Here is a 72,089-nt window from a genome sequence, read left to right as displayed (position 1 = left end):
TAATTCAGAGGAGATAACACAGTACCTTGGGTCTAAAGTTCTTTTATGAAAAAAAATGCTACTTCCTTCATTACTATGCCTTGACTCCTGTTCCAATGTAATAGAAAAAGAAAAGTGTAAGGTAAGGTCAGTTAATATAGCTCTGGGAAATGTAGAAACGAATGAGGTCTCTTCCCGTTTGCTACCCTGCAAGTATCTAAGAAGAACTCCTACCAGAAGAACTGTGATCTGGGTTTGAGTCCTGTTTCCTCCATGAATGGTTGTGAAATTGCTTCACCCACGGGAAGAACGGGTTGTTTGGTTGATACCGTGGCATGGTCTTTGAGTCTAACATTCTCTGCTCTGTGATGTGTTTCTTTAATTCTAGTAAGGCTGTCTCTAAGAATTTAATAAAAGAATCTCCTGGCTTCCAGGGTCCCTGCACAAGTGGGTAAAACAGGAAAGAGAAGGAAATATAAAATTACAACTTGGGATGTAAGATCCTACCACCCACCCTTTCATCTGTATCTCTATGGGGTTCTCTGATCAATCTTCCTCCAGGACACAGTAGAGTTTCAGGCCCAGGTCTGCCTCCCACTTCTAAGGGAAACAATCAGCAGCTTTAAGTTTAGGATCTAGGGGAGAGAGGGCATAATGGTGGCAGGTGGAGGCAGGTGTTTATGTCAGACGGTAGGTCTGCTCCAAGGCAGAGCTCATGATTTGCACTGAAGGTAAAGCAGACCTGGAGTTGGTTAAGAATGAGAAATATCCTTGTGCTCACAGTCATAATTACCAAGTATGGCATAACTACCATGTGCTGGGACTACACTAAATGCTTTAATTAACTTATTGAGTTCCCTCTATAACCCTGTGAGTTAAGTATTATTAATAACACATGATGAAACTGAGGTTGCTGCTGCTAAGTCGCTTCAGTTGTGTCCGACTCTGTGCGACCCCACAGACAGCAGCCCACCAGGCTTCCCCGTCCCTGGGATTCTCTAGGCAAGAACACTGGAGTGGGTTGCCATTTCCCTCTCCAATGCATGAAAGTGAAAAGTGAAAGTGAAGTCGCTTAGTCATGTCCGACTCTTAGCGACCCCATGGACTGCAGCTCACCAGGCTCCTCCATCCATGGGATTTTCCAGACAAGAGTACTGGAGTGGGGTCCCATTGCCTTCTCTGGAAACTGAGGTTCAGTTCAGTTCAGTTCAGTCACTCAGTCGTTTCCAACTCTTTGTGACCCCATGAATCGCAGCACGCCAGGCCTCCCTGTCCATCACCAACTCCCGGAGTTCACTCAGACTCATGTCCATCGAGTCAGTGATGCCATCCAGCCATCTCATCCTCTGTTGTCCCCTTCTCCTCCTGCCCCCTATCCTTCCCAACATCAGAGTCCTTTCCAATGAGTCAACTCTTCACATGAGGTGGCCAAAGTACTGAAGTTTCAGCTTTAGCATCATTCCTTCCAAAGAAATCCCAGGGCTGATCTCCTTCAGAATGGACTGGTTGGATCTCCTTGCAGTCCAAGGGACTCTCAAGTTAGCAGTGACTAAATACAGACCTTGCTGCTGCTTCTGCTTAGTTGCTTCTGAATCTGTGTGACCCTATGTACTGTAGCCTGCCAGGCTCCTCTGTCCATGGGTTTTCTCCAGGCAAGAATACTGGAGTGGGTTGCCATGCCCTCCTCCAGGGGGTCTTCTTAACTAGGGATCAAACCCAGGTCTCCTGCTTTACAGGCAGATTCTTTACCACTGAGCCACCAGGGAAGCCCACAGAACCTTACCTAATGTCTTGTAACTAGTAAGTGGTATAAACAGGATTTAAATTCTGGTATGACTATATTCTTAACCACTCTACCTTATACTTGTCTTCCACAGCCATGATCTGATTTTTTCCCTTTATTCAAAATTATCATGATAACAGATGTTGCTTAAAATAAATGGGATTTGGAAATACTTCATCAGGAACTTTTTTTTTTGCCATGGGAGATACAGATATGCAAATATTGGAAGAGTCTGCAGAGTGTGTGTATAAACATGGATATGAGCAGAGACTGTGGGAGCCCCCAATAGTGGGCTGGCAGGACCCACCAGCATTATGCCACTAAATTATGATTACTATGATTCACCCAGAAGCTCTGAGTTCTTTCCATTAATTCATTTATTTGCTTATTTATTTATTCACACATTTATCCATTCACCTATTCAATAAATATTTATTGAGGGCCTCCTAGGCACCAGACTAGGTGTTGAGGATATATCAGTAACCAAAATATATTACATATATAACCAAATATATCACATACCCTCTCACTCATTGGGCTCAAATTCTAGTACAGGAAGACATAAGCAAAATAAGGGATGTATTTGAAAACAAAAGGTGCTATTGAGAAAAAATAAAATAAAGTACTGATAAGGTGTTGTAATTATATTTTTTAAAATTAATTTATATTATTAATTGCAGGCTAATAACTTTACAGTATTGTGGTGGGTTTTGCCATACATTGACATGAATCAACCACGGGTGTACATATGTCCCCTATCCGAAACCCACTTCCCACCTCTCTCCCCATCCCATCCCTCTGGCTTGTCCCAGTCCATTGGCTTTGAGTGCCCTGTTTCATGCATCGAACTTGCACGGGTCATCTATTTCACATATGGTAATATACATATTTCAATTCTATTCTCTCAAATCATCCCACCCTTGACTCCTCCCACAGAGTCCAAAAGTCTGTTCTTTATATCTGTGTCTCTTTTGCTGTCTCGCATATAGGGTCACCATTACCATCTTTCTAAATTTCATATATATATATATGTTAATATACTATATTGGTGTTTCTCTTTCTGACTTACTTCACTCTGTATAATAGGCTCCAGTTTCATCCACCTCATTAGAACTGATTCAAATCCATTCTTTTAAATAGCTGTGTAATATTCCATTGTGTATATATACCACAACTTTCTTCTCCATTCATCTGCCAATGGACATCTAGGTTTCTTCCATGTCCTGGCTATTGTAAACAATGCTGCAGTGAACATTGGGGTACACGTGTCTCTTTCGATTCTGGTTTCCTCAGTGTGTATGCCCAGCAGTGGGATTGCTGGGTCATATGGTAGTTCTATTTCCAGTGTTTTAAGGAATATCCACACTGTTCTCCACAGTGCCTGTACTAGTTTGCATTCCCACCAACAGTGTAAGAGGGTTCTCTTTTCTCCACACCCTCTTCAGCATTTATTGTTTGTAGACTTTTTGATAGCAGCCATTCTGACTGGCTCATTGGAAAGATTGAGGGCAGGAGAAGGGGATGACAGAGGATGAGATGGTTGGGTGGCATCATCGACTCGATGGACATGGGTTTGGGTGGACTTTGGTGATGGACAGGGAGGCCTGGCGTGCTGCAGTTCATGGGGTTGCAAAGAGTCGGACATGACTGAGGGATGGAACTGAACTGAACTGATTCTGACAGGCATGAGATGGTACCTCATTGTAGTTTTGATTTGCATTTCTCTGGTAATGAGTGATGTTGAGCATCTTTTCATGTGTTTATTAGCAATGTATGTCTTCTTTGGAGAAATGTCTGTTTAGTTCTTTGGCCTGTTTTTGGATCAGGTCATTTATTTTTCTAGTATTGAGCTGCATGAGCTGCTTGGATATTTTGGAGATTAATTCTTTGTCAGTTGCTTCATTTGCTATTATTTTCTCCCATTCTGAAGGATGTCTTTTCACCTTGCTTATAGTTTCCTTGGTTGTGCAAAAGCTTTTAAATTTTGTTAGGCCCCATTTGTTTATTTTAGCTTTTATTTCCATTACTCTGGGGGGTGGGTCATAGAGGATCTTGCTGTGATTTATGTCAGAGAGTGTTTTGCCTATGTTTTCCTCTAAGAGTTTTACAGTTTCTGGTCTTACATTTAGATCTTTAATCCATTTTGAGTTTATTTTTGTGTATGGTGTTAGAAAGTATTCTAGTTTCATTCTTTTACAAGTGGTTGACCAGTTTTCCTTACACAACTTGTTAAAGAGATTGTCTTTTCTTCATTGTATATTCTTGACTCCTTTGTCAAAGATAAGGTGTCCATAGGTGTGTGGATTTATCTCTGGGCTTTCTATTTTGTTCCATTGATCTATATTTCTGTCTTTGTGCCAGTACCATACTTTCTTGATGACTATAGCTTTGTAGTATAGTCATAAGTCAGGCAGGGTGATTCCTCCAGTTCCATTCTTCTTTCTCAAGATCGCTTTGGCTATTCGAGGTTTTTTGTATTTCCATACAAATTGTGAAATTATTTGCTCTAGTTCTGTGAAAAATACTGTTGGTACTTGATAGGGATTGCATTGAATCTATAGATTGCTTTGAGTAGTATACTCATTCTTCAGTATATTGATTCTTCCGATCCATGAACGTGGTATATTTCTCCATTTATTCGTGTCATCTTTGATTTCTTTCATTAGTGTTTTATAGTTTTCTATATATAGGTCTTTTGTTTCTTTAGGTAGATTTATTCCTAAGTATTTTATTCTTTTCATTGCATTGGTGAATGGGATTGTTTCCTTAATTTCTCTTTCTGTTTTCTCATTGTTACTGTATAGGAATGCAAGGGATTTCTGTGTACTAATTTTATATCCTACAACTTTACTATATTCGTTGATTAGCTCTAGTTATTTTCTGGTGGTGTCTTTAGGGTTTTCTATGTAGAGGATCATGTCATCTGCCAACAGTAAGAGTTTTACTTCTTCTTTTTCAATTTGGATTCCTTTTATTCCTTTTCCTTCTTGGATTGCTGTGGCTAAAACTTCCAAAACTATATTGGATAGTAGTGCTAAGAGTGGGCACCCTTGTCTTGTTCCTGACTTTAGTGGAAATGCTTTCAATTTTCACCACTGAGGATAATGTTTGCTGTGGGTTTATCATATATGGCCTTTACTATGTTGAAGTATGTTCCTTTTATGCCGCTTTCTGGAGAGTTGTTATCATAAATCGGTGTTGAATTTTGTCAAAGGCTTTCTCTACATCTATTAAGATAATCACATGGTTTTTATCTTTTAATTTGTTAATGCGATGTATCACACTGATTGATTTGTGAATATAGAAGAATCCTTGCATCCCTGGGATTAAGTCCACTTGGTCTTGATGTATGATCTTTTTAATATGTTGTTGGATTCTGTTTGCTAGAATTTTGTTGAGGATTTTTGCATGTATGTTCATCAGTGATATTGGCCTGTAGTTTTCTTTTTTTGTGGCATCTTTGTCTGGTTTTGGCATTAGGGTGCTGGTGGCCTCATAGAATGAGTTATGGAGTTTACCTTCCTCTGCAATTTTCTGGAAGAGTTTGAATAGGATAGGTATTAGTGCTTCTCTATATTTTTGGTAGAATTCACCTGTGAAGCCTGGAAAGCCTAAGAAAGAGTCAAGCAGAAACTGAAGAATAAGAAAGCCATGTAGGTATCTAAGGGAAGACTGTCTTAGGCAGAGACTGGATAGTACAGATGCACTTAGATGGGGGCCCAGGTCTGCATATTCAGGAGCAGCAATGGAGACAGTATGACTGGAGTGGAGTAAGAAAGATTGAGGGTAGTAGGAGTAAGGATCAGAAAAAGACAATAAGATTGTCACCTTAGAGACCATTGTAATGACTTTGGCTTTTATTCTAGTCAGCCTGAGAAGCCACTGGGCATTTTGTGCCAAAAACTGACATGGTCTGATATGTTTTAAAAAAGATTGCTCAGATTTCTGTGTTGAGAATACACTGGAGGGAGGCTAAGGATGGAAGCAGATAGATCAGTCAACTTAAAAGGCTTTTGTGACTATGTAAACAAGAGATAATGCCTGTATTAGTTTCCAATTGCTGCTTTAACAAACTTCCACAGACTTAGTGGCCTAAAATAACACAAATTTCTTATCTTGCGGGTTTGTCAGCTACAAGTTCATAGGACAAAAGTCAAAGTATTGGCAGGCTGTGTTCCTTTCTGGAAGCTCAGGGGAGATTTATTTCCTGCTCATCCAGATTGTTGACAGAATTCAGTTCCTTGTGGTGTCTAACTGAGGTCCCCATTTTCTCATTGACTAGAAGCTGAGGGATATCCCAAGCTTGTGAAAATCTCTTTCCAATCCTGGCATGTGGCCCCTTTTATCCCAGAAGCAGCCATAAATTCAGGATGCTGAACCCTTCTCATGCTGTCATCTCTCTAACTCTCCTTTCATTGTCACATCTTTCTCTGACCCATTTGGGAAAGATTCTCTGATTTTTGGAATACCTGTGATTAGGTTGAACCAGACAGTTCAGATATTGTTGTTAGTCACTCAGTCATGCCCAAGTCTGAAACACTGTGGACTATAGATAGCCCACCAGGCTCCTCTGTCCATGGAATTCTCCAGGCAAGAATACTGGTGTGGGTTGCCATTTCCTTCTCCAGGGGATCTTCCTGACCCAGGGATCGAACCCAGGTCTTCCACATTGCAGAAAGATTCTTTACCATCTGAGCCACCTCCCCCATGTAAACGCTTTTGCCCTTAACACATCTTCAAAATCCCTTTTGCAATGTAAGGTAACCTATTCATAGGTTCTGGGGATTAGGGTGTAGATATGATTGCTCAGTGGAGGGGATTATTGTACCTATTACATCCATGAACTCCATGGTTGAGACTTATGTGTGATGTTTATCTCATCTCTAAATGGAATGGATAATATTGCCCCTTCATTGGATTGGTGAAAGGATTAGAATAATGTCTCTACAACATCTGCCATATACACACTTATTATTGTTTTATTGTTATTATTCTTCAAACAAAACAGGTCTTTAGTATTTCTTACTTAGAGCTTGCTTTCAGGAGTTTTAGAATGAAGGGAAAGATGAAACTTCACTGGGAATCAGCAAAGCCAGAAAGGTGATTAAGAGAAGTGGTAATTTCTTTTCCCAACCTTCATGTACCCATTCTGCATTTCCTGTACTTATGACATTCAATGACACAATGAGAATTCAGTAGGTGCATCAGCACTGTATTGTATAAGAACTGACCAAGCATGAATTGTTGGACATTAGGACCAATAGAAAACTCCATTTTGTCAAAGATTCCTTATCCCACGTAGTTTGACATATTCATTATTGATTTCTCTGCCTTTATCTGTAAGAGGTACTTAGGAGGAGGACTGAGAGCATGGCAGAGGTTGGAGAAAGCCTGCTCCAGGGACAATTCCAGTTACCCTTGAAAGAGGACTGTAGACAGGGCTGTCCTAGGGTGACAACTTCAGTTTCCCATCGTTTTTGTCCTGGAGTTTCCTGTGGTGGTGGAGAAGGAGGGAAGCAGTGTCAAGATGGCCCTGGGCAGCAGCAGGAAGAGTGGAAGTAGGAGGAGGTGGCAACATTGCCAGCTGAATTGGGCATAAAAATGCTCACATACCAAATCACCACGAAACCTCCAGCTTTCCTCCCACCATAAGGCTTCCTATGGGTGGTGAAGCCTTATCATCTGGTACACCATTCTCCCACCTCCTGCACACCAGTATCTGCTTCAGTTTTTTGAGTTCTTGGACTCACTTCCGTGACTCAGTTTCTTTATATTTTCAAAGAAGGTTTCAGTCTCAAAAGTTCTTATCTACTTAAGCAGTTCCGGATTTCTATTGATGTTGGGAAGGGTGAAGAATAGGTTTGGGGGACACTTTGGTCAATTCTTGGAAAGAAGGAGCCCTTTAAGTTTTTCTACTTTCCCTGGCATTTCCCAGACATCTTCCTTCAAAGTTCTTCTCTGACAATATCATTGCTCTATCCATGGATGGAGTGGGCCGTGATTCTTTCATATCACTGAAAAGGGGCACTTTTACCACTGAAATCACTTGACTGCCCCACATTTTGTCTTTCTTTAAGAGAAGATGCTCTCCTGAAATCTGGATATCTCAATAAATATGAAATCCACTGAAGTATGGTTCTGCAAGCTGGGAGCTATAGGAGGAGAATACCTTCCCATTGTGCTGTCAGGCTTAGCCATGTGGCTTGTCTTGACCAGTGATTCACTAGGAGAAAGGATGTGAGTCACCTTTGGCAGAAGCTTCAAGAATCCATGTGAGGCTCTTTTTTCCTTTTGTCCTGGTGACTGGAAATATCCACATTGGCTGCTCCAATAGCCTGAGACTCAAAAGGATGATGATGGCAACAATGCAGTCCCAAGTCACCTTCTAGAACTGTCACTAAAGTGAGAAATTAACCTTTAGGCTACTGGAGCTTGTTTGTTACTCTAGTGCACCCTAGCTCATCCTGATTAGCACAAAGGCTCAATACTTTCCTATCCAGTGCAGGACTATGTAATTTACTATGTAATTTACTATGACTGAAGAGACACCGCCATGACAACCCCCTTTAGTTCTTTAGTTTCAACATAGGGTGATATATTTACAGAAACTATTATATCTTCAGCTTCATTTTCCTCTTTCTTGCTCCCCTCTCATCGTTCTTTTCCTACCTTGCTACTATGCTTCTTTATCTATCATATTGGAGGTGTTAAGATTCTTTTCTTCTGTAGGAAAACAGTCACCCAGGCTTGGCCTAAGGATCTGCAGGATCACATATCATCTGTTTCATTATAGACATTGAGACGTTTTTAAAACACATACTGTTCAACAAGTGATGGTCTCTGTTCCAGTGCATAATAAGAAAGAAAGCCTGATGCATTTTCTGCCTGTCTATAGAAACCGACAAGCAGTGATTTATTTTATGATAATAAAAAAAGTATTTATGCTGTGATTCATGTCTCTAATGCAGTGTCATTATTCTATGGCTGTGCTAACTGTGGAGGAAAAGTTGTTTATAGTCACAGACAGAGCGTAAGACTGAGACCCAAGAGTTATTCCAAGAATGGTGACAAGAACAATGCGTGCTAGAAGAAACTGCCCAGCTGGAAGGAGGATTGTGTGAAGTAGAAGCAACCTAAATATTCTATTATCTTCTGCACTTTTCATCTCCCAAGGAAGAATTTCTTTTGTCTGGTCTTTATTGGAGTGGCTAGTTCCTTCAAATTCCACTACGTAAAGGTGACTTTCTTAAATGTCTAAGTTTGAAATGGAATCATTCTCTAAAGATTCCTGTGAGATTGCCACAGAAGAATATGTGCATATTGCTAGCCTGAGAGTCCACACACTGATGGACATGTCTGAACAAGTCACAGAACATGAAGATCCAGTGTGTAGTCTGCCCACTTAACCACTTCTCAGTTCAGTTCAGTCGCTCAGTCATGTCTGACTCTTTGCAGCCCCATGGACTGCAGCATGCCAGGCCTCCCTATCCATCACCAATTCCCAGAATTTATTCAAACTCATGTCCATTGAGTCAGTGATGTCATCCAACCATCTCATCCTCTGTCGTCCCCTTTTCCTCCTGCCTTCAATTTTTCCCAGCATCAAGTTTTTTTCAAATAAGTCAATTCTTTGCATCAGGTGGCCAAAGTATTGGAGTTTCAGCTTCAGCATCAGTCCTTCCAATGAATATTCAGGACTGATTTCATTTAGGATGAACTGGTTGGATCTTCTTGCAGTCTAAGGGACTGTCAAGAGTCTTCTCCAATATCACAGTTCTAAAGCATCAATTCTTTGGTGCTTTCACCATTTATAACAAAGCCTTATTTTTCTCTTTCCCTGAAACCAATAAACCAACACTGCTTCTAATGGAATAATGGTAAGGGACTTGATTTTCCTTTAGAAAGCCACACTTACTTTTTAAACCAATAATCTATAGCAAACACCCATATTACCATGCCCCAGATATTAAAATTATTAATAATTTTTATATTTCTTTCTAACTTTTGATGTGTGTATATTTTGAAAAAACTCACATATTATATATGCATCTCTTATTTTTAGGAAAAAAAATAATAAGATTTAAAACTCCCATTTGGCCACGTCTCCAGACTTTTTGCCCTCTATCTGTTTCTGAGGGATAGATCTACTGTGAGTTTGATGTGTGCTAAATCGCTTCAGTCACGTCCAACTCTTTGCAACCCCATGGACTATAGCCCACCAGGTTCTTCTGTCCATGGGATTCTCCAGGCAAGAATGCTGGAGTGGATTGCTGTGCCCTCCTCCATATGAGTTTGATAGTCATCCTTTTAAATACTTTTACATACATCAGTAGAAATTCAGAAACAAAATGTAATGTTTCTATGGGCTTGGAAAATAAATTTTGAGTAAGGAAGCATCTTATACATTTCATTCTAAAACATTTAAAAATTTTAATATTAATAGTTCTAGACTTATCCTTATTGACTCATATAGCTCTGGTCCCTTTTATCTATACAGCAATACCTTCTATGAGGATACCATATCTTATCCATTTCTTTAGTAATGAACATTTGGGTTGTTCCTTTTTGTTTTGCTATTTCTGGCAGTACTGTAATCAACATCCATTTGTGTGTCCCCTCATGTGTGTATACAAATGTTTCTCTAGGGTGTATACCCAGAAATGGAAATCCTAGGTTATAGAGTTAACACCTTTCGGATTTTACTGTCACATTGCTCTCCCACGTGGCTGTTCCAGTTCACATACCCATAAGAATGGTCTGAGATTATCTGTTTACCCATCCTCCTCCTCTACACTGGTGCTTGTCACACTTTTTAAATGTTTATTTATTTATTTCTGGCCACATTGTGGCATGTGGGTTCTTATTTCCCTGACAAGGGATCGAACCCACAACCCCTGCCCTGGAAACACAGAGTCTTAACCACTGGATCAACAGGGAAGTCCCCACACTTTTTAATTCTGGTTAGTCTGATGAGTAAAAGATGTTCTTTCATTATAATTTTAATTTATGTTTCCCTGATTACTGGTGGTATTGCACATATTTTCATATATTTATTGGCTATTTGTGTTTTCTCGGGATTTATTACATGCCACAAATATCTCTGCTGATTTTTTTCTTGCACACAAAAAATGTACAGTCAAAATTATCCATAAAAATAAACTGAAGGAAAGGGAAAATCATCTTTAGCTTTGTCTACTAGAGCAGCTTTCATGAATCTAGGAGGAGGAGACAATGGCATTACATTCATATACTAACTACATAGACATGTTAGTCACAACTCATCTTCAGAATTGAAACCAATTCTATGTAACTTCCTTCAGAATGAACACCTTCATATGCTTTAAGCAAATGTCACTGTGTTATGGCTAAAATATGGGCTTTGAAGTCAGAAGGTGTGTTATGGCTAAAATATGGGCTTTGATGTCAGAAGGAGCTGACTTCCTATGGGCTTTGAAGTCAGAAGGAGCTAACTTCCTATTTCAGCTACATCAATGTCTACCTTAAAATCATGGAGTACTGACACTGCTTACATCACCTCATTCACTCACTCCTACCAACCTCAGCACTTCACTGAAATTATTTTCTTGATGTTTCCCAGAGACTTCAGAATTGTCAAATCAAATGCTTTTTTTTCACTTTTCCTCCTGTTCTCTCACTCTGAAGTTTTATCCTGAGGACCATCTTCTCCTTATTCAATTTTCCCCTCTCTTGGCTTCTTACAACAATTTCTCTCTGTTTCTTTTCTATTAATTGTCATTTGCCTTCTCCTTCTCTGTTTTTGGCTCTGATTCCATCATTTCTCCTTTAGTGAAGGTTTTGTTCCCCCTGCTCTTCTCTTTCTAGCTGATGATCCATAGGTTATTACAGACTATTGAGCAGAGTTCCCTGTGCTACACAGTAGGTCCTTGTTGCTTATCTATTTTAAATATAGCAGTTGTACCTGTAAATCCCAACCTCTCAATCTATCCCTTCCCCTGATTCCCCCCTGACCCACCTTGGTTTGTTCTCTAAGTCTGATTCTGTTTTGTAAATAAGTTTGTATCATTTTTTAGATTCTGCATTTAAGTGATATCATATGATATATCTGTTCTTATGTCAAGACCAAGGTCTTGATTATTTTAGCTTTCCAGTTGATTTTTGTGAGTCCTCAAATTTGACTTCAATAAGAAAATATTTCCTTTACTTCTGTTTTTTTGGAAGAGTTTGTGAGGTTTGGTGTTGGTATTTCTTTAAACATTTGGTGGAGTTCACCAGTGAAGTCATTTGGAACAGAGCTTTCTTTACAGTAACTTTATTTTTATTATAAATTCAATTTCTTCATTTGTTATAAGCCTATGCATATTTTCTATTTTTTCTTGAGTCAGCTTTTGTAGCTTGTTTCTTTCTAAGAATTTGCCCATTTTGTTTATCCAATTTATTGCCATACTGGTCTCCATAGTACTGCCATATAATTATTTTTATCTTGACAATGTGTGTGATAATGTCCTCTCATTCTTACCTGACTTTAGTGCCTGGAGATGCATCTCTTTTTGCCTTAGTCACTCTAACTAATAGCTTATAAATTTTGTTGATTATTTCAAAGAACTAAGTTTGGATTAATTGATTCTCTCCATTGTTTTTCTGTTCTTTATCTAATTAAATGTTCTTCTAATATTTGTTATTTTCTTCCTTCTCCTTGCTCTGGCTTTGGTTCATTTTCTTTTTTCTTATGTCCTGTGGTAGAAGTTTATGTTATTGATTTGAAATCTTTCTTCATTTAAAAAATTAAGCTTTTATTTATTTAAAAATTATTTTATTATTTTTTAATTTACATTTTTTAAACTTAAATATATTTATTTTAATTGGAGGCTAATTACAATATTGTATTGGTTTTGCCATACATCAACATGAATTTTTAAATTAATTTAAAAATGTATTGAGGTAACATTGGTTTATAACTTCAAGTTTCATGTATACAGCATTATCTTCATTTTTAACATAAGTATTTATAAGTATAAATTTCCTATTAAGCACTTCTTTCATTGCATCTCATATGTTTTGATATATGTATTTTTATTTTCATTAATCTCAAACTATTTTCTATTTTCCCTGTGATTTCTTTTTTGACCCATTTGTTATTTAGGAGTACATTTTAGTTTCCATATATTTGTGAATTCCTCAAATTTCCTAATTACTTTCTAATTTCACTCCACTGTTTTTAGAGAACATACTTTGTATAATTTCTTCAGTTAACTTTATTGAGATTTCTTTTATGGCCTAGCATATGGTCTATCCTGGAGATATTTTATGTGGGAAATGTATATTCTTCTCTTATTGAGAGGCATGTTCTAGAGATGTGCACCTTAACTGAATTCATTTATTAGTTCTAGCAGTTTTTTTTCTTTGTTTGTTTTTGATGGAGTCTTTAGGGTTTTTTCTATATAATATCATGTCTCCCTGCAAATACAGACATTTTTATTTCTTTCTGATTTAGATGCCTTTTATTTACTTTTATAGCCTAATTGCCTCTGGCAATTGAATTTTATACTTTCATTTGTTTTCATGTTACTCATTACTATCCTTTTCTTTCAGCTGTAAGAATTCCTTAATATTTCTTGTAAGGCAAGTCAAGAAGTGATGAACTCCTTCAGCTTTGCTTGTCTGGAAAACTCTTTAACTCTTCTTCAATTTTGAAGGACAACTTTGCCGGGTAGCATATTCTTGGTTGGCAGATTTTTTCTTTCAGCACTTTAAATATATCCTTCTACTCCTTTCTGGCCTACAAAGCTTTTGCTTTGAAAAATCTGCTGATAATCTTAAGAGCCTTCCCTTATACATGAAAAGAAGCTTTCTTCTTGCTGCGTTTAAGATTCTAACTTTATCTTTAACTTTAGACAGCTGAATCATAATATTTCTCAGTGTGAGTCTCTTTAGATTCATCTTTTTGGGGACTTATGGGCTTACTGGATCCTTCTATACTGGTGCATGCATGCTTAGTAGTGTCCAACTCTGTGATGCCATGGACCGTAGACTGCCAGGCTCTCTGTCCATGGGATTTTCCAGGCAAGAATATTGAAGTGGGTTGCCATTCCTTTCTCCAGGGGATCTTCCCAACCCAGGAATTGAATCTTCGTCTCCTGCATTAGCAGGTGGATTCTTTACCACTGAGCAACCTGGGATGTTACTTCTTTGAATGAGCCTTATGCTCCTTTCTCTCTGTCTTCTCATTTTGTGATACTCTAATGCATATATTGATTCATTTGATGGTGTCTCATAAGTCCTTTAAGCTATCTTCACTCTTTTTAATATTTTCTGTTTGTTGAAATAACATTTTTTTCATGTATTGTTTTCTGACCTCAATGAGCATCTTTATGACCATTATTTTGAACTCTCTATTGAATAAATCACTTATCTTCATTTCATTAAGATCAGATTCTGGAGATTTATCTTTATTGTTGTTGTTTGAAACATATCCTTCTGATTCTTCATTTTCCTTGATTCTTTTTGTTGGATTCTACACATCAGAAAAAAAAAGTTCCAGTGCTTTTCATTTCTTCATGAATATTTGAACTACTATCTAGTGTCATTTCATTTCAGACTGAAGTATTTCCTTTAGCATTTATTGTTGGGAAGCACTGATAGCAACTAGTTCTCTCAAATTTTGCTTATCTTAATTTTTCTTCCTTTTTATCAGGATAGTTTTGCCAAATATGGAATGTTTGGTTGACAGTCATTTTCTTTCAGCAACTCCTGAGTTTTGTCTTTTCACTGTCTTCAGGCCTCCATATTTTCTGATAGAAATCAGCTGTTAATCTTATTGAAGATCTGTGTATGTGATGATTTCCTTTTCTCAGGCTGCTTTCAAGATTCTCTCTTTGCTGTTGAGTGTTAACAGTATGATTATGGTGGGTTTAAGTGTGGACCTCTTTGAATTTATCTTATTTGGATTTCTTTGAGCATCTTGGATATTTAACTTATTTTTTTTTTAATTTAATTTGTGGAATTTTCAGCTGTTATTTCTTCAGCGATGCTTTCATTCCCATTTTATCTCTCCTTTACTTTTGAGATTCCCATTATGTATATGTTGGTATGCAAGATGGTATTCCACAGCTCTCTGAGGTTCTTTTCATTTTTCTTAATTATTTTTTTCTGTTCTTTAGACTTGAGAAACTCTATTGGCCTCTATTCAAATGAGCTGTTTTTGTCTTATGCCAGCTCAAATCTGATGTTGAACTCTTCTAGTGAATTTTTCATTTCAGTATTGTACTTTTCAACTACGTAATTTCTGCTTTTAAAATAATTTCTATGTCTTTATTAATTTTTCCCAATTGGTAGACATCATTATCATACTTTCCTTTAGTTCTTTAGGCATAGTTTGCTTTGGTTCTTTGAATATGTTGAAAATAGCTGATTGAAAATTTTGTGTAGTAAATCCAACCTCTGTGCTTGCTCAAGGACAGTTTCTATTGACTACATATTTTCCTGTGGATGGGTCATATTTTCTTCTCATGTTTCATAATTTTTTGTTGAAAACTGGAAATAATAGATTGTAGAAACTCTGGGAATATGGTTCTACCCTCTTCTTCTTGTTGTTACTTTCTATTATTACTTGCTTAGCAACTTTTATGAATTAATTCTGTAAAGTCTGTACTCTTTGGCATGTTTGGCTATAGAAGTTTCTTTTTTGTTAGCTTAATTTTCAGCTAATAATTGGGTTGAAATTCCCTTAAATGCCTCAAGTCAATAATTCTAGTCTTAGCCAAGAAATTCTGTATGTGTTTTGGTTATGCCTTCAGCACTCAGTCATGTGATTTATAATGCTATTACAGTTTTCACTTCCTGCCACTGCAGAGCCTCACTGTCAGCTAAAGGTGAGTGTTTGGAGACTTCTCATGTCTTTCCCGGACATGAGCTTAACCTTGGGATTATACCCCATCCTATGCATGTCTATAGCTTTTTAGATTCTTAGAAATATGTTGGAGCTTATTAAAATTCCCTATGGACATTTCATTCTCTAACTTTTCCTTTCTTTTTTTTTTTTTTTGGCTAGTTTTTATTTGCTCTAGTTGTCATCACTACCTCAAGGAGCTGCATTGTTTAACAATTGCTAAAGATTATTTTCACAAATGCCTCCACGGAGAAGGCTGTCTGCACTTAGTGAGGTCTGAGTCAGGTCAAATAAAGACAAACCCTGAGAACTGGGATTTCTATATATGTATATATGTGCTAGACAGATAAACTAATGACAGCTTTCTGAGAGTGATGTTTTGAAGGGGTTCCTAACATATTCTGCCCCCTCTAGTGTCTGTGGAGCTGTTGGAATGGGAATAGTGAAAGTTACAATGAAAAATACCTCACTGTTCTTCATGAAATTTAGTCATTTTTCTTTAATAAATACTCCTCAAATGGTTGCAATCCTTTGGTTAATTTTCAGAGTTCTGGAAATGTTGATCTTGACATATTTTTGCCAGCAATCTCACAATCTCACAGCTTTTATGTGTGTGTGTGGAGAGGGGCTAGCTTTGTAGAGGTCCTTGTTCTCTTTCCTGCTGATGTCACCACTGTTAATCTAATATTGATTACTATATCTGTGTTCCCATTTTACTTGACCTTCACCTGAATTTCCCTCAATACTTACCTCAAATTCAATATGTTTTAAATAGAACTAATAGTTTCTTCCCACAAATTTGCTGCTTCTTCCCATGTCCCTGGGAAAAGCTTTACTTCAAGGCCAGAGAAAATTAAGCTGGCAAAGCAGATGGAGGAGTCATTAGAATGATAGTAGAATCTAATTATAATTATCTGTTTTAATCTGGCACTGCTGGGTGTGAAAGGAATAAAAAGATTAGAAGTTGAAAATTTAGAAATTTGACACAATGAGATTAACACCAAACTCACCCCTGCCCCTATGACTCAAATGAATAATTCTCTCCCTTGTTCAATTAATTTTTTGCTACATAGACCAGATGATTTGTGACCCATCTCACTGAATCCCCTATACATATTAGATGTTCAATAAATGACTGTTTATGAATAGTAAAAAACTTGTACATGGACTTTTTTTTATTCTTTCTTTCTCTCTCTCTCTCTCTCTATCAAACCTGGACTAGAAATCTTATATTCCTTCACAGCTGGAAGTTTCTCCAAAAATCCATGAATATAATTACCTGTTTAAATATTTCATTGACATGTCAACCTGAATTATATACCAAAAATAGCCAAAATTAGAGTTTAGTATGTGATATATGTTCTAATACAATTTCATGTCTCCTCGTGGGAATTTGATAAATATTAATTTTGCTGGGAGTCAAACTAGCATATGATGGCTAGTTTGACTCTCAATAATTCTGTTATTATCCAGCTTTTACATTTCATAGAACCTTACAAAGCTGCTGGAAATCAAGGACAGGCATCTGCCACAATGAGATAAACAACAAAATTATTAAGCAGGAAATTTGGCCCATGCAGCTTACCTAAAAATGTGAAGTCATTTACTTAGATCTTTAAAACAAATTTACATTGAAAGTCTAAAGACAAGCCCATGTGACAAAAGTACATAAAACTGCTTTTTTATGGTGAAATTTTTTGCATTTCTTTACCATTTCTATGTATATGTATGTATATATGCATGAGAAAGAGAGAAAGATGTGTAGGCATGTTCGAAATTGTGTACTTTCTATATTTATTTCTCAAGCTAAAAGCTCTATAGAGTAATAGAATAGAACATACAACAAAGGGATTAAAATTTATTAAGAGACACCTAGCAGTAAATACTTAAAAGATTTAAATAATTCTTGTAATTATTTGCTTTCTTATAGCTATACAAAAAAGAAAAATGCATTGCTCAGGAAAAACAAATTCTTTGGAAATAATGTTGTATGGAAGAATGAACAATGAATGAAAAATTTTCCTTGAAAATTAAGTGGCAATATAATGCAACATATGGACATTTAAGTAAATAATATTTATGTCTTTTGCAAAATCATAATCAAATACACTGTCTAGTGTGTCACTTCAGTTCAGTTCAGTCTCAGTCGTGTCTGACTTTTGCGACCCCACGGACTTCAGCACTCCAGGCCTCCCTGTCTATCACCAACTCCCGAAGTTTACCCAAACTCATGTCCATCGAGTCAGTGATGCCATCCAGCCATCTCATCCTCTGTCGTCCCCTTCTCCTCCTGCCCCTAATCCCTCCCAGCATCAGGGTCTTTTCCAATGAGTAAACTCTTCACATGAGGTGGCCAAAGTATTGGAGTTTCAGCTTCAACATCAGTCCTTCCAATGAATATTCAGGACTGATTTCCTTTAGGATGGGCTGGGTGGATCTCCTTGCAGTCCAAGGGACTCTTAAGAGTCTTCTCCAACACCACAGTTAAAAAGCATCAATTCTTTGGTGCTCAGCTTTCTTTATACCCCAACTCTCACATCCATACATGACTACTGGAAAAACCATAGCCTTGACTAGACGGACATTTGTTGGCAAAGTAATGTCTCTGCTTTTTAATATGCTGTCTAGGTTGGTCATAGATTTCCTTTCGAGGAGCAAGCGTCTTTTAATTTCATGGCTGCAATCACCATCTGCAGTGATTTTGGAGCCCAAAAAAATAGTCTGTCACTGTTTCCACTGTTTCCCCATTTGCCATGAAAATGTGTCACTTAATGTCCTTTATTTAATTTAAAGGAAATATTTCTTTGATTAATCCCTTATAAAAACTGAATCTACTATGTTATATATTAATTGGCTATAAACATGTCTTGCCATGGTTTAAGTATGCTGCTTTAAAATTTTTTAACTAGGTATAATTTCCAAATAGTAAAGTACATAGATCTTAAGTACATACAACTTGATGAATTTTTACCTATATAAAAATGTGGAACATCTGCAAAATATCACTAGACTCCTTCATGTCCCCTTTCAGTCAAAACCTTTGCCCCAAAGCAACTGCTTTCCTCACCTCCTACAACATAGTCTTACCTGTTTTTGAACTGGTATAAATGGGATCATACCATATTTAGTCTTTTGTGTGTACATCCTTTTATTCCACAGTGTCTTGTTGCATGTAGGGATAGTTCATTTTTCATTGTTATATTCCATTGTGTGAACATAGCCCAGACATTTGACTTGGTTTCCAGTTTTATTTTTTTACAATTATGATTACTGCTCTCTGAACATTCTTGTATATATATTTTTGTAGATAAAACCACACATTTTTATAGGAATAGAACTGTTGGTTTTTTTTTTTTTTAATTTGACCACACCACATGGCATGTGGGATCTTATTTCCCTGAACAGTGATTGAACATTGTGGCCTCAGCTTTGGAAGCATGGAGTCTTAACCATTGGACTGCCAGGGAAGTCCCAGAACTGCCATGTTTTATGACACGTGCATCACTTCATGGGAAATAGATGGGGAAACAGTGGAAACAGTGTCAGACTTAATTTTGGGGGGTTCCAAAATCACTGCAGATGGTGATTGCAGCCATGAAATTAAAAGGCGCTTACTCCTTGGAAAGAAAGTTATGACCAACCTAGATAGCATATTCAAAAGCAGAGACATTACTTTGCCAACAAAGGTCCGTCTAGTCAAGGTTATGGTTTTTCCAGTGGTCATGTACGGATGTGAGAGTTGGACTGTGAAGAAAGCTGAGTGCTGAAGAATTGATGCTTTTGAACTGTGGTGTTGGAGAAGACTCTTGAAAGTCCCTTGGACTGCAAGGAGATCCAACCAGTCCATCCTAAAGGAGATCAGTCCTGGGTGTTCATTGGGAGGACTGATGTTGAAGCTGAAACTCCAATACTTTGGCCACTTCATGTGAAGAGCTGACTCATTGGAAAAGACCCTGATGCTGGGAAGGATTAGGGGCAGGAGGAGAAGGGGACGACAGAGGATGAGATGGTTGGATGGCATCATCGACTCGATGGACATAAGTTTGAGTAAACTCTGGGAGTTGGTGATGGACAGGGAGGCCTGGCATGCTGTGATTCATGGGGTCATAAATAGTTGGACCCGACTGAGCTTCTGAACTGAACTGAACTGATATGCAGTTTTAGTAGATATAACTAAACTGTTTTCCAAAGTGATTTTATCAATTTGCATTTCCACCAGCAATATATGACAGTTCTAGTTGCTCTACATCATGCACATTGCTTTTTAATAATCTCATTCAAAACATAGGTCTTCTTAATTCATTTGAGTTTTATTAGAAGCAAGGTTTTTTTTTTTTTTTTTTTTTTTTTAGAGAAAATCACATTTCAACTAATTCTAAGCCAATTTCAATTGTTGGGGATGTGGGGGTCTCCCAAGTATATGATCCTTTACAAATAAGAAACCCAGATTCTTTTTCATTTGGGTGCTCTAGGTCTTAGCTATGGCATGCGGGATCTAGTTCACTCACCAGGGATCAAACCTGGGCCCCCTGCATTGGGAGCATGGATTCTTAACCACTAGATCACCAGGGAAGTCCTAAGAAACCCAGATTATTTTTTCAATGGAAATGATACAGACTTCTACAGCAAACTGCTTTGCTCCACATGAGAATGAGAAGAAAATCTCAACTTAGACATTTTTGAAAATATTCATTTTATTCAAAGAAAATACACCTATTGAAGGGGATTGTTTAGTATGGAGGAAATAAGACAACAGACCAAGAGCTTCTTTGTGACACCCAAGTAATCAATATGAAAAGTAAAGACTCAAGTATAGTGTTCTCTAGAATGAGCCAGAAGCAGTCTGATGCAAGTGTATGCCTTTATGTGTCCTTTTATTTATGTCTCAGGCAAATCTCTCTCAGACTTAGTGAAGAACAGGCAGATTTCACACACTATAGCCTCTTTAGCTGTTATCAAGTCTCATGGGAGTGGTTGAAGAAGAAAATCAAGCACAGGCTCTATCATGCTGGGATTTCCATTTAGAGTCATGATAATTTCCATTAAATTTCATAATGCAAAACATTACTTTGAATCTGGGAGTCTTAGCATAATCATTATTTTTGAGTGCCTTAAACAACATATACTATAATTAGGAGTGTGTCTAGTTAATGCTTTGAAGTGTATCACCAAAATTAGATGGCATTAAAATATAGTTCCTTCTGAAGAAAGCTTATAGCTCTGTGAAACAGTGCAGAGGTAAAGCTGTTTAACAGAGTAAACATTTTTTCATGGTTCATGGAAAACTAAAACACAATCCTACATTTTGAAGTAATTCTTGAACTTTCATATTCTTCTAATCTGTTTTTTCTCTTAATGATCAGTTATTACAAATTAGATGTTTATGTTTTAATCTATAAATTACCTGTTAATGTATAGGATGATCAGGCCATGCATGTGTGGACAGTTACAAGGAATGACATTGTATGTTGGGTCTTGTTTCACTCAATTACTTGATATTCATCTATCAAATGCCACTTGGTCATGTCCTTTGTATATATAGCATTAGCCCTGTTGGTATCATGTGGGTTCTATGAAATACCTTTCAGTTTCTTTATGAGTTTGGTTTTTAAATGGAAATTATGTCTCCCAGTACCCATCATATTTAGTAGTACTGAATCCAACAAAGGTTCGACTAGTCAAGGCTATGGTTTTTCCTGTGGTTATGTATGGATGTGAGAGTTGGACTGTGAAGAAGGCTGAGCGCCAAAGAATTGATGCTTTTGAAGTGTGGTGTTGGAGAAGACCCTTGAGAGTCCCTTGGACTGCAAGGAGATCCAACCAGTCCATTCTGAAGGAGATCAGCCCTGGGATTTCTTTGGAAGGAATGATGCTAAAGCTGAAACTCCAGTACTTTGGCCACCTCATGCGAAGAGTTGACTCATTGGAAAAGACCCTGATGCTGGGAGGGATTGGGGGCAGGAGGAGAAGGGGATGACAGAGGATGAGATGGCTGGATGGCATCACTCACTCAATGGATGTGAGTCTGAGTGAACTCCGGGAGTTGGTGATGGACAGGGAGGCCTGGCGTGCTGCGATTCATGGGGTTGCAAAGAGTCGGACACGACTGAGTGACTGAACGGAACTGAAGGAAGGATGGTTTAAGTGGTAGTATCATATTTAATACCTCTAAGTGCTAAATTCTGCCTTTGGAAATAGAAACATCTTCAAAAGACACATAATTTGGGGCTTCAAAATGCCTGGTTTGCATATGTCTCATAAAGATTCTTTTTAACAGTTTATCTCATTAACAGCCCTTTGCGCTCATCAGTTCAGGCTGTGTTTTCCCACTGGTACATCATTTACAGTGTCCTAAACATATTTTCCAGAGAAGGCAATGGCACCCCACTCCAGTACTCTTGCCTGGAAAATCCCATGGACAGAGGAGCCTGGAAGGCTCCATGAGGTCCATGGGGTTGCTGAGGGTCGGACACGACTGAGCAACTTCACTTTCACTTTTCACTTTCTTGCATTGGAGAAGGAAATGGCAACCCACTCCGGTCTTCTTGCCTGGAGAATCCCAGGGACGGGGGAGCCTGGTGGGCTGCCGTCTATGGGGTCGCACAGAGTTGGACACGACTGAAGCGACTTAGCAGCAGCAGCAGCAGCAAACATATTTTCACAACATTCACCTGACAATATCAGCTGAGAGAAAAATCTTCAGACTGCAGAGAAACATCGGGAAACCATGAATTCTTAAACAATACACCAAACTACAAAGATGGTGTGTATATCTCTTTGAAAATATCCTTAACAATAAGTAACCAGGAAAAGACAGTATAGATCAAGGACTTCGACTGAGGCTCCCTTCCCGTTTTGGGAAGGTATTAGTGTGGTGGTCAAGTGTTGGGGGCCAGCATGAGGCACTCCGCCCGTGACAAAGGTCATGAGGAAGGAGGCTCGACATACGCAAAGGCGGGATCAAGCCTCAGGAGTCCCCCTGGAAATCCTCGAGCATCTACCCCCATAACCAGAGCCTGCCTACTTTACTACTTTGTGCTCTCACCTACATCTCTGACTTTACGGGGGGCTGTCCCCCACCACCTCTTTCGGAGAAGGAGTTAACTTAGAGCTCCAGTTAATAATAATTCCTGGGCGTGACAGGAGTGTTTCAACTTACAAACTCCTCTGAAGGTTCTCTAGCCTGCCTGACAGGCTTGTCTGGCCACATGTGATTGCTCCCAGCCTCCCAACCGTGAGAGGCACGAGATGCTTTAAACCTTCTAAAAACAGGTTCCTTAGAAAAGTTAGAAAACCATTAGTATAAGTATAGTGGGCTGATTAGAAATTGTATTGGTGAAGGGTTTTTCATTTGTTGAGCCAATGTTTACTGCTAAGTCTCCACTTCCTCTGCCCTTATACACATTAATGAATATATAGAAGAAATAAGTATTAACCTTTGATATAAATCACGTTAGACCTTAGGCCAAGTAAATTCTTTCCTTAACTAAAACCCACTACACCCTCACCCTATAGGAATGTAACTTTATTTGGGTGGCATCTGTTTTAAGAATAATCACCCCTGGAGAAATAAGTGTCCTGGTTGACTGACCACTGTCACAAGGAGAGGTTCATAAATTGCAGCAGGCCCCCCTGGCCAGAAGATGATGTAACACCCCTAAGACCTCTGAATACATTTGTATGAAGTACCTGACTTTAATAAAAGTCAGGACTGCTGTCCCCACATGACTTTTGTATAACATCTCAGTGTATAAAAACAGACTCTGGAAAATAAAGAATTGGGATCAGTTTCTCGAAATACTGGTCTCCCCATGTCGCTCTCTCTCTCACTCTGGCTGAGTCTCCATCTGGAGCGCAGAACCCCCCATGCTTACTAATTATGCCTGGGCTTCTAAGATCCGACCGGGGAGGCCTCAGTGTCTCCTCTCCTTCAGGAGAACAGAAGGACGCCTACGGCCTACGTAAGTGGTGCAAGCTTCTTGTCTTGAAGTTTTATTGGTCTCCCGCGTAAACCAAGCTACTCAGCCTCTTTTCTCCACTGAATTTTCCTACTGAGCTATCCTCATTCTATTACTCTTTATATCTTTGATGAATATTTAAATAGTTGCTGAAGCTGTCTCCCCTTCTAATACCCTGGATTAGCCGGGGCTGGACCCCAGCAGTCAAGCTTTATGATTGCTGTTTACCTGGGGGAAGATGGTTTTAGTTCTCTGATGTTCACCTAGAAATAGGAACAAGCTAATCCTGTATCATCTGGTGGAAGGTCTCCTTTACTGAACAAATAAAAATGACTTATAATTAGTGACATACATGCTTTTCTAATGCAACCACACCAAGAATCAATCTATTCCCTTAATAGGTAAATGACTAGTTTCTTCTCTAATCTCCATTAATACATTCATTTGTTCAACAAGTTCCTCTTCCCCTGCTTTGTAAAGTGACCTTTAAGCTTTTGCCAGAATTTCTGTATTGTTTTACACAGATTGCATTTTATTACTTGGAGTGCACATTAGGTCTCTCAGTGTATCCCCTGGAGGTGTGGTTGGAACTCAGGCTGAATGGCATTTCATTGTGGTCTAGGTCCTTTGTACCCAAACTGACTAAATTATGGTATCCCGATCATCAGTATTAATATCACTTTAGAACGTGTTCAAATTTCTAGTGCCCTTAACCAGATCTTCTGAATCACAATCCTCAGATGTGGTGGAACATCAGTAGTCTTCATTGTAACAAATATTCCAGAAGAATCTGTATGCTTAAATGTAGAAACACCTGTCAAGGTATAGTTGTCATGTCTTGAGCTGTGCTAAGTCACTTCAGTCATATCTGACTGTGACCCCAAGGATTGTAGTCTGCCAGGCTCCTCAGTCAACAGGGTTCTATTCATTGCCATTTCCTTCTTCAGGGGAATCTTCCCGAACCAGGGATCGAAACCCTGTCTCTTAAGTCTCCTGCGTTGGCAGGTGAGTTCTTTACTATTAGCACCACCTGGATAGTTATCATAGTTTTAGAATATTCTGCCACAATCCCTTCATCTCCTTGCCTTTGGGTGAACTATACCTTCTCTCTGAAATTCCTCTTCTTTCGTCTACCATTGAAAAAAGCCTACAAGCGTCTTCCTTCAGTAGCCAGTTCTTATTCACTCTTTATAAGTTACTCCAAGGAAGCTTGTCCGTATCCTAAGATGCACCTTTCTTCCCCTGGGAAGTGGTGCTTTTCTTGCTCCCTCCTTTTGCATGCTGTGCACATTACATCTGAGTAACCACATAAGCCCTTTGACAGTTATGTAACAAGGTAAGATCTTCCTTCTTACTATGGTCAACTCCTGGAAGCCAAGGGTTGCAACTTATCCCTGATGCTGAAAATAGAGCTTGATATTCAGTAGGAGGCAGAAAGAATCAATGAGCTGGAAAATAGAGCAGTAGAAATTACTCAAACGGAACAGGAAAAAAATAGACTAAAATAAATAATAGATCTCCAGGGACATGTAGAACTATAACAGAAGATCTAACATTTGTGTCATCAGAATGTTAGGAGAGGAGAAATAAGGTTGGGCTATGTCCTAGAAGAAATACTACTCTGCAATAAAGAGAAATGAACTATTGACACATGCAAAACCTTGGATGGCTAGCAAGAGTATTATGCTGAGTGAAAAAAAGCAACCTCAAAAGGTTACATACTACATAATCTAATTTATATAGCATTCTTTATGTGACAAAATTATAAAGACCAGATTAGTGGTTGCCAAGGTTTAAGAATGGTTGAGGGGAGGAAGTTGATGAGACTATAAAGGGGTAGCATGAGGGAGACCATTGTGGTAATGGAACAGTTCGCTTGATTGCAGCAGTGGTTACTCAAATCTACATATGTGATAAAATAATAGAGAACTATGCCCATGTTGTACCAATGTTAATTTCTGGTTTTGATACTGCACTACAGTTGCCTTAGTTGTAACCACTCTGGGAAACTGGGTGAGGGTATGTGGAGAGTCTCTGTGTGCTACCTTTACAACTTCCTGTGAATCTATATTTGTTTCATAATAAATTATTTTAGATTGGCTTAATAACAGGCATTAGACAATTAGAGAGGGAATGGAATTGGGGATGAGAGTTGTACTTCTAGGCTTCCCTGGTGGTGCAGTGGTAAATAATCCGCCTGCAGTACAGGAGCCATAGGAGATGTGGGTTTGATCCCTGGGTCGGGAAGATCCCATGGAGGAGGGCAAGGCAACCCACTCCAGTATTCTTGCTGGGAAAATCCCATGGACAGAGGAGCCTGGCGGGCTATAGTCCAAGGGTCCAAAGAGTTGGACATGACAGAAGTGACTTTGCACGCATGCATGCACGTTGTACTTCTAGAATCCTAGTGCCCAGAGCCAGAGAGAATTCAAGAAAGAATTTATGCTTGCTCACTTTAAAGCCTCCAGGGAAGGGATCCTGGAGATACTTGGGAGAGAAAATTTCTTTCTCTTAAAGTACTAGGATGCAAAGAAGACCCACACTAGGTTGGGAAATCCTTCAGGGCCATACTTGTGATATATTTGACAGTTGCTTCAAAGAAAAATATCTGTGGAATGGACAAATGAATCAATGAGAGTGCCAGGTCCTAAGGAATGGCTAGTTGGCTGCAGTCAGAGAGAAGATCTAGAAATAGGCTTTGGGGAAGAGGAATAATTACAGTGAGTCTCAGGGAAGTTCTTATCAGAAGCTCTCTCTCTCTTAACTTTAATCTTGTAGATTTCTGGATGTATGGTTTCTAACATTTCAAATTAGGAAGAGAGGAAAGAATGAAGCTTAGGTCCTGAATTCATGTTGTCAAAGCAGCTGATAGTCTTGCCGGACTTGTAGTGTCAAGATCAGGAATCTGTATGCTGAGACATTTGCTATACTTTTGTAAATTCTTCATTTCCATTGTTGTTGTTCATTCACTCAATTGTGTCCTGCTCTTTGTGACCCCATGGACTGCAGCACGCCAGGCTTCCCTGTCCTTCAGTATCTCCAGGAGTTTGCTCAAACTCAGGTCCATTGAGTCGATGATGGCATCCAACCATCTCATCCTCTGTCATCCCCTTCTCCACCTGCCCTCAATCTTTCCCAGCATCAAGGTCTTTTCCATTGAGTTGGCTCTTTGCACCTGGTGGCCAAAGTATTGGAGCTTCAGCTTCAGCATCAGTCCTTCCAGTGAGTATTCGGTATTTATTTCTTTTAGGATTGACTGGTTTGCTCTTCTTGCAGTCCAAGGGACTCTCAAGAGTCTTTTCCAACACCACAGTTTGAAAGCATCAACTCTTAGGTGCTCAGCCTTCTTTATGGTCCAACTCTCTCAATTCTCAGTAAAGTTATTTATAAAATTCTAATTTGTCATGACTATCATGAGGTGGATTGATCTGCGCAGGTGCCACAGAGCTTAGGAGTCAAGTATAGAAGCCAGATCACAATAGCAGAAGATTTATAAGCAGAACATCAGGGAAAAAACAAAGAGAAATAATGCAGTTGCAGTTACTGAGGTGGACCCTCCTAGAGTGAGAGTGACAGAGAGATATCAGAGAAAGTTGCAAATTCTGTTTTCAACCCCAGAAGCCTGGTCATTGCCATGGGCCCTGGGAATTGTTCAGCCTATAAATGTGTTAGTCTGATTTGGTTTGCTTGGGCCAGTCTACAACATCAAAGTACATGACAACAGAATAAAATATACTTACTGCCACCCTCCCCCAGCAGGGATCAGCATGCCACTCAGACAATAATAGCAAGAATGTCCCATAAAATGGTCAAAAACCTATAAAATCACTTCATGAGGAGTAACACATAGACTTGATTTAAAAGCCACAAAGCTGCAGTGACCACTTAGATTTTAAAAGTAATGCAAAGTGCAATAAGAATCTGTCTTAAAACATTTTTGAAGTGAATATTAAATCTACATAAATTCTGTCAGTCAATGCTTTTGTAGCAGGCATGTGAACTTTAGGGCATTGAATAGGCAGGTATTTAGTGAATGCCTTCTGAGGCAAAGCATTTTATATCTCAAGGATTATAGAAAGATGTAATTTTGTTAAATTTTTTAAAAAAGTATCTGTATACGTGTGTGTGTGTGAAAGAGAGAGACAGAGAGAAAGAGACAGAGAGAGACATGAGCCTTCCCAAGCTTACTCCAGCCTTATATTCATTCCTTAACCCAGAGTCCTCTGTTCCCACTGTCTTAAAACTCACTTATATGACCTTCTGTTGTTGTTGTTTAGTTGCTAAGTCATGTCTGACTCTTTTGTGATCCCATGAACTGTAGCCTGCCAGGCTTCTCTGTCCATGGGATTCTCTAGGCAAGAACACTGGAGTGGGTTGCCATGCCCTCTTCCAGGGGATCTTCCTGACCCAGGGATTGAACCTGGGTCTCCTGCATTGCAGGCAGATTCTTTACCACTGAGCCACTGGGGAAGTTTGACACAACAGTCAGGGGTTCTGAAATCCCAAAAGAAGATGCATAGGCAACAGCAAATGAGAGTCATCCACTGGCCATCCAAAAGGACTGTAAGCTTCTTGAAGTTGAGGATGATGTCCTCTTTGCTCCTGTCTGATAACCTACGCTTGAATAGAATTTTATGCATAAGAAACATTCCATACATGTCAGTTCAACAAAGGGGTGAATGAGGAAGTGGCACCTCTCTTCTGAGGAATACAGAAATGTTTACATACTATTTGACATGGCATATTGTCACTACCTCTTACAGAATGTTTCAAGACTTATCAAAATTACTGGTTGCTACCCAAACAAGGAAGTAAAAAGGGATGGAAACACCCCAGGGTGCTTTACTTTTCCCCTCATAGGATTGATTTCAGAGTCTTCAGAGATGTTCTTCAACTTCTTCCAAGTGGGTAAAAAAATGGAAGCTTGTGACTTTCAAAAAGGAAACTATCATAGCCCATTTTTTTTCTGTTTTTAAATATTTGGAAACCTCTTATGGAAAAATGGAATGTACAGTAATGATATACATAATAACATGAGCTGAGAGTTTATTGAAACCTCAGGACTGAATACTGACACTTGTGTGTTTCCAGCATGAGAGTGGTCCCAGGAGCTGTAAAGGAGACTACTCAGAGCATTTGAGATACAGATTCACTTTTCCTATCAGTCAAAAAGCAGTTACCTCCCTTTTCTGTATATCTGGGTAAAAGTCACTAGATCAAAAGAAAAAATAAATCTTACAGAATTTTGAATTGGACCATGTGCCCAAATGGATACAAGCCAGAGAAGTACATCATTAGAAAGTATGAGTTTGTCATATTATAAAATGCAGATCCAGGAAATGCAGTTGAGGTTTCACACTCTGATGCCTTTACTTTTAGGTAACTGACTTTAGGAAAGAATCATTACATGAAGAGAAAAAAACACATGTAAATACTCTTGCCTTTTCCATCTCTGTTTCTTTTTGATATGATCTCCAGAAGATTTTCTTGACTTTATCTTCCATCTTAAACATATTTTTTAAATTTCAGAAGTCATCGTATTCATTTATTTCATGAAGCTCTTTCTTGTTTTTTTCTCTCAGCCTCCTTTTCCTGTTGCATCAATATAGTAACATTATGAATCCTTTTTAAAATACTAAGTGCTTTTATTTTCCAACTTGTCTCTTTTCTCTGAGGTTTATTTTTACGCATTTACCCTGAACTCTCTGCTCCATGATGAATGTTCTACTTAAATACCTGGCAATATGTGGTAAAGAGAGGCAAAAAAAAAAAAAAAGAATGAAAAGCAGATTTGGAGACTTACAAATGTAAGACTCTACAGGAGCTCAATGAGGTACTCTGTGATGACCAAGAGGGGTGGGATGGGAGGTTGGAGAGGGAGTGAAAGTCTCTCAGTCGTGTCTGACTCTTTACAACCCCGTGGAATTCTCCAGGCCAGAATACTGGAGTGGGTAGCCGTTCCCTTCTCCAGGAGAATCTTCCCAACCCAGGGATTGAACCCAGATTGGCTGCATTGCGGGCAGATTCTTTATCAACAGAGCTATCAGGGAAGCCCTTCAAGAGGGCAGAGACATATGTATACTTCTGGCTGATTCACATTGTTGTATGGCAGAAGCTAGTACAATATTGTAAAGCAATTGTCCTCCAATTAAAAATAAATTTTAAAAAGTAAGACTCTAGAGTAGAAGGTTAATTTTATATTCATTATTTATTTTCAAAAAATAATTCCAACCACAGTCATTGCTGGTCACTGGCTTTGAGAAGCTGGAAGCAGAAGGATTTTATTCCAATATGAGGGACTTCCAATTCTATGTCATATCTTTATTCCTTTTACCAGTTTACTGGTAATGCCTCATTTACTGATTGCTAGATAATTGCACTATTTTAAAAATAGTTTTGCTTGCTTAAAGTGTTTTGACAGTGATATTAACTAAACTGTTAACCAATTTTGCTGAGATGGTCCACCTTTTAGCACTATAGTACATAAATATAATTAATGCTGTCAGTTGCCTTTTTCTATATTGCAAAACAATCATCAGTTTCAAATAAAAAACTTTACATAATAAGATACATAAGAAATATAAAGTGTGTTCATTCATGTTCAAAATGTAAAACCAAGGCTTTCATGTTTCTTCTTTATATTGCTTCCTAGTTATAACACTGTCTTCTGCATTGTACCTCCTGCTTTCTCTAAAACAGAGGTCTGACATTCTCTAAAACCCTGAACCAAGGGGTGCTTTTGTGGGAGTACAGGCTTTTTGTGACCCTGGAGCACTATGAGACGAGATGGGGTTTGGGGGTTGCTAGGCACTGCCTCTGTTCCCTCTCATGAGAATGACCATGTACCCTTGCTGGGGCTGAGTTTGTTTAAAAAGTAAGTGTTTTGGATAACATGTCAGCAAAATAAAAGACCTACTCAAACTGGGCAATTTGAGGAGAATTTAATTAAATTTATTATTTTTTAATGCATTTTTATCATTTTAACATTTATTTTCTTTTTTATTATTTTTAAATATATTTATTTAAACACATTATTTATAAATACATTGTTTATTTAAAATTTTAATTTATTGTTTGCTTTTAAATTTTATTTATTTTAAATTTATTGTTTATTTTAAATGTATTGTTTAAATTTATTATTTTAAGTTTATAGTTTAAGTTTATTTATAATTTTAAAATTTATTCATGTATTTATTTATCAAATAAAGGGAATAGTTGCAAATGCATGGGCACAAGGGATTAAAAAAAAGTCAACAAAGGACAATTTAGTTCTTTACATCTGGCAATAGTGAGACCCATACCACCCTCTGGCCTGAAAGTACAAAAGAAGGGCACACGTGTTGGAACTCAGAGAGGAGATATGTACTAAGAAGACTGACTGAAAGAAGTTGTGGCCTTCAGTAGAGAAAAGTAGCCAACCCATGGTGATCCTGTCGAGAGAAAGACGGGGAAATACAAATATCCCTACTTCATTCTTCTCCCATATTCCCATCTCAGCCAGGTCTCCTATTGGCTGAACCCAACCAGATGCCAGAGGGCAAAGAACCCCACTGCTATTGTTCTCACAAGCCAGTTTCCTTGGGCACAGAGTAGGCAGAGATCTGGGTCAGGCAATGGAAAATACCCAGCACATCATGAAGCCTCATGTTTATAAAAAAAAATTCCTTAAGTGGAGTCATTGGTGTAAGTACTCCTGAAACAGTAAGGTAAATACATAAATTCAAAAGAAAGTAGGATAGCAAGCTCTTGATTATTTCTCCATTCTAGAAAGCCTCTACCTGCATGGAAAATGACAGGCAGTCCCATAACCCATAGAAAAGCCGGCATGAAGGCAAAATCCTGTAAAGATACATGATATCTGCTCATGCTCTGTGTAGTCACCTTTTTCTATCGCCCTGGTAAAATAATTGAGAATTTCTATCTTAAGTATATATTTGTATGTTTGTGTGCTCTTTCTACCCATCAATTCACAGCCTGCCTGAAACACTATATTTCTCAAACATACAAATGTTTCATGGTACACATATACTTACCCTTTAACCATAGACATATACATTGTTTAAGTTTATTAAAGGTTATACCTTATGAAATACAAGTGGAGTATTATTCACTTGATCACTGTTGACTCTAATATTTATTTATTTATTTTTACACTTTTAAAAATTATAGTTGATTTACAATGTGGTATTAATTTCTGCTATATAACAAAGTAATTCAGTTATACACACACACACACATATATATATATATATTCTTTTCTATATTCTTTTCCATTATGGTTTATCACAGGATATTGAATATAGTTCCCTGTGTGTAGGACTTTGTTATTTATCCATTCTATATATAAGACTTTGCATCTGTTAACCCCAAATTCTCAATCTATCCCTGCCCTCCCCCCTACTCCCTTGACAATCACAAGTTTGTTCTCTATGTCTGTGTTGATGCTAGTGTTTAATTTTCATAATTAATGTCCACAATTATTAATAATTTTAGTAAAATTATTCTATCTTTAGATGGAGAAGGAATCTTAGATAGTAACCAATGAGGGCAAGACAGACAGCTGTAATGAAGGAAACTGATAAGAAAGGGGAAAGTGTTTACAGTGGGATGCTACCTTTCTATCACTGTGGAACATATCCTGACATGGGTGTATTACCCTGGTGTGAGGGTTATTAGCCAGAGACAGATCTAGGATCTGTAGGGTCTAAAGATTATTATGTCCTTGTTCCATTACAACCTCTGGCCCTGCACTGGCATAGAAATGCTGGATTTGTTGGCATAATGAGGGATGGAAGTATTTCTGGAAGCCAGGCTTACTCTTGATTGGCTAACATTACCTTAACTCTCCACAGAAGTGACTGTCTCCCACGTAAATATACTTCACTAACTCTACATGAAAAGTAAACCCAACTCAAGATCCCTTTAACAGAATCCCCAAAAATGTCTGTGGCCACATCATTGCTACCCTGACACAAGTATAAATATGACAAAAAGAAATTGTCATAAAAGTAGTCAGTGGTTAACCAACTATTATTAAAATATTTTATTTTGCAACTTTTACAAGAATATGTGCTGTTAATATATTGTGCAGGCCTCTTCTGTGGCCTTGGAAGGGAACTGTGTAAACTCAATTAGCTTCATGATAAACTCACATTAGGTAATTGAAATAAGCTGCACAGTGCCTCACCCTCCTCCCATGGAGGTGACAAGAAGAGAATCCAAGGCTAAGTTAATTCTGCTGCTTTTCCCATAGAATGATGGTGAAATTTGGAAACTTAAGTTCTGAATCCTTCCCAATTACCACTCAGCCTCTCGTGGTTTAGGGAGTTGGGGAGAATGCATATAGATAATGGCTAAGATAACTTTCTCTTATATTTGTTCATTAAACAGGTATCTACTGATTGTCCATTATGTGTCAGACACTATTTGAGATTATAGGAATAAAATGGTAAGTAAAACAGATGCAGTGTCTGTCTTCAGTGATCTTAAAGTCTAATGAAGGACAAGCAACTTACATCTTTATGTAGAGTATATCATGTACTCTGTGATATGAAAAATCACAGAGTATAACTCATCTACCTTCCTGTTCCTACCTTGGTAGAAAGCACTGGTATATATTCTTGCTACATAGTTCTCTAAAGTCCTGTCCATGGTCTTAGTATCTCTGGTCTCTTCTTGTCCCTGAAAAATGAGAGAAAAAGAAGGCAAGAATTTCAAGGAGTGGAGAATGTAGAAACTGAGAAATCAACCCATGTCCAAGCCTTTGTTCTTTCTTTTGGAATATTCAATCTTGTGCTCCTTTGGATGGATAATTTAAAGGAGTATAGTCTCTGATACTCAACCAATCATCAGTGATGAGTGTTAAAAGAATAGGTACCATGTAAGGCTTCTTCTATTTTAGACTCTCATATTATTCCTATTGTAATGGCTGCAAAGCATTTGTAGACTATGTAAAGGCTCTCATTATTGAATGGAGATAAAGATAAAGACTTCACTTTATGTTCACCCTTGCCTCAGACTTTCAGAAAGCCATCTAATTTCTCAGCATATCAGATGCATATCAGTCAAACAAGGTCAACTACAAAAATTCATTACTTATCTTACTGGGATACAAACTGATCTAAGTATTACAGCTGTGAATCAGTGGCATTTCCAGAGGGCTTGTCTATGGTTGGGAGAAATTAAGCAGAACTCAGTGAGCTCTAAAGAAAGGACAGCCATACACAGTCGTGCATAGCTAAAAGGAATGAATTAAAAAGGAAATCCTTGGTCAGGAAGACATTTGAATTAATATTGAATACTGAGTCAGTACTAGCATCAACAATCACTAATCAAGCCACACATGATCTATTCTCATGAATCTTTGACTGCTTGATCATTGTCTGTCTTCAGATATATCTTTCCAGGAATGTTGATATTCTGGAAATGGTGATGAGAATTCCACTGTCAAGTAACAGCTGCAGTGATGTCATAAATATGCAAATAATTGATTGTGTCTGCCAAGCATTTTAAGTACCTTAAAGTTTATTAATTCTAGGCCAAAACTGTATGATCTTTAGAAACATCAAAGCATGAGGTAAGAACACTTGAGTTTGAATCCCAGCTCTGGAACTTTCTGAGTGGTGTATGTGCCCTTAGACAAGTTACTTGACTTCTTTGAACTTCAGTTTTTCTAACCTGTGAAATAAGGATAATAATAGCTCTTGTAGGATTGTTTTCATAATTTAAAGAAATGTTATACTCACATAAAGCATGTGCCATAAAATAAGCACTCAGTGAATGGTTCAGTTCAGTTCAGTCGCTCAGTCGTGTCCGACTCTTTGCGACCCCATGAATTGCAGCACTCCAGGTCTCCCTGTCCATCACCAACTCCCGGAGTTCACCCAAACTCATGTCCATTGAGTTGGTGATGCCATCCAGCCATCTCATCCTCTGTCGTCTCCTTCTCCTCCTGCCCCTAATCCCTCCTAGCATCAGAGTCTTTTCCAATGAGTCAACTCTTTGCATGAGGTGGCCAAAGTATTGGAGTTTCAGCTTTAGCATCATTCCTTCCAAAGAATACCCAGGACTGATCTCCTTTAGGATGGACTGGTTGGATCTCCTTGCAGTCCAAGGGACTCTCAAGAGTCTTGTCCAACACTACAGTTCAAAAGCATCAATTCTTCAGTGCTCAGCTTTCTTCACAGTCCAACTCTCACATCCATACATGACCACTGGAAAAACCATAGCCTTGACTAGGTGGACCTTTGTTGGCAGAGTAATGTCTCTGCTTTTGAATGAATGATAGGTATTACTAATCATGAATTTCAGCACAATAATAACCTTTTTAAATCACTTCTTTCTAGTGTTTAAACTTTGAGCTAAGAAAGACATTCTCACAAGTTTATCATGATTTGTAAGCAAGAGCCAACTGCTCTATAGCAATTATTTTGCTAGGAAGTAAGCAAGGTCATAAATCAATAATGACTCCTGCAACCTCAGGACTTATTGATCTTGCTGTTTATCTTCTGTAATGTTCCTGGAAAACCCAATTATTTTGGGAAGTTACCCAAACTAGTTTACCCATTATTCTATATTAGTATTATTAGTAACAAGTTATGAAAGCATTTGATCGATTTTCTTGGAAAAACAATCCCTTTATAGTACAATAGAGATATTACTTTAGCCAATAAATTTCTTAGCATATTCTGTTTTTTAAAAAGAACAAAATGGGATAAAGAGCAAGAGATTCTTTTCAGTGTATGTGCTTATGATAAATACCATTTTTGCTGGGTATCGCAGTTGAGAATTATAGAGCACTTTAGCTAAAAATCTCTAGGAATACATGAAAACGCAGTTCATCTTAGGGGTCTGGCCATTTGCAATGTTTTGAAGTAGGAGAATCTTTTAATACACGTGATTTTGTTCCCTAATTCTAAGTATAATGCTTGTATAATTCTCAGTATAATGTTTGGTATGGAGTAAATGCCCAGATTCTCAGTATAATGTTTGGTATGGAGTAAATGCCTGGTAAAAGTTTAATGAATGAGTAACTGAATGAATAAGACCAGGAACAAGTAAAATGATGAATACATTAAGAGTCACACACTATAAATGCTTGTGTGTGTGTGTGTGTGTGCTCAGTTGTGTCCAACTCTTTGTGACCCCTTGGATTGTAGCCTGCCAGGCTCCTCTGGCCACGGGATTTCCCAAGAAAGAATACTGGAGTGGGTTGCCATTTCCTTCTCCAGGGGATCTTCTTGGCCCAGGGATTGAACCTGGGTCTCCTGCATTGGCAGGCAGACTCTTTACCACTGAGCCACCTGGGAAGCCCATAAAGGCTTATGAGGGTAGCTCTACTTCCCAGTACAAATGTTTTCTTGGATTTATAGACATATTTAAAGGCCTGTGTCTTTAACACTGGATTCTCTCTTTTTTCAATTTATTCCATCTGACAAGTAGTCTCTATGAGGTACAAAAATTGTTTTGTGTGATTGTAGGGTAGCTTGAATTTGAGCCAAAGGGAGCTATTTATTAAAACAAAGTAGAGTATGAAGGAGGTTAGTGCTTCCCCAAACTAGTCTCATATAAAAATCACCTGAAACACATGTCAAAAATATAATTTCTTAGCCATCATCTGAGAATCTCCAAAGGTAGTACAACAAGAATTTCTTCTGACCAAGAAGGTTGGGCAAAGACTGGGATAGTGGATGACTGTCATCTTATCAGAAGACTGATGGAGCTTACTTGAGGTAGCAATTGACTGAAAAAAAGAAAAGAAAAGCACAACCTGAAAGTTGAGAATTATGTTTTATTCTGTGGACTTACTGAGCCCTTAAGCCTGGGATATAGCCTCTCAAATAGCCCTAAGGGACTGCTCTAAAGAGATAAGGGAAGAGCCAGGATATATGGGAATTTTGGGGGAAAAAAAATAATACCCAGTTAGACAAACATCAAAAGATTACTGCTAATTATAAAAATGATGCTTTCTAACTGTGGTGTTGGAGAAGACTCTTGAGAGTCCCTTGGACTGCAAGGAGCTCAAACCAGTCAATCCTAAAGGAAATCAGTCCTGAATATTCATTAGAAGGATTGATGCTGAAGCTGAGACTTCAATACTTTGGCTACCTGATGTGGAGAACTGACTCATTTGAAAAGACCCTGACACTGGGAAAGATTGAAGGCAGGAGAAGAAGGGGATGACTGAGGATGAGTTCGTTGGATGGCATCACCAACTCGATGGACATGAGTTTGAGCAAGCTCCAACAGTTGATGATGGAGAGGGAAGCCTGGCGTGCTGTAGTCCATGGGGTCTCAAAGAGCTGGACACAACTGAGCGACTGAACTGAACTGAATTATTTTAAAAAAAAATCTGAGACATCTCAAGTTAATGGTTTTAATGCTTTTTTATGTATGGGAGGATGCAAATTCTGCACTTACTGAAATTATTCATTAGATATGCACCTTAACTATCTAGGGCCAGTATCCTGTTTTTCTCCATCTGAATTCCTTTAGGGTGCACCATGGTGGGGGAGGGGTGCAGCTGCCGTGGCTGATGGCTTGAGGGCAACAACTTGCTTTTCTCTATCTTGAATTTCCCTCAGGCTGCGCTGTCAGTGTCAGTGGTGGTGGCTGATGGCTTTATGGCTGAAACATCCTTTATTTATTGACATTGCAGGCAACATTCTTTATCCACATAGCAATTGTCCCCTAGATTCTGGTTTTTTCCTATTTAATATAGGTATATCAATATTTCTCCAGACCACATCAAAGGATTTCTATGAGAATCATGAGAGTTTTAATCTTCAAACCCATATATTTTATGCAAACTTTAAAAATCTATCCTGAAGACAATAACAAATCCATTAAGATTGTGATGCATCTACTTAAAAGGCACCAATTCACAGTTTTACAAATACTTTTTAGCAACTCTTCCAGGTAACCTTTCCATAGTCACTGTGACCAACCCATGTTAACAAAGAGCTCCTACTCTGCCTTGTCTGTTACTACTTCTCTGAAAATGAGCTACCATATTTGTGCAATTAAGAAAGCTCCATGGTCTGTAAAGACTTAGAAGGGTGGTTTGGGGCGATGTGGGAGGGAGGTTCAAGAGGGAAGAAATATATGCATATATACAGCTGATTCACTTTGTTGTGCAGCAGAAACTAACACAACATTGTAAAGCAGTTGTTCTCCAATTAAAAAAAAAGAAAGAAATATCAACTCTAGAAATGAAAAACTGAGCTACCATGTGATCCAGCAATCCCCTTCTGGGTATATATCCAAAAGAAAGAAAACCATTATCCTGAAGAGATACTATATTCCCATCTTCATTGTGGCATTATTCACAATAGCCAGGGTATGGAAACAACCTTAATGTCTCATTGAATCAATGGATCAAGAATTGTTGGTATATATGTACAATGGAATGTCTTTAAGCCTTAAGAAAGGAAGGAAATCCTATCATTTGGCATAACATGAATGAACCTGGAAAGCATTATGCTATGTGAAATAAGCCAGACACAGAAAGACAAATACTGCATGATCTCGCTTACATGTGAAACAAAAACAACAACAAAAAAAGTCGAACTCATAGAAACAGAGTAGAATGGTGCTTGCTAATGGCTTGCTAATGGCTAATGAACTAGGGAGAGGTTTTAAAAGGGTACAAACTTTCAGTTATAAGATGAATATGTTCTGAAGATCTAATGTGTAACATGGTGACTATAGTTGGAAACACTGTATTATATAACTGAAATTTGCTGAGATAATAGAACTTAAATGTTCCCACATGCTAAGAGAAGTAGATCTGTTAGATGATGAATGTGTTAATTAACTCTATGGAGGAAATTCTTTCACAATATATACATATATCAAGTAAAGAAAAAAGAAATACTAAGATGTAGAAAAAATGTATCTTTGCCTTAAAGTAAAGGAAGAATCAAGTCTACTACTTGGTTGCTATTAGGCAGTAATCATTTGGATTAGGTTTATTTTCTTAGTTAGACTAGTGTCCTGTCTTTTAAAAGTGTTCCTACAGTTATATGAGAATAAAATAAAAATAACATAACTATTGCCACTATACGAATAATCATTGTAATATTAATAACGTTTTCAACTCAATATGTATTTCAGCATTTTTCCTAGAGGTAAGAATTTACATTAATAGACTAAGACTCCTGTAAAATAAAGAGGATAAATGAACTATTAATATAGCCCAGAAAATATACTTGGCACCTCATGGTTATTGCCAATTAAGAACCATGCACTAAGAAAGATTTCCCCTTTCTTTTAACAATAAAAAATATTATTAATAAAAATATTATTGAAAAAACCATGAACTAAGTGTTTTACATGCTTTATTTCTTTTAAAATTTATGATAACCTTCTGGACTAAGTATGATTATTATCATCATTTTGCAAATGAGTATGCTGATACTTAGAAAAGTTATAATTTGCCAGAAATCATACAGCTAGTAAGTGTCAAACTCAGGCTATGCATTCATCTCCATTCAACTCCAGAAGCCAAATTCTTGGTCATGATCATTTATTGATTCATAACCAAAAACAAATAGGAATTTAAGGGTTCATGTATCTGCTTTTTAAGGTAATGAGTCTTCATTGATTTCCTGCACAATTAAAAAAAAAAAAACCCTCAAGAAATCAGTAAAAGTACAATTATCATTTGCTTTAGTCTAAAACTCTAACATCCTTTGCTAACTTCTATTACAAATGGATGGACTTCCCAGGTGGTGCTAGTGGTAAGGACTCTGCCTGCCAATGCAGGAGAAGTAAGAGACGTGTGTTTGATCTCAGGGTCGGGAAGTTCCCCTGGAGGAGGAAATGACAACCCACTCCAGTATTCTTGCCTGGAGAATCCCATGGGCTGAGAAGCCTGGCAGGCTACAGTCTATAGGGGCGCAAAGAGTTGGACATGACTGAAACGACTTAAAAGGCATGCAAGCATTAAAAATGGGTAGTGCGTGTGTGTGAATAAGTATTTATAGTGATGTGAAAGTCATAAAATCCAATTGTGAAATCTGTTCTCTTTGTTCTGAAGCCTTTCTTCCGAGTCTTTCCAGCTTCAGTAGGAGTTCTGCTAGGCCTCAGTAGATGGTGAACAATCCTGAATTTGTGCTCAGATTTGACTGAGCAACTTTCTCAAGAGATCACAAGATACCTTTATCAGGGTTTTGTTATCAGTGTTAATTCACATTGGATTCTCTAGAAGCAGACTTTGAGATAGAATTTGGCATGAGAGGTGTTTGTTTAAAAAGGAAAAGGAGCAGGATTTGGCTGAGAGAGAAACTGAACAGCAAAGCAGGCCTGGGAGAGCCTGGGGGGTACTTACAGGTGCCCCCAGAGACAACCCTTCAGAGCTGTCCCCCATTTAAGATTGCCAGATTTAGTAAATAAAAATACAGGATACCCAGTTAATTTGAATTTCAGATAAACAACAGGCAACTTTTTAGCATAAGTATGTCCCATGCAATATTTGTCCCATGCAATATTTTGTCTGCCAACTCTACTCTCATTGGATCAGGCTGTCTGAATCTTTATTCCTGAATTTTGATCAGTCATTGACTGTGGGCCAGCCCAGGAAAAGTATGACCTTGGAAAAGGTGGCTCTCTGCAGCAGATCCGATTTAAGTTGTCCTCTCTCAGGCAGACCCTAAAGGAAATGAGAGCTGGGGCAACAAACCTTTCCTTGAAGGGAGATCTTGGAGGCTTATATCTGTGTTCCCTACAGATTCATAACCAAGAGAAGTCTTGGCATAAACTTAAAGTTACAGATAGGGTTATAACAAAGGAACTCCAGCAACTCCACACTTTGCTGCTTAGTGATGGACTCGTGTTGGTACTGCAAATGAATAAGTTAACAACAAAGCCCTTTTCAGTTAACTGTGAAAGCAGTGAGGCTGAGAATATATCCATGGAAGAGACATCTGAACTGAGGAGCTCAGAACAGGGCCAACTTTATGGATGTGTGACTACTGCAGTCGCCCAGGGCCCCATGCTCAGGAAGACCCTGCATTTGGTTTCTTGCTTAGAAGTTTCTGTCTTACAATTCTTAGTCATTTTATCTTTGATCTTTTGTTAGTGAAATCTGATGGGACAATGGAGTGTGCCTGTGAGCAGAGGACATGAATACACAGTATGACTGTCTGCCATTCCTTATGTCCTCATTCATGAATAAGTTTGAGATACACCATGAGCACAGAATTCAGGTGGATTAACTCTACCTGGGAGTTCAATGAGACTCAAAGTGAACAGAAGGTACATAGACTACATCTATGACTGATGAGCCCCCAAAGGACATATTTCTACTTGAATTAGAATTTTGACTTCAGAAAGAACACATTTATATTCTAAGAAATACAAATGATCAAGGAGCTCTACCATGTTCTTTCTTACTCACATTATTTCCCTGTATTAGCTAACCACTTATGCTGAAAATGATGACATAGAAAAGGAAAGATGGAGCAGCCCACAGTTGTTTTTTCTTTTCTCTCAGATCTAAACTCATCAGTAAACTAAAGGGAGAGTGTTGATAGAATGTATGTGTATCAAGAAGTAAAATGATTGTTTCCATGTTATGACTATTGTAAGTAGTGTTGTAGTGATCATTGGAGAACATGTCCTTTTGAATTATGATTTTCTCATGGTTTATGGTCAGTAGTGGGATTTTGCATTGCAATACTATATGGGATAGCTCATATTTTTAGTTTTTTAAGGAACCTCCATACTGTTCTCAATGTCCAACAAAAGACAAATAGATAAAGATGTGGTACATATAAACAATGGAATGTTACTGAGCCACTAAAAGGAACAAAATAGGGTCATTTGTAGGGACATGGATGGACATAGTCTGTCATGCAGAGTGAAGTAAGTCAGAGAAAAACAAACATCATGTATTAATGCATATAAGTGGAATCTAGAAAAATGGTACCAGTTCAGTTCAGTTCAGTTCAGTCACTCAGTCATGTCCGACTCTTTGTGACCCCATGGACTGCAGCACATCAGGCATCCCTGTCCATCACCAACTCCCGGAGTTTACTCAAACTCATGTCCATTGAGTCAATGATGCCCTCCAACCATCTCATCTTCTGTTGTCCCCTTCTCCATCTGCCTTCAATTATTCCCAGCGTCAGGGTCTTTTCAAATGAGTCAATTCTTTGCATCAGGTGGCCAAAATATTGGCGTTTCAGCATCAGCATCAGTCCTTCCAATGAATATTCAGGACTGATTTCGTTTAGGATGGACTGGTTAGATCTCCTTGCTGTCCAAGGGACTCTCAAGAGTCTTCTCCAACACCACACTTCAAAAGCATCAGTTCTTTGTAACTCAGGTTTCCTTATGGTCCAATTCTCACATCCACACATGACTACTGGGAAAACAATAGCTTTGATTAGATGGATCTTTGTTGGCAAAGTAATGTCTCTGCTTTTTAATATGCTGTCTAGGTTGGTCATAACTTTTCTTCTAAGGAGCAAGCGTCTTTTAATTTCATGGCTGCAGTCATCATCTGCAGTGATTTTGGAGCCCCCCCCCCCAAAAAAAAGTCTGTCACTATTTCCACTGTTTCCACATCTATTTCCCATGAAGTGATAGAACTAGATACCATGATCTTAATTTTCTGAATGTTGAGCTTTAAGCCAACTTTTTCACTCTCTTCTTTCACTTTCAACAAGAGGCTCTCTAGTTCTTCTTTGCTTTCTGCCCTAAGAGTGCTGTTACCTGCATATCTGAGGTTATTGGTATTTCTCCCGGGAATCTTGATTCTAGATTGTGCTTCTTCCAGCCCAGCATTTCTCATGATGTACTTTGCACATAAATTAAATAAGCAGGGTGATAATATACAGCCTTGACATACTGCTTTCCCGATTTGGAACCAGTCTGTTGTTCCATGTCCAGTTCTAACTGTAGCTTCTTGATCTGCATACTGGCTTAGTTTCACTGAGTTAGACAAGGCTTTGAACGGTTCTAAGAAGACCTACAAGACCTTTTAGAACTAACACCCCAAAAAGATGTCCTTTTCATTATACGGGACAGGAATGCAAAAGTAGGAAGTCAAGAAACATCTGGAGTAACAGGCAAATTTGGCCTTGGAATACAGAATGAAGCAGAGCAAAGACTAATAGAGTTTTGCCAAGAAATGCACTGGTCATAACAAACACCCTCTTCCAACAACACAAGAGAAGACTCTATACATGGACATCACCAGATGGTCAACACCGAAATCAGATTGATTATATTCTTTGCAGCCAAACATGGAGAAGCTCTATACAGTTAGCAAAAACAAGACCAGGAGCTGACTGTGGCTCAGACCATGAACTCCTTATTGCCAAATTCAGACTTAAATTGAAGAAAGTAGGGAAAACCACTAGACCATTTAGGTATGACCTAAATCAAATCCCTTATGATTATACAGTGGAAGTGAGAAATAGATTTAAGGGCCTAGATCTGATAGATAGAGTGCCTGATGAACTATGGACTGAGGTTCGTGATATGGTACAGGAGACAGGGATCAGGACCACCCCCATGGAAAAGAAATGCAAAAAAGCAAAATGGCTGTCTGGGGAGGCCTTACAAATAGCTGTGAAAAGAAGAGAAGCAAAAAGCAAAGGAGAAAAGGAAAGATATAAGATCTGAATGCAGAGTTCCAAAGAATAGCAAGAAGAGATAAGAAAGCCTTCTTCAGTGATCAATGCAAAGAAATAGAGGAAAACAACAGAATGGGAAAGACTAGAGATCTCTTCAAGAAAATTAGAGATACCAAGGGAACATTTCATGCAAAGATGAACTCGATAAAGGACAGAAATGGTATGGACCTAACAGAAGCAGAAGATATTAAGAAGAGATGGCAAGAATACACAGAAGAACTGTATAAAAAAGATCCTCACGACCCAGATAATTACAACCTAGATAATTACTGACCTAGAGCCAGACATCCTGGAATGTGAAGTCAAGTGGGCCTTAGAAAGCATCACTACGAACAAAGCTAGTGGAGGTGATGGAGTTCCAGTTGAGCTATTCCAAATCCTGAAAGATGATGCTGTGAAAGTGCTGCACTCAATATGCCAGCAAATGTGGAAAACTCAGCAGTGGCCACAGGACTGGAAAAGGTCAGTTTTCATCCCAATCCCAAAGAAAGGCAATGCCAAAGAATACTCAAACTACTGCACAATTGCACTCATCTCACACGCTAGTAAAGTAATGCTCAAAATTCTTCAAGCCAGGCTTCAGCAATACATGAACCGTGAACTTCCATTGTTCAAGTTGGTTTTAGAAAAGACAGAAGAACCAGAGATCAAATTGCCAACATCCACTGGATCATGGAAAAAGCAAGAGAGTTCCAGAAAAACATCTATTTCTGCTTTATTGACTATGCCAAAGCCTTTGACTGTGTGGATCACAATAAACTGTGGAAAATTCTGAAAGAGATGGGAATACCAGACCACCTGATCTGCCTCTTGAGAAATCTGTATGCAGGTCAAGAAGCAACTGTTAGAACTGGACATGGAACAACAGACTGGTTCCAAATAGGAAAAGGAGTTCTTCAAGGCTGTATATTGTCACCCTGTTTATTTAACTTCTATGCAGAGTACATCATGAGAAACGCTGGACTGGAAGAAACACAAGCTGGAATCAAGATTGCCGGGAGAAATATCAATAACCTCAGATATGCAGATGACACCACCCTTATGGCAGAAAGTGAAGAGGAACGACAAAGCCTCTTGATGAAAGTGAAAGTGGAGAGTGAAAAAGTTGGCTTTAAGCTCAACATTCAGAAAACGAAGATCATGGCATCTGGTCCCATCACTTCATGGGAAATAGATGGGGAAACAGTGGAAACAGTGTCAGATTTTATTTTTCTGGGCTCCAAAATCACTACAGATGATGATTGCAGCCATGAAATTAAGAGACGCTTACTCCTTGGAAGGAAAGTTATGACCAACCTAGATAGCATATTCAAAAGCAGAGACATTACTTTGCCAACAAAGTTTCGTCTAGTCAAGGCTATGGTTTTTCCTGTGGTCATGTATGGATGTGAGAGTTGGACTGTGAAGAAGGCTAAGAGCCGAAGAATTGATGCTTCTGAACTGTGGTGTTGGAGAAGACTCTTGAGAGTCCCTTGGACTGCAAGGAGATCCAACCAGTCCATTCTGAAGGAGATCAGCCCTGGGATTTCTTTGGAAGGAATGATGCTAAAGCTGAAACTCCAGTACTTTGGCCACCTCATGCAAAGAGTTGTCTCATTGGAAAAGACTCTGATGCTGGGAGGGATTGGGGGCAGGAGGAGAAGGGGACAACAGAGGATGAGATGGCTGGATGGCATCACTGACTCGATGGACGTGAGTCTGGGTGAACTCCGGGAGTTGGTGATGGACAGGGAGGCCTGGCGTGCTGCCATTCATGGGGTCGCAAAGATTCGGACACGACTGAGCGACTGAACTGAACTGAACTGACCTGCATACAGATTTCTCAGGAGGCAGGTCAAGTGGTCTGATAGTCCCATCTCTCTCTTCAAGAATTTTCCACAGTTTGTGGTGATCCACAAAGTCAAAGGCAGAAGTAGATGTTTTTCTGGAACTCTCTTGCTTTTTCAATAATCCAATAGATGTTGGCAATTTGATCTCTGGTTCCTCTGCCTTTTCTAAATCCAGCTTGAATATCTGAAAGTTCATGGTTCACATACTGTTGAAGCCTGGCTTGGAGAATTTTGAGCATTACTTTGCTAGCCTGTGAGATGAGTGCAATTGTGCGGTAGTTTAAGCATTCTTTGGCATTGCCTTTCTTTGGGATTGGAATGAAAACTGACCTTTTCCAGTCCTGTGGCCATGGCTGAGTTTTCCAAATTTGCTGGCGTGTTGAGTGCAGCACTTTCACAGTATAATCTCTTAGGATTTGAAATAGCTCAACTGGAATTCCATCACCACCACTAGCTTTGTTCATAGTGATGCTTCCTAAGGTCCATTTGACTTCACATTCCAGGATGTCTGGCTCTAGGTGAGTGATCACACCATCTTGATTATCTCAGTCATGAAGGTCTTTTTTGTATAGTTCTTCTGTGTATTCTTGCCACTTCTTAATATCTTCTGCTTGTTAGTCCATACCATTTCTATCCTTTATTGTGCCCATCTTTGGATGAAAAGTTCTCTTGGCATCTCTAATTTTCTTGAAGAGATCTCCAATCTTTCCCATTCTATTGTTTTCCTCTATTTCTTTGCATTGATCACTGAAGAAGGCTTCCTTATCTCCCCTTGCTATTCTTTGGAACTCTGCATTCAAATGGGTATATCTTTCCTTTTCTCCTTTGCCTTTCACTTCTCTTATTTTCATAGCTATTTGTAAGGCCTCCTCAGACAACCATTTTGCCTGTTTGCATTTCTTTTTCTTGGGGATGGTCCTGGTCACTGCCTCCTGTAGAATGTCCAAACCTCTGTCCAAAGTTCTTCAGGCACTCTGTCTATCAGAGCTAATCCCTGGAATCTATTTGTCACTTCCACTGTGTAATCATAAAAGATTTTATTTATTTCATACCTGAATGGTCTGGTGGTTTTCCCTACTTTCTTCAGTTTAGGTCTGAATTTGGCAATAAGGAGTTTATGATCTGAGCCACAGTCAGATCCCAGTCTTGTTTTTGCTGACTGTATAGAGCTTCTCCATCTTTGGCTACAAAGAATATAATCAATTTGATTTTGGTATTGACAATCTGGTGATGTCCATGTGTAGAGTCTTCTCTTGTGTCATTAGAAGAGGGTTTTACTATGACCAGTGTGTTCTCTTGGCAAAAGTCTGTTAGCCTTTGCCCTGCTTCATTTTGTATTTCGAGGCCAAATTTGACTGTTACTCCAAGTATTTCTTGACTTCCTACTTTTGCATTTCAGCCCCTTATAATGCAAAGAAAAATGGTATACATGATCCTATTTCCAGGGAAGGAATAGAGACTCAGACATAGAGAACAGACATGTGGACACAGAGAGAGAATGGGAGGGTGAGATAAATTCGAAGATTAGTATATATAAGCAGAGACATTACTTTGCCAACAAAGGTTCGTCTAGTCAAGGCTATGGTTTTTCCTGTGGTCATGTATGAATGTGAGAGTTGGACTATGAAGAAGGCTGAGCATCGAAGAATTGATACTTTTGAACTGTGGTGTTGGAGAAGACTCTTGAGAGTCCCTTGGACTGCAAGGAGATCCAACTAGTCCATTCTGAAGGAGATCAGCCCTGGGATTTCTTTGCAAGGAATGATGCTAAAGCTGAAACTCCAGTACTTTGGCCACCTCATGCAAAGAGTTGACTCATTGGAAAAGACTCTGATGCTGGGAGGGATTGGGGGCAAGAGGAGAAGGGGATGACAGAGGATGAGATGGCTGGATGGCATCACTGACTCGATGGACGTGAGTCTGAGTGAACTCTAGGAGTTGGTGATGGACAGAGGCCTGGCATGCTGCAATTCATGGGGCCGCAAAGAGTCAGACATGACTGAGCGACTGAACTGAACTGATATACACTGTTGCTGTTATTCAGTCATTGTGTCCAACTCTGCAACACGAACTGCTGCATGCCAGGCTTCCCTGTCCTTCACTCTCTCCCTGAGTTTGCTCAAACTATGTCCATTGAGTCAGTGATGCCATCCAACTATCTCATCCTCTGTTGCTCCCTTCTCCTCTTGCCCTCAATCTTTCCCAGCATCACGTGTAAAATAGATAGCTAGTGGGAACCTGTGATAGGGCACAGGAAGCTCAGGTTAGTGTTGTGTTGACATAGATGGGTGGGAAGAGGGGAGGGGCTAGGAAGGAGATCCAAGAGGGAGGGGACATTTGTATACATATAGCTAATTTACTTCATTGTACAGCAGAAACTAACACAACATTGTAAAGCAATTACATTCCAATTTAAAAAGTCAGTAAAAGAGAGAAGTGAGATAAAAACAGTTGTTAGTTTTTACAGTGTTTCCATTTTTCTGGTAAGAACAGAAATATACATGAATATACTTACTATGAAACATGAATTGTGATTTCAGCTATCCTACATGAGTTAACTACTCTTATATCTGCATTTAATACTAACATCACACAAAATAAACATAAACAGTAATATTTATGTTAATTGTTTACAATTTTAATTTTTCTTTACTTAGAATGACATTAAATCGCTGATTAAAAAAAAAAACAATGGCAAGCCTAGAGAGAAACTGCAGGAAGAAAGAAAAAGGCTTTATTTTTTAACACAGTCATTTTTTCCTGTGTTTTGAACAGGGGGCTCTGCATTTTCCTTTTGCACTGGGGCCTGCAAATTATGCAGTGAGCTTTAGGTCAGAGAAATGGAATCAGCAAGAATAAACGAATGGTGTGGGGCAGGATCCTGAAAATCAGTTTTAGGAGAAAACACTGGTTTTCCACGACCATGACTATCTGTGGATGGACCTGCACTACTTTTAAAAATTTGCTTTCATAACTTGTGACTTAACCAGCACTGATTTTTCTCTCCTCGTTCTGTTATCCATTTATTGAGATTTTTTTGTGGATAAAGCAATGAGCTAAGAAATATGAAGGAGGACAAAGTGGGGGTAGGCTACAGGGACAATACCTTTGAGGAGTTTGCATCTGAATAATATAACTTTTCTAATTATTTCTAGATTCTGAGATGGACCTACATCACAGCATGCATGCACATATACAAACACATATTTACATCTGCCATTTTCCCTTCTTCTTTTAATCATATTTTCTCCCTCTTCATCCCAGATCACCAGTCATTTCTATGGTAGTGATGATGGTGGTGGTAATAATGATGATAACGATGATAGTGAACATTATTCTGAATACTTTACACATGCTGATTCAGTTACTCTTAGCAGTAACTGAGCTATGAAGTGAAGTGTTAGTCACTCAGTCATGTCTGACTCTTAGCTACCCCATGAACTGGGACTCACCAGGCTCTTCTATCCATGGGATTATCCAGGCAAGAATACTGGAGTGGGTTGCCATTTCTTTCTCCAGGGGATCTTCTTGACCCAGGGATCGAACCCAGGTCTTCTGCATTGCAGGCAGACTCTTTACTGTTTGAGTCATCAGGGAAGCTCAGCTGAGATATATACCCTTTCAGTTTCCATTTTACAAAGAAAGAAACTGAAGCACAGAGAGGTTGCTTCACAGAACTCTCTTTCCTAAAAATAGACTGCCCAGGGCAAGCCTGCCATTGAGGCTGGTTCCCTTTTGCAATAGCCCTTTTCTCTTTCTACAGAAAAGAGGCTCTCGTATTGAATCTTATTATCTCCAGGCTCATTGCCCTGGAGTCCAACACACTCCAGAGTGCCAACCAAAGGGTAATTTAAAGTATCGGTAAAAGTGTTGAGAAAGTGAGTGACTTTTAAGACTGGGCAACAATATTCTTTACATTTCAGGGGTTTCTAATTCTCTGTTGTGAATGTAAGTGAAGGACGACCTAAACAGGTTACCAACTGATAGACTATTAAGAATGATTCGTGATGACAGATCAGAATTTTAATTTTGTCATGTAACTTAGAAGGCGTTCTAAGAGTGGAGTGGCAATTTTATAACAAAGCTACTTCAATTCCCATCTTCTTATTTAAGTGACAAGTTTTATTAGTATACAAATGGAACAGAAGAAGCAAATTTTTGTTGCATCTTGTTTCATTCTAAGGATAAGGTGCATTCATTCATGGATTCATAAACTGATCATGTAAAGATGATTTTAGCTACCTTATTAAGAAGTGTATTTCCATTAAGATTATGTTTTTATGTTTAATAATTATTTGTCAAAACTATATTTGTTGTTTTCAATCAGTTTTAAAATGATGATTGTAATGATATTTCAATCCTGAAGAAAATTTTAATATGTAATGCCATCTGATCAAAGGAAATTAAAAAAAATAGACTTCAATTTCAATACAATATTTATTGCATAAAAGAAAAGTAGGTTAATTAGTAGAAGGTCTTCAAGGAAAAATATATTACAGTACCTAAAAATTCTGAGAGAGAAGGCACCAGAAATAGAAAGTAAAAAATAAAAAATGTAAAATTTCTGACAGTTAAAGAAGACTTGTTCACATAATTTTTTAAGTAAATTATAGTGATTCCTTTCAGTACCTTTAAGAGTGATATAATAGTTTGTTTCAAAATGGCAAAACTTTAAATATCTCCTTTGCACATACTTAACATTCTAATGAAAACATTTAAAGGTCAACTTAAAATTTGTGAAAGAGTATTTAGTTTAATAAAGCTTTTAAAAGATACATTAGCATAAAAGTTTGAAGGCCTCATGAGCTGCAAGAATTGTCTTGTAACCTAAGTATATTATTTCCTATTCATCTCTGTTACATACTCCTTCAGCTCTTTTTAATGCCCAGAGCATTCTTTGAAGTTGAAGAAAGCCCTGTGACAAGAAGGAAGGAAGTATGAGAGAAAGGGGTGATAGAAACCTGTCAATTGTAGTGTCTCCAGAGGGGACATTTAAATGAGTAATCAATTTTACTTTTTTGTTTATCATGTTCAGGAAACTTCTGGCCTGCTTACTTATTCAGTTTCAGAATTGCATCTCTCATAATTGCTTTTGGACCAGCATACAGCATTGATGAGTAAAAAAGTATTTACCTTGCAACTCCCCACTGGAATAGCTGTAAGGGAAAAAAAGAAAGAAAGGAGAGTAAGATTTTTTTATGTGAGGAAATTAAGCAGGACAGTGGCTTTCACCTTGAAAATGGAAAGCAAGATGAGTGACCGACAGAGGCATAATAACCAAGATACAAAGAATGAGGGACCAAACTAGCTGTGTGTTCTTAGTCATTTAACCTCTCTGAGACACAGTTTCCTCAAAAAAGAAGGAAAAACTGTCTTAGATGTCACTGTCAGGTATGAATGAGATTAAGTATGAAAAGCATGACAAAATACTCAATATTAAAAAAATATTGTAAGAAGTTTGTGAAGTTGGCCAGGAAAAAAAAAAAGAAGCATATTGAACTTATTGAAAAAATGAGGCCAGGAGATTTGCTTTAATATGTTATGGTTTTCCTTTTCTAAGCAGTGCCCTTTAAAAGCTATATGTTTATTTCAGAGATACTGTCATGGCTAAGACTTCTCTTTTGGGAATGTCTTCAAGATACAGTAATTTAGAATACTCTGTCTCTTCAAGAGTATTGATAAAGTTTTGGTTTTGAGATAATTGTAGATTCACATGCAGTTGCAAAAACAATAATAATGCAGAGATATATTGTATACTCTTTCCCCTGATTATAGCATCTTGTAAAACTGAAGTACAATATCACAACCAGAATATTAACATTGATAGAGTCCACTGATCTAATTCATGTTTCCCCAATATTATTTGTGTGTGTGTGTGTGTAACAAGACATATAATTTTGTAAAGAAAATATAGATGAAAAATTTCATAATTATCAGTCTCTTGCCTACCTACTCAGAATTTGAAGACCCTTAAAAAAAAATAGAAATCTTCAGAAGCTTCGCTGCTTGGTAAAATTGTCCTGGGGTTGGGAAAACCTTAATAAAATACAACATGTACAAACTGGAAAGGAAAAGTTTGACACATTGGAGCTTATCAAAATGAAAACCTGTATGGAGAAATACACCATTAACAAAACTTAAAGGCAAGATATAAACTGAGGAAAGATATTTGCTATGTATATAAAGGGCAAAACATTAGTACTGAAAATACACAGTAAGATTCTGTAAATGAATATGAAGACAAAAATACACTATTGAAAAATGAAGATTTTGGGCTAACACTTGATTCATGGAAACAGGAGTATAAACAAAGCATAAGTGAAAAAATGCTCAATTAGGGAAATACAAGCTAAAGTAACAAAATATTACCTCTTATTATTTGTAACAATTTGCAAGTTGATAATATAAGGTGAAAATGAAGAAAATAGTAATAATAACTCCTATTAATTGAGTGTTGTGTGTGAATTATCAAATTTAATCCTGAAATAAGAGCTCTGAGACAGGTGATGTCAGTGTAAGTTGAATGAGCTGCATTGAAGCTAGTATCTATCTATACCTCATGACTCAGCAATTTCACTTCTTAGCATCATCTTCCCTGGAGACCTAGTTGCACATGTGCACGAAGAATATGCAATAATGTTTACTGCAGCAGTGTCTGAAACAGTGAAAAATTGGAAAGGAACTAATTGTCCAATAATAAGAAAATGGTTAATTGTCTAATTCTAGCTTGAATGAATGAATAGAGCTATCAATACTAACATGGATAGATCTTCAAAATATATTGTTAAGTAGAAAAAGCAAGTTATAGACCAATATGATTTATGTTAAACACAGCATCAGCTCTATACATTTTACTATACAGCCTATGTACATGCATATAATATATATTAATCTTAATTAAACTTAATTTTTATTGAGAAAAAACTAAAGCTCAGAGAGTCTAAGCAACTTTCCGTTTGATATTTATGAGACATCTCAAAGCATTGTAATTACTGATTGTTTATGTGCAATTGAAGAAGGATACACAGGGATAAATCAGGTTGCTAATCTCAGTTCTGCTACTAACTGGCTGTATTATCATTGATAAGTCAGTTACCCCTCTGACTCTCATTATTCCGTTGAAAAATGGCAATTATAATACCCATTTCTCTTACAGGGTTGTTTTCAGGGTAAAATGGGGTATCATATATAAAGATCTTAGCACTATACCTGTAACAAAGGAGGCCCTTGAAACTTGGTAGGTATTTTTCTTTTTGAAGCTATTCTTCTTAATAACACTGAGAACGTGAAAGAGAAACAGCACTGGTGCTTAACTCTGGGAATGTTCAGTTTGTTAGGAAGAGATTTGTTATGAAATATTATCTTAGTTGAGCTTTTTTCATGAAGATAGGAAAGGTGTTGTAGGCTGTAGAAATAGGATACAGGAATGTTGGAATGCAAGCTGGGGTGAAACACAATTGGAAATTTGATGAGATACCTTTGGCTGAATCAAGAAGTGGCAGGGAGTGGGAGTTTGGGTAAGACTGTGAAAGAACTTGGTTGCCTTGCTGTAATATTTGAGTAATTCTACTGATCAAGTGGATTATTGAAGGATTTTAAATAGTCATGGTTAACCCAAGATGGCAGAATAGGACATTTATTGTAGGGGGTGGAGAGGGGGAGAAGTGAGATTGTGGCCAGGAGGGAAGAAGCCAAGTAGAGTCTGAATAGGAGGTTCAAACCAGTAATTAAAAGCATGGTACTTAACTACAAGGTCTAATGACTCATGTGTCATAAAACAGTAAGGAGAACCAGGGAAAAGTTAGAGGAGGCAGCTCATACAAAGAATTTGTATAGAGTATATTACAAATCCTGCTAAAAACATGATTGTTTCTTGTGGCAGTAGCCATGTATAGCTGAACTATAGTTGATTTACAATGTTTCAGTTATACAGAAAAAAAAATATATATGTGTGTATGTATTCTTTTTCAGATTCTTTTCCCTTATAGGTTATTACAAGATAGTAAATATAGTTTCCTGTGCTATACTTGTTGTTTATCTATTTTATATATAGTAATTTCATTCTTTTCTATGGCTGAGTAATATTCCATTGTGTGTGTGTCTGTGTGTGTGTGTGTGTGTGTACATCTTTTTTGTTTCTTTATCCATTCCTCTGTCAATGAACATTTAGGTTGCTTCCATGTCTTGGCTTTTGTAAATAGTCTTCAATGAACATTGGGGTGCACATATTATATATTTTAAAGAACTTAAGAGGATTCATTTTATATTTACCCAGATACTTACCATATCTATTGCTTCATTTCAGAAGATCCAGATTTCCTTCTGGTATCATTTCTCTTCGTCCTGAAGAATTTCTTTCAGCATTTCTTGTAGAGCAGTTTTCTGGTGACAAATTCTATTAGTTGTCCTTCATCTGAGAATGGACTTCCCAGGTGGTGCTAGTGGTAAAGAATCCACCTGCCTATGCAGAAGACCCAAGAGAAGTGGGTTCGATCCCTGGGTTGGGAAGATCCCCTGGAGTAGGAAATGGCAACCCACTCCACTATTCTTACCTGGGACATTCCACGGACAGAGAAGTCTGGCGGGCTGCAGTGTATGGGGCCACAGAGAGTCAGACATGACTGAGCACATCTGTTGTTGTTGTTCAGGCGCTCAGTTGTGTCCAACTCTTTGCAACCCCATGGACTGCAGCACGCCAGGTCTCCCTGTCCTTCACCATCTCCCGGAGTTTGCTCAAACTCATGTCCATTGAGTTGGTGATGCCATACAACCATCTTGTCCTCTGTTCTGCACATCTGAGTATGTCTTTATTTTGCCTTTATTCCTGACAGGTTTTTTTTTTTTTTTTTATGGATATTTAAGTTGGGGTTGGCAGTTCTTTACTTTCAGCATGTTAAAGATGTTTTACTGTCTTTTGACCTCCATGATTTTTGATGAAAAAATTGAAGTCATTTAAATCTTTATTCTTCTGCATGTCATGTCAACCTATCTGCTTTCAAGGATTTTTCTTTATCTTTGGTTTTCAGCAGTTGGATTATGATGTGTCTAGATTTATCCCTGTTTGAATTTTTCTGTTTGGGGGGTCTGATGATTTTCTTAAATTTATAAACGTATGTCTTTTACTACATTTGGGGAAATTTTCCTCATTATTTCTTCAAGTACATTTTGTATATCAGTTGTTTTCTCCATTTATTCCAAGACTCCTGATGACCCCTGTTATACCATTTGATATTATCCTACGAATCCCCAAAACTTTATTCAAATTTCATTGTTCTTTCTCTTTGTTACTTATATTATGTATTTTCTATTGATCTGTCTTCAGGATCATTGACTATTCCTTCTGTCATCTCCATTGTACGGTTGATTCCATCAAGTGATTTTAAAATTTCAGATATTATAATTTTCAGTTCTAGGAGATCTGTTTGATTTTATTCACAGCTTACACTTCTCTTTTAGCTACTTGGTCTTTCCATTTACTTCAAGCATGTTAGCAGGTTTATCTTTTCCTTATAAGAATAGTTTAGATATCTGTTGTTGTTGTTGACACTTCCAACATTTAGGTCTTTCAGGAATTGTTATCTAATGATTTTCATTTCTCTTTAGAAAGTGAAATCCCTCAGTCATGTCTGACACTTTGGGACCCCATGGACTGTAGTCTACCAGGCTCCTCCATCCATCCATGGGATTTTCCAGGCAAGAGTACTGGAGTGGGTTGCCATTTCCTTCTCCAGGGGGATCTTCCCAACCCAAGGATCAAACCCACATTGTAGGCAGACGCTTTTACTGTCTGAGCCACCAGGGAAGAGTGTAGTCACTCTTTAGAAGTGACTACAGTTTCTTTTTTTTTTTAATTGGCAGCAGCACCGCCTGGATGTTGGGCAGCACACCACCCTGAGCGATTGTCACACGACCCAGCAGCTTGTTGAGCTCCTCGTCGTTGCGGATGGCCAGCTGTAAATGGCGCGGGATGATACGGGTCTTCTTGTTGTTGCGCGCCGCGTTGCCCGCCAGCTCCAAGATCTCGGCCGTCAGGTACTCCAACACCGCCGCCAGGTACACCGGGGCCCCAGCGCCTACACGCTCGGCGTAATTGCCCTTACGTAGTAGACGATGGACTCTCCCCACCGGGAACTGGAGCCCCGCCCGCGAAGAACGAGACTTGGCCTTTGCTCGCGCCTTACCTCCTTGTTTGCCACGTCCAGACATAGCAAGTATAAAAAAAGGGCAAAAAACAACACAGCCTCTCAAAGTACACCAAGTCTCTAGAAGTGACTACAGTTTCTGTGACTCTGTGTTCTGAGCAAATTTTGGATTATACCATAGGCATTGTGAGTGTTCTGGTATACAGACTCTTGGTCCTGTTATAATCCTCTAGAGATTTTTTATTTTATTTTTGTTTGGTTTAGTAGGGTATCAACCCAGTTAGGTTTAAACCACAATCTCTGCATTAGCTGCTGTTGGTGGTGGGTTTCAATCTCAGTTCAGTTTCCTAGACCTTTGCTATGCTGGTTTGGATCTAGTCCACACATGTATAGTCCAAGAATGAGTCTGAGATTATTTGAGTTCATACACAAAATTAGGGAATCCCTTTCTTTGCATCTCTTCTCGCCATGGTTCTTCTTACACTCTATGGCCTGCAAAGTTATGTTTCTTTTTTTTTAATTTTTATTTTATTTTTAAACTTTACATAATTGTATTATTTTTGCCAAATATCAAAATGAATCCACCACAGGTATACACGTGCTCCCCATCCTGAACCTTCCTCCCTCCTCCCTCCCCATACCATCCCTCTGGGTCGTCCCAGTGCCTGGCCAGTAAGATTCAGTCAGCAATTCAAGAAATTAGACCTACTTTGGGGGCAAATCCATATAAGAAAAGAGATTTTAAAAATTCAGAAACTCTTCTCTCTGCAGGTCATTTCTCCAATTTTTTCCTTCCTTCCTTCTGCTTGCTATTCTGTATTCTGAGTCTTCAGGTAGGATTTTTTTGTATGCGTGTGTGTTGTCCTGTTTTCAGTTGTAATCAGCAGGATTGAACCTGTGCCCCGTGCAGTGGAAAGGCAGAATCTTAACCACTGAACCACTAGAGACTGCCACCCTATTTTTAAAATCATACTCATGTTAAAGTATTTGTTGAAATGTCCCATAGTATGATAGTCATTTGCTAATTGTTGAGCATATTGGTTTTCTTTACTGCCCAAAGTTTTGTTTTTTTGTTTTGGAATGTTGTTTTGTAAATTCATTTTGAGAAGATATCTTTGTTATATCTTTCTCCTCATTTCATTAATGCAATCTATAGCTTACAGTCTATGAACTATCCTAGCAACTTTCATGTAAGTATAGTACTATTACTACTATTAAAATAATAGCTAATATTTATATGTCTTATACTACCAGCCAGATTTTAGTTCAAGTGGTTTACATTTAATTTTTATACTTTAAACTTTTATATATGTACAAAGTATTTTGTTGGGATTTTGATAGAAATTGCATGAAATCTATAGATTATTTGGAGAGAAGTGACATATTTCCTGTTTAGTGTTCCAATACATGAGCACAAAATGTCTTACCATTTTGTTAGATCTTCTTTGATTTCTTTCATCCATATTTTGTAGTTTTCAGCACACAGTCCTGTACATTGTTGTTAGATGTATACCTGTTTCAGTTTTTGAATTAATGACTGTTTTTACACTTTTTGTTTCAATGTGTTCATTGCTAGTGTATAGAAATATATTTGAGTCTTGTATGTTAGATCTTGGTCCTTTGATTTTGCTGAATTCACTTATTAGTTGCAGGAGGTTTTATGGCTTGTTTGGGGGGGGGGTTTGGTTCATTCCTTGGGATTTTCAATAGAGACCATCATGCTATCTGCAAAGAAGGAGAGTTTTCTTTCTTTCTTTCCAATTTGAATGTCCTTTATTTCCTTTTCTTGCCTTGTGGAGCTGAGGAGAACTTCTATGTTAATTAAGAGTGGTGAAAGTGGGTATCCTTGCTTTGTTGCTTGTTAAAGACATTCTGTTTTAATCATTAAGATTGATGTTATCTGTAAAAGTTTTTATAGAAATTCTTTATCAAGACTAGGAAAGTCCCTTTATTTCTAGTTTACTGAGAGTTTTTTGTCATGAAGAGCTATTAAATATTTGTAAGATCCTTTTTTTTTGTCAATTGATATGATGATGTAATTTTTCTACCCAGTTTTATTTTTTAAACTTTTTATTTTATATTGGAGCATAGTTGATTAACAATGTTTTGATAGTTTGAGTTGTACAGCAAAGTGATTCAGTTATACATATATCAGTTCAGTTCAGTCGCTCAGTCATGTCCGACTCTTTGCGACCCCATGAATTGCAGCACGCCAGGCTTCCCTGTCCATTACCAACTCCTGGAGTTCACTCAGACTCACGTCCATCGAGTCAGTGATGCCATCCAGCCATCTCATCCTCTGTAGTCCCCTTCTGCTCTTGCCCCCAATCCCTCCCAGCATCAGAGTCTTTTCCAATGAGTCAACTCTTCGCATGAGGTGGCCAAAGTACTGGAGTTTCAGCTTTAGCATCATTCCTTGCAAAGAAATCCCAGGGCCGATCTCCTTCAGGATGGACTGGTTGGATCTCCTTGCAGTCCAAGGCACTCTCAAGAGTCTTCTCCAACACCACAGTTCAAAAGCATCAATTCTTCAGTGCTCAGCCTTCTTCACAGTCCAACACTCACATCCATACATGACCACAGGAAAAACCATAGCCTTGACTAGATGGACCTTTGCCCAGGAAAAACCATAGCCTTGACTAGATGGACCTTTGTTGGCAAAGTAATGTCTCTGCTTTTGCATATGCTATCTAGGTTGGTCATAACTTTCCTTCCAAGGAGTAAGTGGCTTTTAATTTCATGGCTGCAGTCACCATCTGCAGTGATTTTGGAGCCCCAAAAAATAAAGTCTGACACTGTTTCCACTGTTTCCCCATCTATTTCCCATGAAGTGATGGGACCAGATGCCATGATCTTCGTTTTCTGAATGTTGAGCTTTAAGCCAACTCTTTCACTCTCCACTTTCACTTTCATCAAGAGGCTTTTTAGTTCCTCTTCACTTTTTTCCATAAGGGTGGTGTCATCTGCATATCTGAGGTTATTGATATTTCTCCTGGCAATCTTGATTCCAGCCTGTGCTTCTTCCAGTCCAGTGTTTCTCATGATGTACTCTGCATATAAGTTAAATAAACAGGGTGACAATATACTCCTTTTCCTATTTGGAACCAGTCTGTTGTTCCATGTCCAGTTCTAACTGTTGCTTCCTGACCTGCATACAAATTTCTCAAGAGGCAGATATATGTACCTATTATTTTTCAAATTCTTTCCCAATTGGATTGTTACATAATATTGAGCAGAATTCCCTGGCTATATAGTAGGTCCTTGTTGGTTTTCCATTTTAAATATGGCAGTGTGTACATGTCAATGTCAAGCTCCCTAACTATCCCTACTCCCCACCCTTCCCCTCAGTAGCCATAAGTTCCCTCCCTAAGTCTGTGAGTCTGTTTTTGTTTTGTAAATAAGTTCATTTTATAATTTTTTTTTAACAATAGATTCCACATATATGTGATATCATATGATGCTTGTTTTTTTCTGTCTGACATATTTCACTTAATACGACAATCTCTAGGTCCATCCATGTTACTGCAAATGGCATTGTCTCATTCTTTTTAATGACTGAGTAATATTCCATTGTATATATGTACCACATCTTCTTTATACATTCTTCTGTCAATGGGCATTTAGGTTGCTTGCATGTCTTGGCTATTGTAAATAGTGCTGCAACGAACACTGGGGTGTATGTATCCTTTCCAACCGTGTTTTTCTCTGGGTATATACTTAGAAATGGGATTGCAGAATCATATGATAGTTCTATTTTTAGTTTCTTGAGGAACCTCCATATTATTTTCCATAGTGGCTACACTAATTTACATCCCCACAACAGTGCAGGAGGATTCTCTTCTCTCTACGCCCTCTCCAGAATTCATAGTTTGTGGATTTTTTTTTTTTTTTTGATAATGGCCATTCTGACTGGTGGGAAGTGATATCTCATTGTAGTTTTGATTTGCATTTCTCTAATCATTAGCTGTATTGAACATTTTTTGTGTGCCTCTTGGCCATCTGTATGTCTTCTTTGGAGAAATGTCTACTTAGGTCTTCAAAGTAAACCATAAACCGAATGAAAAGACGTAGAATGGGAGAAAATAATTGCAAATGATGTGACTGACAAGGGATTGGTCTCCGAAGTTTACAAACAGCTCACACAGCTTAATATTATCAAAACAAACAGCCTAGTCAAAAAATGGGCAGAAGCTCTCCCCAGTTTTAAATGCACTAATACTTGACCATTCAACTTTGGTGATGATAAATTAGAGAAAATTATTCATTTTCCAAAAGGATTGAATTGCTTCAGTAAGTATTCTAGTACATTTAAATTTAATGTTTTTATCTTATTATATTAAAAGGGGCAACTTAATTGCTAATATACCTATTCATTATTACTGATTACATTTTCCAGAATTTTCCAGAACATAGGGTTTGACAAGAGTTTGGACTGTATCTGGATGTGAAAAGCCAGTATAGATATATAAGTTGGAGATCAAAATTTTGAATGTCTCACACATTTCAATGGTTTATGGATTTGCTAGAATAGAATATTTGAAATTAAACCATTCCAGAATGTCTCATGGATTATAGGCACATAAGACTCATAAGAATCAAGAGACAATAAGGAGCAGCTTTTATCCTCACAGTCTTTAAATCAAGCTTCTGCCTGTTCTTGTGGTGTATTAGGTCATCCACTGGAAATGATTACTAACCTGCCCTGAAGTCTTTATCCAAACCACATTTATTTTTATTTTTGTTTTTAACACTCAGTTTAGAATTAGTGGGATGATTTGAGAGAATGGCATTGAAACATTATAATATCATATATGAAACGAGTCGCCAGTCCAGGTTTGATGCACGATACTGGGTCCTTGTGGCTGGAGCACTGGGACGACCCAGAGGGATGGTACGGGGAGGGAGGAGGGAGGAGGGTTCAGGATGGGAAACACGTGTATACCTGTGGTGGATTCATGTTGATATATGGCAAAACCAATACAATATTGTGAAGTTAAAAATTAAAATAAAATAATAATAATAAAAAAAAGAATTAGTTCTGCCAATAGAATCCTGGGCTGCCTGAGACGTGTGTGTGTGCACTCATGCACACGTGCACACGATTCTGTACCTTTTTGAATTTCCAAGCCTATACTTGCTGATGGATATTTTTGCTGATTAATATTTCCACAGCCTTTCATTTCCCTGAGATTTAGTAATGCCTACTTATGATTAATTTTATTGGCCAGTTATATAGTCTGAAATCAGACTTACTATAAAATTAGTCCCTCAGTTTGCAATTTGGCAATAAATAGTTTGACCTTTTTTTATTCATTTTGCTTCTGTCTCTTTCTTTTAGGTTGAGCAAAGTTTTACTTTTCAGTTTAGGGTTATACATAACCCATGTTCACAAAATAGGGTAATGTCATACAGTTTTGTGTTTTATAATTCACCTGAAATTTACAACATGTGAATGGTTTGTCTTTCTCACGTAGGTAGAGAATATATCTCCAGATCAGTGGTTTGCAAACTTGAGCATGTATCAGAAATACCCTGGAGGATTTATTCACACACAAATCGCTGGACCACAGCTTCAGAATTTCTGATTCTGTAGGTCTAAGGTGAGCCAGAGAATTTACATTTCTAACAAGTTCCAAGTGATGCTGAAGGTGCTTCTTCAAGGACCACACTTTGAAAACTCATTCTAGGAGGATGGGAAAATGGGTTTTAATCCTGGTTTGGGGTGCAAATTATCTGAGTGAGCTTAAGCAAGCAATGAGCTTCCCAGGTGACTCTGGTAAAGAATCTGCCTGCCAAGCAGGAGATATGGGCTTGATCCCTGGGTCGGGAAGATCCCCTGGAGAACGAAATGGCAACCCACTCCAGTATTCTTGCCTGGGAAATCGCATGGACAGAGGAGCCTGGCGGGTTACGGTCCTTGCGGTCGCAAAAAAGTCAAGCATGACTTGGAGACTCAAGAGCAGCAGCAGCAGCAGCAACAGCAAGCAAGTCATATATATTCTATTCTTCAGTTCCTTCATCTCATAATTAAGATCAGTGATACCTGGTCAGCCTGCTTTGTAGAGTTATTGGGAAGAGCCAGTTTAATAATACATATGAAAGGTTTTTTTAATTAATTTATTTTAATTGGGGGCTAATTACTTTACAATATTGTAGTGGTTTTTGCCATATATTGACATGAATCAACCATGGGTGTACTTGTGTTCCCCATGCTGAGCCCCACCTCCCGCCTCCCTCCCCATCCCATAAATTGAAAGAAATAAACACCTATATGAAGTTGTTATATATTTTTAGAAGTTCTAAAAAGAGAGAATAATAATGTAAGAAATATTCACTTAAAAATAACCGTGGCTCACACAATATTTGCGATTTTATGTCCTTCATATTTCCCCCTCTCTTTCCAGTTTTAGAGCACATCAATGATTGCCTTTTGGTTTTTATCAAGCAGCAGATAAGTGGTTGGTGAATCAATAAACTCTTTGGCCTTGAGTCTCTGATTTTGCTTTTCCCCAAACATGTTCTCTTGGTAGCCTTCTGTTTTCTCCAGATGATTATAGCAGAAATATTTCACAGGGAATGGGATGACATTAAGCTTCAATATATTGCTTCTTTTTCCTAAACAAATGCTCTTATCACTAGAGGACAATCCTACCTTAGTCAATGACATATTAGTTGATATAAAGGTGTTCCTGTTAGTCTCTTTCAGCTATTCATGTTTCCTACCTATAAATCAGTGAAAGGTGCAATATGAACTTGATTGCTTAGAAAGACATGAAGGCAGGGAAGATAGGTTGCATTTCAATACTAAATATTAAAGGACAAGCTTGCCATCAGAGCCATACCATTTGCTTTACTTGATCTATTGCTTTTAAACTGGAGGGACTCTGGAAAAGAAAGATCACATCATGCCAAAAGCTAATATGGAAAAATTTTCAGCATTTTGTATTTGTATCAAATATAATAATGGGGGGTGGTTTCATATAAAGCTGTACAGCAATCATTTCTCTCATTCAAATGCTAATTACATTCTCAATGTATGAATTAATTATAACTTCTATTGACTATGTTGATATTGTTTAGAAAAATTATCTCTCAGATCAGACGAAAAATTCTGTCTTTGTATGAAAGGCTCAAGTGACTTGTTCTGGCATCCGGCATTAATATTCCTTGGTGTAAGCTTCATAAAACATTAAAACAGAATTAAACTCAGAAAGGGGACCAACCCTGCTGACTTATTCATTTAAAGTTGAGAGAGGAGACCCCCTTTCTTTATGTATGTGTAGATAAAGACATATGCCTGTCCCACTGTCCCTGCCTTTTTATAGCATTTTTAGAGATTTAATCATATCCACCTAAAATGATTATCTTCCAAGCTAGAGCAGGATTTATTAAACCCTGAAGTGTTTGGGCAAAGGCAGTAATTTTCTGTGAGCATGCTTTGTCTAAAGCTATTTTGAACATGCTCTGTGCCAGATAGAAAGAGGGAAAGATTCCCCCCAAATAGGAAGAAAGGCTACGAGTAAATGAGTACTGACACTTTTTACACAGTTCTTGCTGAAAAAGCTTGAAGATTTTCAAGTGCTTCATTGCCCCTCCTTGCATCTTCCCCTTTTAGATTGAAGTGTAGTATAGAGAAGCCTGTGGTGTAGAGGACTAAAAGTAAAAAATCTATGATGATAACTGACCTTGAGTTATGCTTCTGGAAGAGAGACTATAGAATTTAACTTCCATTTGTTACCATTCTTTTTTGGGTCAAAGAGATTCCTAGCCTGGTAAGAGCAATTAGAAACAGTCAATATTCTGATATTCCCCAATACATATTAATTCATTTATTCATCAATTTATTTGACAAATATTTATTAAATCCTTATCATCTGCCAAGTAATGTTTTAGATGCTGAAGCTATCATAGCAGATAAAGCAAAGTCTCTAATCCCAAGAAGTTTACATTAGTAGAAGGAGGTAGACAATAAACAAAATGTAAGAAAAGTTTGAGCATATCAGATGGTGTCAAGTGCCAAGGAGAAAAATAAAGCAGGGTGTTATGGTATGAATGCCTGTATCCTGCCATTCAAATTCATATTTTTTGGTCACACCATGTAGCTTCTGGGATCTTGGTTTCCTGACGAGGGATAAAGCCTGAATGCCCTGACAGTGGAAGAGTGGAGTCCTAACCATTGGGATGCCACGGAATTTCCCAAATTCACATGTTGAAGCCTAACCCTCAATGTGATGATATTAGGAAATGGGACCTATGAGAGGTGATTAGGTTATGAGGGTGGAGCCCTCATGGTTGAGATCAGTGCCCTTATAAGCAAGACCCCAAAGAGTTCCCCCATCTCTTCTGCCACATGAGGACACAGTGAGAAGATGGCTAGCTGCAAATCAGAAAGTGGATCCTCACCAGGCACCTAATCTGCCAGCACATTAATCTTGAACTTCCAGCCTTCAAAACTATGAGAAATGAATGTCATGGTTACAAGCCACCTTCAGAATATGAGATGGTTAGGTAGCATCACCAACTAAATGGACATGAATTTGAGCGAACTCCAGGAGATAGTGAGGGACAGGGAAGACTGGTGTGCTGCAGTTAATGGGATCATAAAGATTTGGACACAATTTAGCAACTAAACAACAACAGGCTACCTTATCTGTGGTATTTGGTTATGACAGCCCAAATGGACTAAGACACAGGGTAAGAGAGATAAGTAGAGATGGAGAATGAGGATAGGGTTCCTTATGAGGAGGGAAAAGATCACTTCAGAATAAGATCCAAGGTGGGAGTGTTCTTGGTATGAATGAAAATAATATCAGAGAGGCTGGAGAAAGGTGAATGAAGGAAAAGATGAAAGGAGATGAGATCAAAGAAGTTTGTGTGTGTGAGTGAGAAAGATGGGAGTGGGGTTCAGATCATTTAGGGTCTTGTATTCTAAGGCCATTGGCTTTTAAGTCAGAATAAGCTAGAAAGCCATTAGAAGGTTTTGAATGGAGAAAAGATGTGACTTTTTTCAGTTTAAATGAATCTGGACGCTCTGTGTAAAATAGACAGTGGGGAACAAGGGCAGAAGTGAGGACACCTCTTAAAAGGATTTTTCAATAATTCAGGGTAGGGATAATGATGGCCTGAACCAAGATAGTAGTGATGAAGGTGGATAAAAGTGATTAATATATTGGATGAATTTTAAAGAAAGAAATTTGCTGATGGACTGCCTATGGAATATGACAGAAAAAGAGGAGGCATGATGACTCTAAGGTTGTTGGCCTGAATAAATAGAGTTTACATGTACTGAAGTGTTGAAAATGGGGAATGAGCAGATTTCGGGTGTCTGTAAAGTAATCAGGAAAACGTGTATGTCTGTGTATGTGTTAGTCACTCAGTCATGTCCAACTAAAGAGTTGTAAAGCAACCCCATGGACTATAGCTCACCAGACTCCTCTATGGTATTCTCCAGGCAAGAGTACTGGAGTGGGTTGCCATTCCCTTCTCCGGGGATCTTCCCAACCCAGGGATCGAACCTGGGTTTCCTGCATTGCAGGCAAATTCTTTACCATTTGAGCCACCAGGGAAGCCCAACTAAGAAAATACCACCCCCAAAAGAAAACATTCTTCTGAGTATAGGCTCATATATCCAACTGATTACCTGAAATCTTCCCTTGGTTGTCATATATTCTTCAAATGTAACACTTTCATGTGCAAAATGAAACTTTGATCTCTTGACTCAAACCTCATTGCCATGTTCTACCAGGGATTATTATTTAGCATTATTATTTTTGATTCTTCCTTCTTCATCACCTTCCTACATCCAATTCAACTATGAATATTGTTGTTTCTACTTCCAAAATTTATTTGGAAAACCTGCCACTTCTCTCCATCCCCATTGCCGTTTCCCTGATCCAACTCACCATCACTTATTTACCTGAGCCAGGGCCACAGTTTCCTAACTAGTTCCCATGCTTCTGTTCTTGCCCACCTCCTATTCATTCTCTACATCACAGCTAGAAGAAACTCTACAACAACAAATATGATTATTTCATTCTTCTGCTTAGAACTCTTCAGCTGTTTTCCACTTCTCTTAGGAAAAAAAATGAAAAATCTTTCTAATGAGTTGTATGAGTTGACTATAGATTCCTCTCCAATCTCATCTTTTTTTTCTTTTTTTTACCCTCCTACTTACCTTCTGTGGTCCAGCTACATGGGACTCTTCATTCACTTAAATTTCCTCACTTGCTTCCCACCTCCAAACTTTGTTCCTTCCTTTCAACTTCAGTAGCCTCCTCTTCCACGAAGTCTTCCTTTTCTGACTATTCATGCATGCCCTGTGGCTGAATGTATGTTGCATATCCCAAGACATTAAAGAAGTGGAAAATTAACTATGCCAATCTGGATGATTGGGAGAAATTAACTTTTACAAATGAATACCTTGCCTTAAACCCTCTCTTTCCTAAAATATTATTCCTGATTTGTATTTTCAAGTGTGATACTGTGAGAATGCTATTTCAATATTTGGTGTTGTGTGCTATAAAGGGATTTTGGAGGAATTTTAAACAGGATATTTTAGATTATGGATACTTTAAAAATGCAATAAACTGCTCTGTATTTGGAAACAAAATTGAGAACCTTTATTCATCACCCTGTTTTATTTTTTTCTTGACCTGGATTACTATTTGATGCTATCTGTTTTACTATATATTTACTTGGTTCCCTTTCTAGATTGTAAGCTGGATGATGGCAGAGATTATAACTGTTTTATTTACCACTCTCTACACAGGGCTTCCCTGGTGGCTCAGATGGTAAAGAACTTGCCTGCCAATGCAGGAGATACAGGTTCAATCCCTGGGTTGGGAAGATCCCCTGGAGGAGGGCATGGCAATCCACTCCAGTATTCTTGCCTGGAGAATTCCATGGACAGAGAAGCCTGATAGGCTACAGTCCATGGGATTGAAAAAAGTCAGACACGACTGAGCAACTAACACTCACTTTCACACAGTGCTGAGTACAGGCTCTTGTCCCTTGGAGATACTCATTTCATTTGTGCTGTATGCTCAGCAATAAATGCAATAGTGTATTCCATTCTAAATGATCCTTTATTCAATTACAATAAAAAAAAATACTAAGTGCTATGGCTAACACCCTGAGATAGATGTATACGGCAGAAAAATCTCTAAATTTTGGACTAGCGTCAGTCAGAGAAGATACCCTCATTAAATTGTGACTAAATGAGAAAAGACAATGTAGTGTTTACATATGTGTTACTTTGCAATTTTACTTTAAGTAGTGTGTCACGCATATGAGTATATGGAGGGTAGGGAAGTGATGGGTGAGTGGTGTAATAAAAAATCTTCATGAAGTCTGAATTTTGAAATAGACATGAAAAAAAAGAGGGAAGAGTTTGAGAATTATTTGGAAAGAATATTCCAGGTAGAAGGTACTCAGGAATAAATATGTAGGGATATTGAAAAGTATGGATTGACTAAAGAAGTTAGCATTTAGAAGTCTAGTTTAGTTGGGATTTAAAGACTATATACGAGAAATTAGTGAGGAGGGATGGCTGAAATATGAATTGAAGTACAGTTGTAAAGGGCTTTGGCTTGAGGAGTTTTGGCATATCTCCTCAATTGTTATCAATAAGGCAAGCCATTGGAGACTTTGCTGAGAAAGGCAGTATTATCTAAGCTGAATTTTAATGAATTATTTCAGGATTAGGTAAAATGAATGGTTTAGTGGTTTTAAAACATGTTCACAAAATCACTGACATTCTTCTAACCAAGAAGTAGAGTTGATATTTTGAATTATCCAACAGAGTGCAACAGAATTGCACTAGGTCAGAAAAGGCCATGTTGCTTCCTCCATGGTTTTTCTTGGACCACCTGAGAAATCCAAACCTCAGGCTGCCATTTTTTTTTGACAAAACTCAAGCCACAAATAGAGGCTTTTTGTGGACTCTCCAGCCAATAGTTCCAACTGCACCCAGTATTCAAGTTATTTTAGCCCAGGTGCCAGGCTACAGAGTAGACACATCTTCATATGATTCCAGCCTGTAGCTATGAAACCATCCCCAGCCTTCAGGTCTTTCTTGCAGAGGCTACATATATCATTAAACAGATACAATTCATTCCCACTCTGTCCTCTTCAAATCCCTGATCCACAGAGTCCATGAACATGAGAAAATGCTTGTCTCATATCACTAATTTAAGGGTAATTTGTTATATAGCAATAGATACTTGGAACAAATGGCATATATATATATAGAGAGAACTGGGAAATAGAGATCACCCTAGAAGCTCTAATGATGCTTTGTGTAAGAGACATCTCCACCTCTATGGAATCTAGTTCAGAGATTGGGAAACCAAGCTGAAAATTTGATTCATGAACTACTGTGGTCCATCTAGTCAAGGCTATGGTTTTTCCAGTGATCATGTATGGATGTGAGAGTTGGACTGTGAAGAAGGCTGAGCGCCAAAGAATTGATGCTTTTGAACTGTGGTGTTGGAGAAGACTCTTGAAAGTCCCTTGGACTGCAAGGAGATCCAACCAGTCCATTCTAAAGGAGATTGGTCATGGGTGTTCTTTGGAAGGAATGATGCTAAAGCTGAAACTCCAGTACTTTGGCCACCTCATGCAAAGAGTTGACTCATTGGAAAAGACTCTGATGCTGGGAGGGTTTGGGGGCAGGAGGAGAAGGGGACAACAGAGGATGAGATGGCTGGATGGCATCACCAACTTGATGGACGTGAGCTTGAGTGAACTCTGGAAGTTGGTGATGGACAGGGAGACCTGGCGTGCTGCGATTCATGGGGTCACAAAGAGTCAGACATGACTGAGCGACTGAACTGAACTGAATTGAACTGTGCCATATTTTAATTAAACCTCATTGAATTTATTGAAATTTGGAATTTTATTAGTTCTTTGAGGTATATGGCCTAGACAAGGGTGATGAAAATATTGGCAAGGGTGATGAAAATATTGGCCACAAATATCCTTGTGACTTAGGGGCAGGGACGGACTTCTTATAAAAGCATAAACACATGGAAAATGACACCAAAATTAGACACAGTATGGACAAAGTTGATAGCAGGTTGGTTAAAAAATGAGAGAAAGCATTTGCCTGAAACTGACATGGAATTAATATCTAGAATATATAGGCAATTCCAGCAAATAAGCAAGAAGAGAAGATACTCTTCATAGAAAACTGGGCAAAAATATTTATAAAAAATTTGAAGGATAAATTTAAAAAGCCAACAAGCATTATGTGAATTTACTCAAAATCAAGAGTAATTAGAGAAATGAATATTAAAACAATAATGAGAATCCACTTTACATCTGACTGGAAAAAATAAGGAAATTTGTTAATGCCAGGTATTGCTGGGAATGTAGGGATGTATTGCTGAATGAGAGCAAGAACCAAAGCAGCCATTCTGAACAATTTGATACTCCTTAGACTAAGCAACAATATGCATACACTATGACCTAGCAATTCTTCATCTGGGACTAATCTATAAGCAGTCCTCACATAGCTCCATAAAGGGAAATGCATGGGGTTCTTAACTGCTTTATTGCAGTCATGAGTTGACGCTACCTGGGTATCCATTCACTGGGAGACTGGAGAAAAGAAAAATAGTGGATATTCATCTTGGAGTATCATACAGGAAGTAGAGGCAAGAATTTAGAATATGTATGGATCCTAAAAAGAGTGCAAAGTGGGGGCAAAAAGTAAGAAAAAAAAAGAGATAGATAACAAAGTATCAATTTCATAAATTAAAATGTCATCAGTACAGAATACCCATCCATATTTGACAAGAGCTTAAATGAACCATGAAGAATAGTTGCTGAAGGGTGGGGTACTGGACATGAGTAAGAGACCAAAAGGGAATAAATAAGTAAATAAAATAAAAGCTAAGTCTTGCACAAACCAAAGATTATACCATGAAATGAAAGGTATGATGAATGTAACTTTCTATACCTGAAATACAAAGATCATAACACAAAACAATTAATTCAGTTCAAAGCTTCTGGCAATTCTGATTGTTCTGATTATTTTTAATTTTTCCTTAAATTAGATTATTTTGTCCTCTCTACATTTTTATCTGAATATATACAATGAAGTGAGACTATCAGGTGTGGGGTACTAATGTGCTACAGATTTCTATCAAGAAATTTCCCAAGAGCTCATTTGGAAATCTTGTGATTCTGTATGTTGATTCAAGAGACTTAAATTTTTCCTTGATTATGAAAATAATCCATATTCATTGTGGAACATTTAGAAAATACAAGAAAAAGGTTAAGAAAAATGCTTTAAAAAAGAATAAAGAAGAAAATAATCTCCACTATAATCTCACCACTCAGAAATAATTATAGTTAGTATTTGGATATATTTATTTCCAGTCTTTTTTCTAAATATGTCTATGTAAGTATTAATATTAAACATGCATATAGATGCACAAATATATGTGCATATATATGAAATTTTTGCAATCATACTATATGCAAATTTCACTGTTGTCAGAATTAAGTAGCATATCTTTTAAAATCTTTGCTTAGTTTACAGGTATTAATGGCATCTCTGTTACAGATTTTTATTTTCTCTTTTGTGAATCTTTATTTATTATTCTATAGAATTCTTGTTAAAAATCAATTATATACTTCCTGTATATATGAATATCATTAAATCTTTGTCATGCTTCTTTTAATTTAATTTATGCCAAAATATTATAAAGTTGTTTTTAGATATAAAAGTATCATACATTCTTTTCTGTTTCTCTACATTATTTTTAAGCTTAGAATGTCTTTACCTCACCTACAATTTCTTCTTTCTTGTCTATGTATCTGTGAATGTTTATTTATGATTTTAAAAATTCTTTGATCAAGTCAGGAACTTATTTTCTATAATATGAGAAGGATGTCTACATTAATCTTGTCAGCACTTGTCATTGAATAGTCCTTAATTTTTCTATTACAGTTCAATTCTTCCGTTCTGATGACTTATTTCACTCACACACACACACATGTTGCTGTCTCTACTGTGGCATTAATTGATTTGTCTATCCTTGCGCCAGAATTAAAATGTTATAATTATTATAGGTTTACAATGTATTTTAATAACTGGTAATTCCTGTAATACCCTTTTTTAAAACCATATTCTTATCTATCCACTTCTCTGCAGTTGACTTTCAGAATTATTTTAATATTCAAAAATAAATTCCATTTGGTACTTGACTGACAATTACATTGAAACAACACAAACATCTGGGAATAAACAGAATCTTCAAGATATTTTGAATTTATATACAAAATGATGTATCCCTTCATTTATCTGAGTCATTTAAATAATCTTTCAATAAAGTTTAGGCATCCTCTTCATATGCATTGTTCACATTGTCTTCAGTAAGGCTATTCTTGATGGCCGCTGCAGTCATCAACCACCATACAACCTGACATCAAACCACCTCTGTGGTGGCCAAAATGGTCACTTCTGACAACCATGAAAAGAAGGATATTGATGGAAACTAACGAGTTGGTGAGGCTCACTCCTATCTGCTTTAAAAAGAAATTTCAGTGCAGGTTTGCAGTGGCTGCCTAGTGTATTTTTCCCACAGACCTTGCAGTCTCTAGGGGAAGACAGTCAGGGTGGGTCAAAGGCCCAATCTATCCTTCAAAACCTCTATTTCAGAAGAGAGATCCATAATATTTTTCTAAATTTAGTCTCATCTCCACTGCATTTCGTGAAAAGTCCTTGTAGGATTTAGCCAATAATTGGGCATTACTCACGTTTTCATTGTTATGGCTTTGTATCTTATTTTTCTCTTTTATGAGAATTTTAATGAAAACATGGGTCAAGGCAGGCTAAGTACCGCTGTAGTAACAATCAATCCCAAAATTTCATGAGCTTTATATAAGACAAGTTTATTTTTCATTCTTAATCTTTGTCCAATATATGTCATCTGGAGGAATCTCATTGTTCTAGGCTTAAGGAGATTCCGCTTGATCACTGCTTGCTTTATCGCTCCAGCAGGGAAAAGAAATGTAGTGAATCACGTTCCGGCTCTTAAAGCTTCTACACAGAAATATCACTTTAACACTCTTTCATTGACCAAAGAAAGTCATATAGCCTTACCTGATTTCAAGTGAGAGCTTCCCTAGTAGCTCAGATGGTAAAGCGTCTGCCTGCAATGCGGGAGATCCCAACCCGGGTTCGATCCCTAGGTTGGGAAGATCTCCTGGAGAAGGAAATGGCAACCCACTCCAGTATTCTTGCCTGGAGAATCCCACAGATGGAGGAGCCTGGTAGGCTACAGTCAATGGGATCGCAAAGAGTCAGACACGGCAGGGAGGTATAATCCCATCCTATGCCAGAAGGGGAGCAAGCTATTTGTGAACTGCCCAATGACTAGTATATCTTAACATTTTAAAAATCTCATTTCAGTGACTTTTTAAAAAGGATGGTTATCTGGCTTCTTAATCATTTACAATAAATAGATTGAGTCACTTAACAAGTGAGTAGTGCATTAGAAACCAGAAAGGTGTTAATCCTTGTAGAAAAGCAATCTATTTTTAAAGGCAAAGACCAAGTAAGATAGAAGTTATGTCTTTGATATCAGAAGGCCTGTATTTTCATCATTCAGCATTCAGATGGGAATTGAAGGGGATAAACATCTCGCTGTTTTATCTATGGAACAACGTAAAGCACATGCATTCAGAACTTTGTTTCATTGCCTGAATACTTTATTATGTACATTGACTTCTTCTTCCTTCCAAAGACAGAATCTCAATCTCAGAGCTAGAGTGTAATCACTTGAATGCTGAGTGTCCTCTTCTATTGGTTTTTAGGCATTTGCTGTTTCTTTTTAACAACAGAGGAAGAGAGAAGTCCTGTTGCTCTAATATGCTATTC

General features: G+C 38.0%; 1 protein-coding gene across 1 annotated transcript; it reads right to left on the bottom strand.

The window, feature by feature from the left end:
* Positions 1-54,872: 54,872 nt before the first annotated feature.
* On the bottom strand, positions 54,873-55,340 carry LOC139181029 (histone H2A type 1-C-like). The gene has a single exon (XM_070783744.1). The coding sequence runs from the start codon at positions 55,263-55,265 to the stop codon at positions 54,888-54,890; it is 378 nt and encodes a 125-aa protein (XP_070639845.1). The 5' UTR covers positions 55,266-55,340; the 3' UTR covers positions 54,873-54,887.
* Positions 55,341-72,089: the final 16,749 nt, after the last annotated feature.

The sequence above is a fragment of the Bos indicus genome, chromosome X (assembly GCF_029378745.1).
Source record: "Bos indicus isolate NIAB-ARS_2022 breed Sahiwal x Tharparkar chromosome X, NIAB-ARS_B.indTharparkar_mat_pri_1.0, whole genome shotgun sequence".
NCBI lineage: Eukaryota > Metazoa > Chordata > Mammalia > Artiodactyla > Bovidae > Bos > Bos indicus.
This window is presented reverse-complemented; position numbering and strand designations above follow the sequence as displayed.

Excerpts from the sequence above, each read along its gene's own strand:
- LOC139181029 (XM_070783744.1), bottom strand. The coding sequence starts at position 55,265 with ATGTCTGGACGTGGCAAACAAGGAGGTAAGGCGCGAGCAAAGGCCAAG.